Source organism: Chiroxiphia lanceolata, chromosome 9 (assembly GCF_009829145.1).
Source record: "Chiroxiphia lanceolata isolate bChiLan1 chromosome 9, bChiLan1.pri, whole genome shotgun sequence".
Lineage (NCBI taxonomy): Eukaryota > Metazoa > Chordata > Aves > Passeriformes > Pipridae > Chiroxiphia > Chiroxiphia lanceolata.
This window is the reverse complement of record NC_045645.1, coordinates 29,290,132-29,362,220: the sequence shown is the minus strand read 5'-3', so window position 1 is coordinate 29,362,220 and position 72,089 is coordinate 29,290,132.

The following is a 72,089-nucleotide window of genomic DNA, read 5'->3' as shown; positions in this document are numbered from 1 at the left end:
ATCCTTTTATCTTTCATTTCGTTGTTATTGTATGGTTTTTTCCAAAATACCTTGAAGAAAATGGGATGGACACAGCTACCTGTTGTTGAGACCTTTTGTTTGTAGGGTTTGCTCTGGTCTGACGACTTTCAAGCTGTGTAAAGACAGGACCAGTGTGGCTGCACAGAGACAGTTTTGAGGGTAGATGCAGCAGAGGAATTGCAAACCACATCTTTTCCATAATCCAGCATAGAAAATCCCTCCATCTGCCAAAGCCTGACTACTTTGAGGGAAAAGCCCAAAGTTCTGAACCTTGAGAAGTGCTGGAATTTGATTGTTTAGAAATATTAGAAGGCTGGGGCTTAATAGCTCTGTAAGTATGATGTGTTTTGATGCTGTCCATCAATCTCAATTTCTCTGAGTTCAAAGTAATTGCTGTCATGTGTTTTATTTAACAAAGCCCAGTGATAAACAGGACTGGGATAACTCCTGGGCTCCCCCTGCCACAGCCATCGATTCCCTGCTGCTGGGAGCTCAGACTTCACTCCTGGATGGGCCCCGCAGATAAATCAGAGCAGAAAGACACTTTATTTGGTGCTGTTTCACTAACCTTGGGAGGATGTGAGCAGCAACAAGTGCATGGCTGAGATGGATCCAAGGATGCCGAAGATGTGACAAGTTATTCATGATGAGTTTTGGTGGAAAGTTTGTCACAATGTATTTAAAGACAGCAACAGCTGAAACCGTGTTTTTAAAAGGTTGACCATCATTAAGTGTGCAGGAGGACAGTTAAATGGGCAAGAAATCCAGCTGAAAAATAACACAGAAAAATTAATAAATTCCTCCCATCTTCCTTTTTTTTGTTCTCTTGCTGCCTGAACACTGCAGCTCTTCATTCCCACATCAGTACCTGCCCATGAGCCAGAGCCCCTCCCGCTCCCCTGGCTTTTTTGGGACTCCTTTGAATTGCTTTAATGTGTCTCCTTTCATCTAAACTTACCCAAATAATTGGCAAACTTTGCTACATTACTGCTCCTCCCCTCGTCAGAAAAATTAAGTCCATCCATTTCTGTCTGGGTATGGAAATTTTGCAGCTCCCAGGAGTTATGGTTTTTTTTCCGGTGATTAAAGAAAATCATTCAATTCTGCTGTTTTACTTCTTCTTGCAGGACTGCTGAGTGCAATGTTCTCTAGAGAACTTGACAAAAGGAGTTTTGAAAACCCAGATAAATTACTTCACTAATTTTGGCCGTCACGTGTTGCTGTTCTCAAAGGATGCCAAGAGAATAGAGGAGTTTCATTCTTCCACGTGGCTTTGCCCTTATGTTTTTGCTTAGATGGAAAGTTTTGGGGCACAGAGACTGGTGTTTTTTTTGAAAAGTGCATCAGTTTTAGCCAAAAAGGTCTCAATTGAAGACCTGAGGTGTTATTAAAAGGCCTGGTGTCATCAAGCCTAGTTCTGCTAATTCTGCCTGTTCTGATTAAGTTTAGAAGCTGAAAGAGGGGAGATTTAGATTAATTATTAGGAGGAAATTCCTCTCTGTGAGGGTGGGGAGGACCTGGTACAGGTTGCCCAGAGAAGCTGTGGCTGCCCCTGGATCCCTGGAAGTGTCCAAGGCCAGGTTGGAGCAACCTGGGCTATTGGAAGGTGTCCCTGCCCACGGCAGGGGTGGCACTGGGATGGGCTTTAAGGTCACTCTCAACCCAACCCATTCCAGGATTCTGGAGCCCCTCTGCTCTGGAGCCAGGCTGGGAGAGCTTGGGGGGTTCACCTGGAGAAGAGAAGGATCCAGGGAGACCTGGATAACCCCTTGCAGGGCCTAAGGGGCTCCAGGAGAGCTGGAGAGGGACTGGGGACAAGGGATGGAGGGACAGGACACAGGAATGGCTTCCCACTGCCAGGGGGCAGGGAGAGATGGGAGATTGGGAAGGAATTCCTGTCTGTGAGGGTGTTGAGGCCCTGGCACAGGTTGCCCAGAGAAGCTGTGGCTGCCCCTGGATCCCTGGAAGTGTCCAAGGCCAGGTTGGACGGGGCTTGGAGCAACCTGGGCTAGTAGAAGGCATCAGGGTTGGAACTGGATGGGCTTCATGTCCCTTCCACTCAAACCATTCTATGGTTATTCTGTTAGTTCCCAGACACCAAAATCCCATTTTATGTGTAGTTTTCAGATCAACAGATATCCTCACAGGCTTCTTTTAAAGGCAAGCACAGCTCAAAGCAGTTTCTTATCAGCTGATAAAGGTGGCCATAACCTGTGCAGCAACTCTGCACACACCACCAGTGTGATACTGCCACCAAGTTTGGTTTTAAGCATTTTTTTTTTGCAGTCTGGAGACTTGCTGCACTCCAGGGAATCTGACAAAAACAGCAGGAGCAATTAGGAAGTCATTCCACAGCAGAATGATTTCCTAATTATTACTGTTTCCCCTCCCAGCTGTGATGATTGTGCTTTTCTGTCTGACTGGCTTTTGCTTCCCAGGTCCTGAAAGCTCCCTCAGTGGTGCCTTCCAACCTGAGCTGTGCTGCAGTGCTGTGATAATCATGGAATAACAGGGAGCTCTGCAACCACTTCTCTGTGTGTTCATTGTTTCAGCAGGACATGCCATGAGCGTGATGAGAGGAACCTCTGACTTGAGTGTAACCTTTCTCCTTTCCCTTAGAACTCAGAAACAATTATCCAAGCACTTCAGGTCTATTTGCATCTATTTAAAGCAATGAAAACAACTCTTAAAATGGTTTGTCTGTTTGCTTTGAGCTCAGTCCACGATGGAAGTAGCACTGAAAACACTCGCTGAAACCTCAGGCATGAAGTTTTGTGCTGAGAGTCTTCAGTAACAAAAACCTTTGGGACACTCATGTTAAGGCCCTAAAAAGCTAAATGAGAGCACACAGATCGTGAAGAAACAAGAATGATTTATTTTCCTTGATTATTTATTTAAGTCCCCTCAAAAGGCGACTGCTTTGAGCAAACAGAGGAGCTGCGTTGCTTTATCCCTGTGGGCTCTGTATAAATCCAGCTACACACTCAGACAAACAGGGATTGCCCTTTGCAGAGCCCCAGAGTGCTGGAAATTTGGTGACTACAGCATATTCCATATATTGAATCATAGAATCCTGGAATGGTTTGGGTTGGAAAGGACCTTAAGCTCATCCAGTTCCACCCCCTGCCATGGGTAGGGACACCTTCCACTCTCCTAAGTTCCTCTGAGCCCCCATCCAACCTGACCTTGGACATTTCCAGGGCAAGAACTTTAATCCTAGACCTTGTGTTGCCTTGCCATGACCAGATTAACTCAGGGTACTTTTACCACTGCTCCCTGTCCAAAGCAAACCGAATCCCTCTCTGAGCTGGGTTTTGATTCCCAGGTCCTGTTTGCAGCAGCTCTGTCCCTGAGACCACAGGCACTGCAGGAAGAGCATGGCCATGGCAATAAACACTTAAATCCTCTTTCAAACTGCTGGTTTTAGTGCTTCTCTTCTAAAACCAGAAGTGATGTGCTGGAAAGAACTGCCCTGCTGATGGCAGTGAAGGCTTTCAGTCCCTCTGCTCATCAGGTCGGCTGAATTTGTCTTTCACGGAAGGTTCTTCTGCCTTTTGATTCTGTTCTTTCCCAAAGGTGCTGGACTTCCAGCATGGCTGTGATTATCCTCATTTAGTCTGGAGACTCCCCAGGTCACCAGGAGGTCACCAGCCAATGTCCCTTCCAAGTCAGCTTTGCAGGGTTGGTTTGTTTGCTGAGCTACTTCCCCTGGTGGACAATGATATTTCTTCCAACGAACAGGTCTCATCCTCACGTTTTGCTGAGTTAGGGAAAGTTTTTCTCAATTTCTCAGCTCATTTCTGGAAGTTCTGGGCTACTTTTGTTGCCTAATTAATATACTGCTGAGAAATTAATTAAATTGTGAAGCGCATCAATGAGTGGTGACATTCATCTTTCATCCAGCAACTGTGCTGTGGATCACTGGCAGCAAAAATATCCTGGAAAATAGAAATCATGGCATCTGTTGTGCCAGTGGTTAATGGGGAAGCCGAAGTTCAGCCTTGCAAGGCAATAAATGAGCCAATACTTTACATGCTTCGATCTTCAAGGTTTCACTTTCTCATATCATTTAACGAAGAAATGATTTTTTTTCCCTTTTGGGGATTTGTGTTGGGATAATCTCAGGCAACGTGTCGGATTACGTAAAAAGAAAATACCTCAGTTTGTTCACAAACTTAAACAAACAATACCTTCCACTGGTTGCATTTTGAAATGTAAATATAAACCATTTTTGCATCATCGAGTTTTCACAGCACGAGTCTAATGGCCATGAGAATTTTGAAAAAGGTCTCTCTTTTTGGCACTCAGTTGGGTGTGATACACTCAATTTGAATTTTTAAATGTTCTTTTTTTTTTTTTCTCTCTCAGTAACCTCTATCCTACAGAGAAGTTTCTGTAAAGTCACCTTAAATTACGTTTTCAGCTCTCTGACCCCCACCTGTGAATCTCTCACTGCTGAAGTTTACCTGCAGAACTATGAAAACATTTCAGAGATGGAACACTCCCAAAATTTCTTTTTTTTTTTTTTTCATAGAAAATACATAACATAAGCAGGTGCTAATTTTCACCCACAGGCCTCATTTTGGAAATCCCAAGTGTTTTGCTCACACCCAACTGACATCCACTGATTCTCAAACTTACTCAAAGATGTTCTTCAGCACAATGAAGACACAGTTCCACCTCAGAAGGGATTTACATTTGCACTTCAAAGAGGAAAAACATTGACAGTGAGAGTTTTTGGAGAATATTCCACAAACACTCCCTTGTCTGCTTTTTCTTCTTCTAATATTTTATATTATTTGTAAGTGGTGCTACCCGACTTTGGACAAGCTCAGAGAGCATCAAAAGCATGTAAAAGTTTTCCAAAGTTTGGAAGATGCATTTTTGTTTTAGTGAGATGTATTTCGGTGACATTTCTTTGGTAAAGAATTGTAATTAAAGAAAATAATTAAAAAATTGACGGGCTCATAGCAGTTCAGAGCAATTAGGGGAGGTAATTAGAAGCACGATAAAAGGGCTGTGGTGGAAAAGGAATTTAAACCCTCGTTGAACTGTTACATCAAAAAGTGAATAAGAAAAAGAGTAAATTAAAAGTAGGGCTTATTGCTGGTAGGCAAAGGATAAAGCCAATTATTCTGGAAGAAGGAGTGCAAACTTCTTTATCTGGGGCTGCCATTCATCACGTTGAATGAGGCTCCTCAATAATGTTCTTAGGGCCTGCAAAAAAACTGGGCAGGCAGTGACAGGACAAGGCAGAATGGACACAAACTCACAGAGAGTAGGTTTAATTGGATATTGAAACAAAGGAATTAAACCCAACAACTAAAAAATCACTGGGGTTCGACATTCCCTTAATATGCCAGCTGGGGATTCAATGGAATCAATTCACCACCCGTGAACCAAAGGATCAGTACAAAGTTTCAGGTGTAAATACAGAATTCATCGAAACCTCTTCCCACAAGCCCAACCTCGAATTCTGTCATAATTCAGGGCTCAGATATCACCCTGGAGTTCACTGGTGGAGCAGGATTGCCATCTCACCTTCATTCCTTCTGGGGGGCAGTGGTTTTCACGGAGTTCTTCTAGCTTGGCAGGCCTCCTAGCTTCTGGTGATTGATCCAGTGACCTTAACTCCTAAACTAATTGTTCTAGAACCAACTAAGACACACATATTCATCACTGGTTAAAGGTGACAAGAATTTTCCATTAGCTTAAACAATCTTCAACTGAATTTACTTCTTAACAAAACATCTCTTCTTGATCAAGGTTTCTGAGGCCTGTAAGCTAATTTCTTGCAGGTGGGCCTACAGTACCCTATTTGTTCTTATGTTTCATCTGCATTCTACATCCTGTAACTACGTCCCAAAAGAAAAGACAACTACTATGCCAAGAAAGTAATATTTTAGTTGGTTAGGACACAATTTTTACCTAAGCTAAAACTTCTGGTTCCCTAAGTCACCTAGAAAGAGACACTCTCTCATTTCAATATCAGGAAGAAATCCTTCCCTGTGAGGGTGGGGAGGCCCTGGCACAGGTTGCCCAGAGAAGCTGTGGCTGCCCCTGGATTCCTGGAAGTGTCCAAGGCCAGGGTGGAGCAACCTGGGCTGGTGGAAGGTGGCACTTGATGGTTTTAATGAGCACAGTTTCCCCAAACAAAGGCCTGAAATCAAGCTAGATAACATTGGGGCTGTTTGATGTGACCAAAGGCTGTGTCCACCAAAGGGTTATTTGAACTGGATGGGAGGAGGAACAGGGAAATTAAATGAACTTGATGCCTGTTTTTCACACCAGGAGTGATTTGTTTTTCAGGGTAATATTTCCACGACAAAAATTCAAATGACCTATATGCTTAAAACTTCCCTCTTTGAGAGCAGCAGGGAAAAGGCCATGGTGTGATTCACAGGGAGTTTCCAGGAGATGCACAAATTGTCCTGGCCAGGAGAAAGGAGTTGCTCCATACACGTTCCACCCTGGAGCCGTGGAGGCGTTTTCATGTCCCCAGTGCCACGGGAACACTCGTGTGATAGAACTGATTTGTAACTCGTGTGTTTGATTACTGCTGCCCTCTGAAGCAGCCACCAGACAAGAGCTGTTGGTCTCCCTGGGTTCATCAGTGCTTAATTAATAATCAGACACACTTTTATCCACACACCATGACAGAGTTTGACAGTGAAAGGCATTTCAAACTACAGATTTAATGAGAGGACATAGTTTTTCTTTAATGACCGTAAATGGGCAGATTATTTAAATCAAAAGCTGTAATAAAAGTCTCCTCTTCGTGACAACACCACCAACAAATGTTGCCCTGCTAATCAACTTCCTGGTAAGACAGCAATGAAGCAGCTTAATTGTGGCCTGAATATTGTCATAGATCTCAGGAGCAGGAAGCACCTTTCTGACAGACTAATCTGCACTCCAGATAACCCCGTCCATGGGATAATTCTTCTGTCAAGCATCTCATTGGCTTGGAGATGGAGTAGCTCATTTAGAAGCCTGGGCAGCTCTGCTGAGCTGTAGCAATTCCCACCAGTTATTTCCCATCAGAAAAGCTGCTGGGGCAGACTCAGCACAGCCCAGGGGAGGCTTTGGTTCATCCTCACGTGTCCCTTCTCCCTTCCCTGAGCATGGGGAGGGAAACCAGGCTTTAATCCATGAAATAATGGCTCTGCCCAAGGCAGTAACACTCTCAGGGACAGGGTGGGGTTGTTGGGGTGTCCTGTGCAGGGCCAGGAGCTGGGCTGGATGATCCTGATGTGTCCTTTCCAACTTGGCTTATTCTGTGATTCTATGAACTAACATTCCCATGAGGGATTTTTCCAAATGATAAAGCTGCTTTTCACTAAGATTATGTTCAGGTATAGAGGTGGCTTCAGTAAAAACCCCACATTTATTCCCTCATGGAATCCCAGGATGGGTTGGGTTGGAAGGGACCTCAAAGCTCATCTCATGCCATGGGCAGGGACACTTTCCACTAGAGTGGAGGTGGCAACTTCAGTAAAAGAGGAAAGGACCAGACTGTCTTGTTTATTAAATCCCTTAGGTTTTCCTGGATGTTTCTTAGCCTGTTCTGTCATCTTGTATTATAAGAACAGTTGAAAGTAAGAATTTAAAATGTTTTCCTCCACTTTCCATTACCAGTTTGATTCTTTCCCAGTCATCCCTTATTTCAACTGGCCCTTAGAGCAGCACTGGAGTAGAGCAATTTTGTGTAATTAAAAAACCATTTAGGAGTCTAACTTGTGTGTTTTGGTGTTGAGTTTTTTATATATTTTTATTTCTGACCTCACTTCCTACATATTTATTCGGTTTTGGGGTGAGTCTTGCTCTAATCCAGGCTTTGGAGTAGTAGGAAACGGGGTTTTTTTTGTGTATTTTCTGAGCAATGCCAAGTTTTCTAACCTGTACTCCATAACACATTCCCCATCACTGACCTGAAACATCACCTACCCAGCAGGAGCATATTCCAAATTCCCTGTGTGGGCTTCCTTGCTGTGACAGAGCAAGAAACCATCCGGCTCAACACTTCCCTGAGGTCATCAAACAACCACTAAATATCAGATATCTGACCTTCTGCTGCCTTGTGATGGGTTTGAACTGATGGCCTTGGGGCAAAACCCACTGTCAAACTCTGAGCTGTCTGCTCTTTTGCTTTGCTTTGTTTTCTACTTGTTTTCTTACTTTAGTGACAACTCATGAATAAAAGCAGAGATGGGGGAGAAAAAAAAGCTCAAAAAAATTGCCTGGAACTACAGAAAAACAAGGCAACTTAAGGTATTTTTTTCTTCCCAGAAGTCAGAAAAAAAACGAGGAAAAACTAAATGCTCTGAGCAATGCAACTTTTAAATGATTGAAACTTTCTCCAGCACCCTCCCAAAAAGACAGTGGTAGAAGATGTTTTAAGATAACTTTGTTCTTTCTCATGGGAAATCAAAATCTCTTTTTTTTCCCATAAAAATCCTACCCCACATCCTTTGATGTTTTGCTCTGAGCAGATGTTCAACTGGCGTGAGTTTGCATTTTGAGTGAAATGAACAGAATTGGGTGGTAAAAATTCCTTGGAAATATTTATTTTTGTCGCTGTTGTTATTATTATTATTTTATGACCATTATTTATTTATTTATTGGCATCAGGGAGCCACAGTCTGAATGTCATTAGTTGTGAGGGACTTCCACTGACACATGGGGGAGTGGCTGCAGGGAGAGCTCCAGGCTTTGGAATTCAGCATTAGGGGGGGGATTTTCACGTGCTTTCCATTTTTTCAGGAGGTGAAACAACCATTAAAAAAAAAAAAAAAAAGTAAAAAAATAAGAAAGAAAGAAAGAAAGAAAAACAGAAAGAAAAAGAAGAAGAAAGGAATGGAAGGAAGAAAGGAAGGAAGGAAGAAAGAAAGAAAGAAGGAAAGAAAGAAAGGAAGGAAAAAAAAGAAAGAAAGAAAGAAAGAAAAGAAAGAAAGAAAGGAAAGAAGAAAGAAAGGAAGGAAGGAAGGAAGACAGAAAGAAAGAAAGAAAGAAAAATAAAGAAAAAGAAAGAAAAAGAAAGAAAAAGGAAAGAAAAAAACAAAGAAAGAAAAAAGAAAAGAAAGAAACAAAAAAGAAAGGAAGAAAGAAAAAGAAAGAAAGAGAGAAAGAAAGAAAAAAGAAAGAAAAAAGAAATAAAGAAGAAAGAAAAATAAAAGAAAGAAAGAAAAAGAAAGAAAGAGAGAAAGAAAAAAAGAAAGAAAAAAGAAAGAGGAAAGAAAAATAAAAGAAATAAAGAAAAAGAAAGGAAAAAGAAAGAAAAAAGAAAAGAAAAAAAGAAAAAAGAAAGAGAAAAGGAAGGAAGAAAGAAAGAAAGAAGAAAGGAAGGAAGGAAGAATGAAAGAGTTATTTATGACTTCCCCAACTTTCTCTGTTTCTGATAGATAAAAGCCCAACTGCAGCAACACCCCTGGTTTCTTTTAAAATTTAGATCTATTGGGAAATGACAGGTTCACCTCTTGTCTCCTAAAGTTCCACTCTGTGACTTATGGTATGTTCATTTTTAACTACCCTACTGAGCAGCAACATTCATAACAAATATGATAGGGAATAAATGCCTTACCATTTATTTTTACTGGCCTGTTATATTATGCTTTTATAGCTCTGGTTACTCCTGTGCCATGAAGAAAAACTGAATTTCCAATGAAGGCACTTAAGAGTGCAAAATTTTCTCACCAGGGCACATGTTTGCTCTTGGCCAGATAGTCCTTTGTTTAATTCCAGTTGCAATGATTTTTAAATGTAGGTTTGATTCACGTCTACTTCTGCTGCAAGAGGGGCTTTCCACTCCAGTGAAATACAGTTTAGGCATGTTCCAAAGTTCATAGCACTGAGAAGAAAGTGCTGTTCCGGGAAATAAGATACATATTTTCACATTCAGTGTTTGTTGTCTTCCTTGAAACGACTGGCAGAGAATTCTCTGCCCTGCCACGCTCAGGTGAGCTGGGTCATGAGTCTGTCTGTTTAGATCCAGCCGATGCTTCTCCCCACTCATTAGACTGAGATGTTGTGACAAGTTGTTGTAACTCTGTGTTTGCTCGTCTTGCAAAAGAGAAATGAGAGGCTGAGAGTGCTGTTAAGTGATTTGAAATCCCCTAAACACTTTCTCTCTTGATTGGAAAGAACCCAGACTTCCCATTCCAGCAAGAGCCGTGGCTTGGTTTATTTTTAAAGGCCTGGTGTCAGTGGGGAAGTTTGGTCACTCTGGGGGTTTTGAGAGGGGAAAGACTCTGCATGTTTCTGGGAGGATGTTTGGGAGGGAATGGTCTTTACAACATCAAAAGGAGAGTTTTTACCCGAGAGAATGAGACTTGTGGTCACACAATGTATGCAGAGCCCACAGAGGGCTGGGAGAGAACATCCCCTTCAGCCTCACAGGGCAAGTGCAAGCAAAAAACAGCAGGGGGCTGACCCCAAAATACTGAATTTCTGCAAGTTGGGAAATCAGTGACAGCTGGAAGGGAGAGACCTTTGAGAGTGAGAGTCGGGGAGTGATCCCAAAACTCCTCTGACAGAGAGGTGGAGCTGCAGCAGCAGCTTCATTAGGTGCTCGTAGGATCTGTGTTGCAAGATGTAAAAGGGCTTCTCAAATGCTTTAGGTTGAATCCAGCCCTCTTTGGTCACCATAGGAACTGCTGCAGCCTGGGAGTGTTTTACAGGAGTGGTGCACTGCTCAGGGAAGCTGCTGAGCTCTTGGAAATATTGCTTTCAGCAATCCTAAAATTCTGGTGCCCACACAAATGATAAATCAAATGCAAATATCGGTAGCTTGTTGTGTCTCTCGGAACCTGCTGGATTTATAAAGTCCAGGAATATCCATCTATTCAGCCCACTGAGGAATATGTTGATATATTAAAGTTATTGCTGTCCTTTACAAGCTGGAGAGTTCAAGTGCTTTGAGGCTGGGGATTGTGTAGAAGGGCAGAACTGGGGCTGTATTTGTGTTCAGTTCCCGTGGCCCAGCACTGGAGAATGTCCAGGTCAGGCTCCATTCGGTGCTGGGGCCTTATCTCAGTCCCACAGACTTGAGATTGCTTTTCATAGATAAATCAATTTTTCAAGGACATCCCTTGAGCTGAGGAGGCACCACACAAACCTCACTTTCCACGTTAGGGATCATTGTGTCTCGTTGCAGTTTAATACGAAGCATGACAAAATGTGCCAGCCTAAGGACACCTTGTCAAGCCCCCAGTGCCCTTCCAGGGAAGGAATTCTCTGTTGATCAATGGTTGTTAATAGCTGTGGCTTTAACACAGATTTGTCACTTTGAAAGATGTGCATATGTGCCTGTGTGTGTTCTTTCATTACTGGTCACCCTTTTTAAATCATGTTAGACAGGAAAAAGTGCTCCCTTCTGGCAGGACTTTCTGAAGTGTCAAGTAAGGAGTTTGAAAATTGTGTCCACTCCTTCTGAAGGTGTCTAGAAGGAATTCTGAGAGAAGCTGTAAGAGCAACTTCATTGATTCCTAGAGAAGAGAGAGAACTAATGCAACAGCAGGACACCTGATGGATCTGGATTCAGGATCTGGGAAGACTTTTCCCCATATAGCAGAACAGTGACCATCCCTTTCATCACACACAGCAGTCTTCAATGTCTGCTTGTCTATAACTAGGAAAAGTCCAAGGACTTTCCCTTCTGATTTCTCATTTCCCTTCCCTTCCCTTTCCATTTTTTCCTCTTTTTTCCCTTTTCTTGTGCTTGGCATACATTTCTTTTCACCACTTAGGGTTAAAAAGAAAACCTGTTGATAGTCTTCAAACATTGTTAATAACTTTTTTGGTTATTATGTGTATTCAAGACAACTTCTCTTCACATTGGAATTATTAGAATCAGAGAATCCCAGAATGGTTTGGGTTGGAAAGGGCCTTAAAGCTCATCCAGGGATGGGCAGGGACACCTTCCACCAGACCAGGTTGTTCCAAGCCCCATCCAACCTGGCCTTGGACACTTCCAGGGATCCAGGGGCAGCCACAGCTTCTCTGGGCAACCTGTGCCAGGGCCTGCCCACCCTGACAGGGGAGGAATTTCTTCCTAATCCTATTCCTAATTGGTATAGGATTTTTTCTTTCCATTCTTTTCCTCTGAAATTTTTGTATCTTGGATGTCTGATGTGAACCATCTGCCTTCATTAGTGTTGCATTGTCTGGTCTTTCAAAAAACCCCACGATTTAGCAGATCTCAGCAACACTTTGGCTGCAGAAATAGTCCAAACCCAACCCAAGAACCCTCTCAGCTGTGGCTGAGCCCGCCCAAACCTACTCAGAGTCTCTGCAAATTGAGATAATTATTTGGTAAGATAAGGGGAACTATGAGAGAGTGCCACAAGTCTTTCCTGCTTCACAAATGAACTAAATGAGCTTTATTTTAATTGTGTGTGTGTATGCCTGAAACTGGGGGGCAGCAGGACATGCCAAGCATTTAAATTTGAACCTGATGTCCTGTTTCTGTGAGGGGGTTTGAAAGCTGTGCTGCAACCCAGGTCAGAAATAATTGTTGCAGTCAGCTGTCTCTGGTTATTGCATCTTTGGGCTGCTCCTTGTCAGGGTGGTTAGAAGGTCAAGGCTGTTTGTCACAGCAGATTTGGATCCCTGATATCTGAAATAATTGCTGCCATCCCACACTCTGCTCTCCATGCTGGGACAGTCGTTTCCTACCCTGTTTTGGGAACTTTGCAGTGTGTCCCAGGAGGTTTTGCTGCAGCTGCATCAACCCAGCAGGTCAGAGGTGTGGTGTCTCCCCGGTGGCACTCCTGGAGTGCTGAACAGGACAACTTCTGGTGGGGAAACCCGTAGCAAGAAGTGTCATTGCCTGCCGTGAAACCACTGTCCACCTCTTCCTGACCTTAATTCTCTGGCATTTCTGGGGCTGGAGACAAACTAACCATTCCCAGGTCTTGGAAACATCACAGAATGGTTTGGGTTGGAAGGGACCTTAAAGCTCATCTCCTTCCACCCCCTGCCATGGGCAGGGACACTTTCCAGTAGAGCAGGTTCTCCAAGCCCCATCCAACCTGGTCTTGATGTCCAAGGGGCCTCTAAATGTTGTCCCAGAGGGAACACCTTCAGTAGGAGAACTGGAGGATGCACTTGATTCAAGCTTTTGAAAATGAGAAACCCCTACCAACACCACAGAGGGGCAAGACAGAGAAACAGAGAGTTATAAAATCTTGGTGTCCATCTGGGTATGGTGGAAACAACACTTTTCAAGAGGACTTCAGTGACTTGGTGGGGATTTCAGGATTAAATAATTACCCACGTTCTTTGAAGGCAGAAACTTTGGCTCCCTCTGCTCCTGGTGACACCTGGCACAAGTCAGGGCAGGGTGAGTGGCACGAGGGGCTGGTGGCAGGGACAGGGCTGGGCAGCTGCCACACAACAGGCCACAGGAGTCTGGGAGGAGGACAATGAGATTGGCTGAGGTGGCCACAGGTTGGACTTGATCATCTTGGAGATCTTTTCCAACCTTAATGACTCTCTGATAAGAAGATATCACCTGCTTCCCTTCCTGGGTGACATCACCACCCACTGAGATTTTGGACTCCCCACTGCAGGATCCTGCCCAACATCCCTTCTGATCTTCTTCCCGTGTTTTAGAGAGTGAAGGAGAGAAGGGCATAAGCAATTCCAGCTCCTGGGAGCAGATCAGCCAGACCCCTTGACAAAACACCTTCTTGCTCCCATTATTCCCGGTGGTGGGACTGCAAGTTCTGCTGTTTCTCTGCTAGTTTTGACTTTACAGAGTTGCTGTAACAGGTAAGAACTAAATAAAGGGTTTGTTCAGCAGTTTTTGCTCAGCTGAAATCCCCCAAACAGTGCATCATGTGCTCAATAGAGGACTAATACCTTTATAATAAGGTGCTTTTTCATTCTGCTGGATTAAGCCCAGTCAGTTAGAGGGAACTATTGAATTGTATTTGGCTACAATAAGCCCAAAAGGCAACACTTTAATATCTCCAATCCTCCAGGGGCTCCCTTTCTCATTTACACTAAGTCCTGACATACTGGGGGAACTGTAACATTGGTCTTTGGGGTGGTCTTTGGGGATTGTTCACAGAGTAAAATTAAAATTCTTGAGGTTGGGCAGGAGAGAAACATTACTCTGTTTAGAGATGGGTGAGGAAAATGAGGAAATGGATGTTTCTGACCCATCCTTTCTGTGTCTCTGTGGTCATTATATTTTTGTAGCTGTGGCTGCGTTATAGAAAAGAGTCTTATCTACAAATAACAACAGAGAGAATCCCTCCCCTGAGCCCTGGAGTTCTGCATTCACTAACTGCTCATACATGGGAGTGGATGTATTTTTGGGTATTCTCCAGGAGGATGCAGCAGGATAAACAGAAAAAAATATGTGTTGCCAAAATAAAAAGAGAGAAAAAAAAACATGAGCAGGCATCAGAAAGGTTGTGATTTAGAGGGAAGGCTGAAATAGGAGTAGGATTGGAGCCACTGGATTGATAATTAAACAAACCTGAAGGAAAGTGGAAAGAGCTCTGACGAGAAGTCAGTGTCCAATAGTAACTCTTCCAAACTGCATTCCTTTACAATACAGATATTATCATGATTGAAAACCTTTTAAAAATCAGCATATCTTAAAAAATAAACAGGTGTGTTGTGTAGAAATCAGATCTCTTGGTATAATTTCAAACAATCAAGAGGAATGTTTATTTCCTCTTAATTATATATGTTATGTAGATGTATTATAGAGTTATTTATCACACTATTAATCATTTCCAACCAAAAGCAACATTAAATTTGAGGTCCCATCCAACCCAAACCATTTCAGGATTCTCTGGAAGGAGTCCCTTTGGTGTGGCTCTTGTTCCCAACAACATCCTAACTTTTATAGGGATGATGAACTTTCCCATCAAAGTTGGAAGCAGGAACAATCTGGGGATACTGGGGAGGAAGGGAGGGGTTGTTCTCATTTTTTGGCAGTCTGTTCCTCCCTCCAAAGAACTTATGAGAAAACAAAAGTACTTTTCTGTTTTATATTATGAATATTTATATTATTAATATTATTATGGATACATTTTAATATATGTTTTAGATTATGAATATTTTATATTGTGGATATATGATATGAACATCTTAAAAAAAAATATAGAATTTTCAGTCTGAACCAACAGCATCTTGTCACACCAGCAGCTCTGAGTCTTCAGACTCGGAATCATTCCATAGGCATTCCCAGTTTGGAGCTTCAGTAAAGAAAGGAACACTCCCATTAAGTCCTACCCACTGGGTGATGCTTCTTTTCTTTCCCATTGCACTTCCCTGAGGTTCCTGTTCCCCACCTGACAAATGAAACCCAATTTTGTACCCAGTCCAACCCTTGAGACACAGGAATCCGATTTTAGGGTTTTTTTTGTGGTGTCACTGGTAGATCCTGAGAAGCCCAGGAAGGACATGCAAGGATAAGGTGACCCACAGGGAGCTCCCCACAGGGATCTCTTCTCACCCCCCGAGGGGTTCAGGGGGGATATCAGGAAAAAATCCTGCACTGAAAGAGAGGAAAAACATTGGAAAGAGCTGCCCAGGGCAGTGGGAGAGTCACCACCTCGGGAAGGGTCCAAAAAACGGGGAATGTGGCACTTTGGGATGGGGTTTAGTGGGAAGGGCAGGATTTGGTCAAAGGCTGGACTCAATGATCTTGGAGGTTTATTCCAACCTTAATGATTCTGGGATAAGCTACTGAGCCAGGGAAAGGAGCCTCCTGAGGAAAACCTGGAGGAAAGGGGAGGGAATGTTTGGGAAGGTTTGGGAAGGTTTGGGAAGGTTTGGGAAGGTTTGGGAAGGTTTGGGATGATTTGGGAAGGTTTGGGATGATTTGGGATGATTTGGGAAGGTTTGGGATGATTTGGGAAGGTTTGGGATGATTTGGGAAGGGAAGGGATGATTTGGGAAGGGAAGGTTTGGGAAGGGCAGTTTCAGATGCTTGACTTGTGCCTCACGAATTTTGTTGCCTGTAGCTTTTCCAGCCCTGTGTAAACATCGACTCAGTTCTAAGTAGAAGGGATCGACTTTGTTACATTTATCCCATTAGAAAAAAAGTAAATACATCCCTTTTGAGAATATCAAAGTCTCCCAAAATCCCTGGGACACTCATTTCCACGTTCTGCTTTGCAATTGCTGGTGCTCAGCAGGTGGTATGAAGCCATTTCAACATCACTCCTCAGGGGTTTTTTTTGTAGATTTGCAAAAAAAAATAAAAAAAAAAAGCATAGCAACACTTCCTTTTAGCATAATAACCTTCTGGAAGGTTTAATTGGTTCTCAAGATCCCTTTGTTATTTCCAGCCTTTCAGTTCTTCCCACAAACCTGCTCCATGCACGACTTTCAAAGCTCTGTTGAAAGGTAGGGAAATGAAAATTCAGCAATTTGCTACTTCCTGCCCGTTTAAGAGGTGATTTTAATGTTTTCATAGAAAGAGAAGCAGCTGGGGAATTATACAGGTGTTTTACAGCAGGTGTTTGTGTTATTTACTATCACGTTTTTCAAGGTCTTTAAATAGTGATTTGTGAACAGTGATCTAAGTGTGAATATTCCTTGCTGGAGATTAACTGGCACCATATTAATGCTGAAAGTTTCTTTTTGGAACAAAAAAGTTGTTTAATTTTAAGTTTAGAGTCTTTTTGCCTTTGCTCTTTTTTCTGCTGGAAGAAAAGTGGGAGCTCCAGTGAAGATGAGATTTAATTATTAACTCTGTCAGCCCGTGACTGTCTCCTGCAATTCGGGTTTCTGTTGCTCTGTAGTTCAGAAAATAATTAGGGACAGTGTAAACCTAAAATATTACAGTCCAAACAGCTTTTATAGAGCTGTGCTGCACTTCTCAGAGGGAGGGAATAAAATCCTATAAGGATTAATATTAATATTCCATGAGGAATACATAGGAAAACCAAGTTATAATACGTCCATTTATGAAATCCTCACCCTGCCATCAAAATCAAATACGGTAAGGAATTCTTAGGAAATGGGGGAAAAAAAAAATCCCAAAAGATGTAATTATTGCAATTGTAACTGTTTTGCCCCTGAATCTTAGGTATGATTCGGTGTTTTGATCCCCTGCCTCAAAAAAAAAGAAAGAGGAGGAGATCCAGAAAAGGAACACAGGAGGCCAGGAAGGATCATCAGAGGCAAGGAGTGACACTTCAGGCTCGGGGAAGGGGGTGAGATGAAGATTTATAAATCATGGGTGGGATGCAGAAGATGAATATGGGATTATTATTCCCTGTCTGCCTTCCCTGATCCCCAGAATAATGAGTATTAATGGAAATGTCCCAACCCCAAGGAAAAGAAATGAACACCCCATCCTCCCAAATCTGTGTGTTTTCCATGAAAAGGTGTTTAAACAGTAGAAGTTACACCAGTAGGTGCTTTCTGTCATGTCAGAAGTGTCACTGCCTGAGTTTTAATACCTTCATCTTAATGCCAAATAAACAACTAATAGTGGAGCCAGACAAATAAAATCAAGAAATGAGGCAGCTTGATTAACAGCTAAAAATATCCCTGGCACCCTGAAGAGATGGCATATAATATTTATGGATTTAACATTGTGAGGTAATTCAGATAGTTAGGAAAAGAGAAGCAGGTTACAAAGCAGATATTATAAATTAATGATTGATTCTGCCTGATATAAGCACCTAAAAAGATTATTATCTTGGCCCATAAAGGGCCCAAGTAATGGTGCAATTAAATCTTGATGGAATAAAACCTGTCCTTCCTATATTAAGTTTCTTTTGTTCTGTTTGTTTGTTTGTGAGTGGAGGAATAATTAGTTGCTCTGGGTTTTATCCATTCTCTGAAGTTTTTTTCTGTGGTATGTACTGGAGTTTATGGGCCTTGTCCTCCTGTCATTTTTGTGCAGCAATTAATTCTTGTTCTCTAACACACTGAGAAGGGATTGGCACACTCAATGTGGCAAGAAAAAGGACATAATTCAGAATTATATTTTGGACTATCACTGAAGTCTGAGGTTTTCTAATTGCTGTGGCTGGCAATGAACATAATTGACATAATCCCATCACTCCCTGCCCTGTAAATAAAACCTACAATAACCTCCTGCCATCAGGGCCAGGGCTGGGGATGTGACAGGCTGATGTGGGGCTTGCAGACATTTTTAAATACGTTAAAAAACCCCTCCTTGCAGCCAACAAACTCATTGGAGGCAGTGGAAAGGAAGCAAAGCCTGAAATTCCCCAAGGAGACACTCGACAGGAATCCTGCTACTGCTAAAGGGAAGAACAGGGGATTAGAGAGGAAAGTGCTTTTCTGTGAGTCGAGCAAAAATGGATGTACTACACATTGTAGGGACTAGCAGGAGATGCTCAGAAGCTTAGAGAATTCTTTCTTTATTTCACAATTCCTGGCTTGCTTTCTCCCATCCCCTGACGCTGCGGTCACAAACAGCTGAAAAGAGCAGCTCAGGGGTTGCACTGGATGATCCCTGTGGGTCCCTCCCAGCTCAGCACATCCTGTGACTCCGTCATCCAGGGATTGTCCAGGCAGGTCCTGCAGCTCAGACAGAATGTTCCAGCTCTCTCCCAGCTGCACAGGGCAGCAGCAATCGATGGCCCCCCAGCTGCCAGCAGCTCAATCTCATGCTTTTTTTCATTTCTTCCCTCCTTTTCCATCCTTCCCAGCCAGCCCAGGGCTGTGCAGAGAGCACGGCTGAGCCCAGGCTCGGCCTCAGGCAGGGCCACGAGAGCTTCTCTCAGCAAGAGACACTTGGAGAACAAAGATGAACAATTTTCCCCAAGCATAGGAGAGAAAAAATGAATTCCTTTACCAGTCTTTCCTTCCCACAGGCCTTTTGTCCAAGTGACTTGGAGAGGAAATGTTTTCCTCCAGGTAAAATCAGTTCAAGTTGTCCAACAGGTAACAAAAACTACATCTCCTCACTTGTTTTGATTTACTTAAAAATATATAAATCTCTAACTGAGCCTCAAATGCACTGGTATTACTGGTTTCCAATATCAGGAAAGCTCTTCATCCCAGTTATTGGATATAGACTTGGCTGAACAGCTGCCATGTGCTCAATTCATATAAGTTCTCTCAGCAGCACTAGAGCCATAGACGGAAGGATTGACTCCTGGGCTGTAAAGGTGAATAAAAACAGGTATTTTTGGGTGGAAAGGTTGGTTTAATAAAGCCTAGGTTGTATGTAAGAGTTTTGCAAACAGAACAAACACTAAAACATTAAGTCAATATACTTTGCTTTACCAAGGCAGGTGCTCGAATTCCTCCCTCAGGAGTCCATCTTGCTCCCAAGTGTAACTTTCTGGGAAGCAGGTGGGAAATGTGCACAGACAGTGGAGGAAAACTCCAGAGGTTTGTAACCCCCTTCGGCTGAGGATGCCAGCACCCAGGAATCCCATCCCTGGGAGTGTCCAAGGCCAGGTTGGATGGGGCTTGGAGCAACCTGGGCTAGTGGAAGGTGTCCCTACCCATGGCAGGGGGTGGCCAATTTGCTGAGAAGTGGCTTAAGTAGAAATAGAAAATAAAATTTAGAAATACTTCTGATAGGAAACTTTCCCAGCACTGGGGATTTCGATAGGGAATAAGCTCCTTGTGTCTCTTGGTACCTGTTTCCCACTTTGAAAATGAAGATAATGTGAGGATGAACCAGCTGGTGTTGGGAAAAGCAGTGCCAGGAGCAGGGAGAGCTGGGTGCTGTGTGGGGTGGCACCAGGGCTGGCAGTGCCCTCTCACTGAGGGACACAGCCCTGCAGCACTGAGGGAGGGTCACCTGGCAGGGACCAGGGCCACCACTCCCTGGGGGTCACGGAGGAAGCCACAGTGATGGGCAGAGCTGGGAATGCAAACCTGTGGGACAGGGCCAGCAAAGCAGGTGGGTGAGCCCAAAAATCCCTGTAAGGTGGCCAAGGTCAGGCCAAGGATGAAGCCTGAGCTTTAGGGTAAGTCAGAGACAACATTTCCCATGACAGTTTTCTTAGAAACATGTCAAAATTTATCCTGATGACTTTGGTGACAGGCAAAGCATTCGAAGCCTTTGGTCTCTCCAAGACAACGGAGCAGATGTGGCAGGATTGCCCACATGGGAAACGCTGAAAAATTGGAGTGGAAACATAAAATCTTTTCTCTTTGGGCATTTCCCATCCTGTCTCATCCTTCAAGTGGCTCCTGTTTTTCATCCTCCTCACCTCCTGGCTGCAGGGGGACACTCCTCAGCTGGGTTTGTTGAGAGAAGGGGGGAGCTGGGAGCATGTGTGAGGTCACACTGGGCATGGGGGGGGGGGAAATGTGAGCCAGGGATTGTTTCAGGCAGCACTGAATCCAAGCTCCTGCTGTTGGAGCTTCCCTGGTGGAGAACAGGGGTGGTAAATGCAGCATGTTCAGGCTGCTCCCTGCCCATCTGGTACCTCACAGCAAAACAAACCCAGGGACAGGCAGCACGCAGGGATCCGACCCCCAGGGCTAAAACTAGCCAGGGTTAGTTTGTTCCTGGCAGCTTGAGGAAGCCCTGCAGGAGGAATTCTCCCTGGGATTCTTTTCCTGCTCATCTCTGAGTGCCTCCATGCACGGAACTGAGTATTTCCCAGGTTTAATTGAAGAGCACACCCCACCAATATTTCATATTTGAGCGAGGCAGGACTGCCACGATTATATAGAAATTTTACGCTGATTATCGTGGGGGTGGGAGGGAAGGGTTGGGGAAAACAGGCTTGAAAATCCATGTAATCCAAACCCACGAAATGATTGAACAACAGTAATTACAGGGGTGATTCATAGAGGAGGAGTTCCTTTAGTGTGACTTGCACAGCTCGAAAAGATTTCGCTTTCTGAAGGCCGGGGGCCTAAAATTGAAATGCCGTGTTCTGCTGGGCTGGGTTTGGTGAGGTGTTGGCATCAGAGGGGCAGTGCCCCAAGAACCTGAACCCATGTGCATCCTGCAGGGAGCTGTTCCCATGGGAAGGACCCACCTTGGAGCAGGGGAAGGTGTGAGGATGAAGCCAGGCAAGGTCTAGAAGGCAAATGTAATATAGCAATACGAAAAGTAGAGAGTTAAATTCGGAATATAGATTTTAAGCAAAAGCACAGAAAACTTGGTCTTAGGAACAGCAGAGGTAATAATTCATTAAGGTCTGCAGAACACAGTGACATAGGAGAAGAGAAGCATATGTACTCAGGAAAACAGAAAGAACTAGGAGGCTAAATTAAGTATATAGAAGGAAAACAAGGACTGATAGAGAAGGAAAGTGAGTCAAAACATAGGTACACCTTGCCAAGATATCAGGAACTGCTGCCAAATACGCTAGAAAGGCAGCCAAAGCAGGAAAGTTCACAAAGTTCATGAAGAGGATGGAAGTAGGACCGGGGGCCTACGAGGCTGAAGAACAGGAACGACCCTCCCAGATTCTCCCCAGATTGAAGACCACACCTCTAACTCCGCCTAAACTCCACCTGTGATGAATATTAAAAATGTGTGTTGCAATATCATGAATACTCATATTGTGTTATGCAATTACTTGCCAAAAATTGTATAAAAAGACCAGCTGTGAGTTGCTGGATCGAAGTAGTTTTGTCCAGGAAGACCTGGCTGCTTCCCGACTGTCAGAATAAAATACCTCCTGCTTAAAGGCTACAAAATTTGTCTTTGAGCAGTTTCTCCATCCGTGCCTTTTTGGGGGCATAAAATTGGCATCAAGGAGGAGCAGACAGGGGCTCTTAACTCCTCCCAGCCTCTGTTCCCTTGCTCTGCTTGGGGCTGGGAATGAAAAGGATGAGTCAGGAATGAAGTTGAGCCTGGGAGAAAGAGGTTTAGGAGAAAGGTGGGTTAGTTTGTCTTTGCTTCTCACAATCCAAGTGTAGTTTAATTGGCAATCACTTAAATTAATTTTCCCCAAGCTGAGTGTGTTTTGTTCATGAAGGTAACTGGAAATTATCTCCCTGTCTTCATCTCAGCCCTTTATTCTTCTCATCTTATTGCCCCCCTTCCTGACCCTGTTGAGGAGGGGGAATGAGACAGTGCTCAGGGTCCAGCAGTTGCCCAGGGTCAGTCCACTACATGTTTTTGAGGAGTAATTGTATTGTAGGTACAATTAAGGCTCCTTTTAACATCATTTGTACCTGATTTTTTAATTTTTTTTTTTACTTTTTTATTTTTGTTTAGTTGGAGGTGGGAGTGGGTTTGTTTGTTGTTTCTTTTTTTTTTTTAATATGAGTTTTCCTGAAAGTTAATTAGGTTTATCCATTTGAGTCATTAATCTCAACGCTGCTATGAGGAAATGTTGGTGGAATTTACAGGAATGTGGTGATAACAGTTTTGGGGTCTCCCACCTGAACTCTTCCATGGCAAAGGATCTGATTCTCTTCTTGCCAACCCCGATTTCCCACCACTAAAGTGGTGCCTCTCCTGTTCTAGAAGATGCTGGGTTTGTAAGTAGAGATGGAGGTGGAAGAGAAAGGTTTCCAGGTGGAAGAAGAAAGGTTTCCAAGTGGAAAACCTCCCACAGACAGAAAAATGTCCTCTGAGGCTTTAAGAATGAATTGTGACATTGTGACACAAATATATATATATATATCTCCAAAATCCCCTCCCTCTTCCCCTTCAGCCTCCTCCAGGGGTGTGTGAGGACGTGATTTTGGAAACCTTCTTTTTGTCTTTCCTTCTGTTTTCCAAAATATCAGTATTTAAAGAGCTGCTTCTCCAGAGCCCTTCTGCTTTTGTTTACCAGCAGATGTGCAACACTTGCACGGAGCAGGGTCCACAGAGTCCTAGAGATGTAAAAACCCTGTGTCTGGGAAGAATTCCTGAGGCTGCAGGGCATTGGAAGGGGCAGCAGGGCACAGCAGATGTCTCTGACTGCCTCACAAACACTTGAAGTTGTTGTTATCACCTGATGTTTCTGTTATTTTATGTTTTGCAGACCTTTAGCAGAGAAAGAAAGGTGAGAAATAGTCTCAGTTTTTCCATTTTGTTCCTTATTCTAAGTCATTGTTGTATTTCCCAAGAGTAAAACAAGGATATTGTGGAAATTCCATGCTACCTCTCTGTCCAAAAACCACCCAGCCACACTAATAATGGGTTAAAGGCATTGAAAGGACATGCATGGCCATGTCCTCTGCATGGGAAAAACCACTTTATCTCCCCAGATCTTCTTATCACTGTGCCATGACTCATTTCCAACCCACTTCACAACTGGTCCATGACAGATCTCAAGCTCCATTGCTTTTCCGGGGGCTTTCCCAGGTTTTCTCTTCCTTTTCTCTGCTGTTGCAAGGGTGAACAGTGATGAGCTCTGAATGGTGGCCCCTGAATTCACCTTGTGGAACTGAGGGTTGTCCACGATACTGTACCAGACACCCCACTGGGCTGAGAACCTCAGTAGCCTGAAGAGGATAAAATGCCATCATTTGAGGTTTATTCACAACTCTTCCCTGGCATTTCTTGCAGGGAAAAAGACAACATGTTTTATCCCTCCTAATCCTGATCAAAACCATCTTCTAGACAAAGTATAACATTTAAAACGAAGTTTAAACTCTGAATTGCAGCTCTTAACTGCGCTTCTTTTTATGATTTTCTGTTTTCTGGTCAGGCTTTGTGTTCTTTTTTTTTTGCACCATGATTATGTGCATCCTTATCTGCCAGAGACAGGCTGTTCACTTAAAAAACACTTCATGGTGTAATTGTCTGACACACAGAACACTAGGCACAAACACTGATTAAGGTTCCCTGGAGATTAAATACACACCCTTCCTGACACATCCTGAAGGGCTTCTGCAAAAGGGGCTGCTTTCTTTCAGAGCAAGGACACCAGAAACTATGTGTTGGTGGGTTTTTTTTTTTGGTACAAAACATCAAGTCAGAAGGGATTCTATATGTTAATTTAAAACCTATATAGGATGGACATTCCTGTTTCTTGGTGATCCTGGTAGATCCCTGCTTTGCTGTGGGGTTGGTGTGGGTCTGAGGAGCTGGATGGGTTGGAAAACCACCTGTCTGTGCCAAAGGCAAGACCTGAGGCAAGATGCAGGTGAAATGTGTGACTGTGCTTGGATGTCACAGCTGGGGGGTCCATGAATTAAATGGGAGCCCATAAATATATTTCTAGTTAAAGTCTTTTACTTGCCCAGCTTGGTCAGATTGATCTGCCTTGTAGTGCCTTGTTAAGTGGTGCTTTTGGAGTGTTTTCTACCCTGCAACTCTCCAGTCAAAGCTTTTATCTCCAAAGATGAAATCATTGCTTTCTTCAAGATGTGACTCAAGCACAAACTGTGAAATCTGTTATTTTTTTTTTTTTTGCCTGAGACTTCCCCTGTTCCTTTCAGAAGGGGGATATTAAAGTGAAGGCTGGATGGTCCTGCAGTTGATTAGCACATCCAAGGAAAAGAGGTGCTCCAAACATCCAGACCTGTAGTGTGATTAGACTCTGATTTTGGTATCAAATATGAGTCTGGCTTGGCTCCTCTATTTCTGGCTCTCTTTCCAGCTGGCTGGTCCCTTCCCATGGCCTGCCAACCTTTCAGGAGCACAGGGACCATGGTTACTCCTGTCAGACCCAGGGACAAGGGGCAGGAATGAGAGGCTGGAATTTAAGATGATGCTCCTGAGCAATATGGGGTTTAATATCTGAAAGAAGGGATCAAACACTGGCTCACACCAGTGAGGAAATAATGCTCCTATACCTTCTAAATAGTTAATGCTGGAGCCAAAAAGTTGCTTAAACCCAACCTGATGTTTTAACTTGTTCTAAATAGCAGATGTTGGAGCAGACTATTGTGCTAATTTTAGATTTATTAGGTTTTTGGGACAGTGAGAGTCCTGCAGAGCAGAAAAACCTGATTAAAAACAGTGTCTTATATGTTTTACAATCTTTTCCCCATTTGAGGAGAGGAAAGGAGTTGGTGTTTGTCTAAATAGGGTCTGAATTTTCATTAGAAATAAGGCTCAACCCCTTACTTGGAAAACTCAAGGTAAAAGATGCCAAATTTGGGGGGATATAGGAAAGACCCAAAGCACTATAAAATGGTGAGCTTGGATGGCTCTGGAGGGTTTAGGAACCCTCAGGCTCTTCTTTTAAAGAACAGAACATTAAATTAAATTTCATGGATTTTTTTTTTTCTCTGCCTGGTTGGAAAAAAAGGATTTATCTTATTAAAGAAAATCTCCCTGTACCTGTGGGGTAACACAGGATATTCAAAATATATCCATCCTGTTCCACAAAATGTAGGAGATCATGTCCCTGTCAGAGAAAGTGTCTTGTATTTCTAGATGCTGAGAGCAGCCACAAAATTGCAGCACCTTCAAGCCACAGTGAATTCTTGAACACACACAGTGAGGAAAAAAATTGTACTTAAACCACATTGTCCTATGAGAAATCTTCAAAATACTCTTAAGAGTGTGTAAAGCTCATTAATCAGGAAAAAAATGGCAGGTTTAGAAGAAATATATTTAGTAATCATGGAATGGTTTGGGTTGGAAGTGACCTTAAAGATCATCCATGTCCTTCTCCATTGAGACTTGCTGTGTAACTGTTCAACAGTTTTGAGCAAAACACTAAAAATGTAAAAAGAAAAGAGGGAAAGGAAGAGGAATTACTGACTGCAGCAACAGCAGCTCTTTGCTCTGTACAGCATCACCCATACATGATTGATATCCTCGACAGGGTCATCAAAACTATCCTGCAGGGCACGAGTGGAAACAGCAGAATGTTCTCAAATACCTTCTATGGAAACACCTGCAGGCATTTAATAAAGAGATTTTCGCTGCTGGCTTTTTTAAATTCCTTTCATAGAAGGTTCCTGGGCTGAATTTTTGCAACTTGTGAGTTGTTCAAAAGCAGAGCTCTGTCAGGATCTGACAGATCAGCGGATTACTTGCTGTACTCAGAGACTAAAATTACACAGCAATCCCAAATTACCAAGTGAAACCGGTTTTCAAAGCTTTTGTCCAACACGAAAACGTGTCTTTTTTGCTACTTTTAATGACAATGGGTGGCCTTTGTCTGAAATCTATGTTTTTTTAAAGCTAATTAAGTCGTTGGAAATAAATTTCCGTGTAGATGTCAGAGTTCTGCAACCAAACTGTGAAACCCAGTCAACTGTTTCTCGTGGAGAAAGCAGGAGGCATTTGTTGCTGCACATACAGATCAACCCCTCTGTGACAGCATCTGCTTAAATGAAGAGCATTAAATCACAGAGAGCGCAGAAAGAAGCCAAGTAACAGCACAGGAAATGCTCCTGAGGAAAAAGGGTTCAAAAGTCTTGCTGTTGGAAATGGAGCTGTTCAGTTCAGCCCGGCCTAGGATGGTTTATTCATCCCAAGCTGCTTCTTGGGGGAAAATAAGGAAGATGTTAGACTATTAGTTTCCAAAAGTTGAGACAAGAGGGAGTTGCTTGGGAAGCAGCTGCACTTGACAGCAATTCAAGGCTCACAGAAATAGTAACAGCTCAGCTTCCCATGGAAATAGGAGCTCACTGGGAGCAGGGATTAAAGCTGAGGTCAACATCATATTTATTAATTTTATTGATTTTTTGACACTCTTTTTTCTAGGTGTTTGAATTGTCTCAATTAACTTGCCCTTCAAAGATCCCTGCAGTGAATGGATCCAGGGATGTTCAATTAATCCAGGCCTCTTCTCAATGCAGGAAACTGGGAATAGTGGTTCCAAAATGATTGGGATGCCTGACCCTGTCCAGGTGAGGGCAGGTGGATTTGAAAAGGCTGTGAAGCTCAGCCTGTCACTGGCTGTGAAAAACACACAGTCTGGGGAGCAGTTGGTGGCTGTTCTTAATATCTGAGTGGTGATTTTGCTGAAAACAGATTGTTTTGTCTGCAGAAGCTGCTGCAGGAGACTGTGAGACTGGAAAATACCATGGAACTGCAGTTCTGGGAGAGCCAGAGAAGGAAAGTGCTCATTAAAGAAATGCTCATTAAAGCTCTTTATTTAGATAGTGAATTAGATGGGAAGGAGATCCTGTGGAAGGGATCTTAAGTTCCATTGTCTGTTCCTGTTTCTGCCTGTTCTCTCCTCAATAAATGGGTTCTCAAGCCTTGGAAAAGGCTACTCTGGGAAGTGCTGGAGTCCCCATCCTTGGAAGTGCTCAAAAAACAAGTGGCTGAGGCACTTGAGGACATGGCAATAGGAGCTCACTGGGCAGCTCTGGGAACAGGGATTAAACCTTAGATCAGCATCATATTTATTAATTTTATTGATTTTTTTGACACTCTTTTTTCTAGGTGTTTGAATTATCTCAATTATCCTGCCCTTCAGAGATCCCTGCAGTGAATGGATCCAGGGATGTTCAATTAATCCCAGGCCTCTTCTCAATGCAGGGAATGGGGAACAGTGGTTCAGAAACATGGTTCCAAAATGATTGGGATGCATGACCCTGTCCAGGTGGGGGCAGGTGGATTTGAAAAGGCTGTGAAGCTCAGCCTGTCTCTGGCTGTGAAAAGCACAATCAGTTTGTGGGAATGTTCATGAACAGATCCTCGTCAAGGACTTCCAAACACATGAAAGTCAGAAGACAGGAAACTCCAGCAACCCAAGTATGGACAATACAGTCACCAGGAGCAGTCAAACACTGGCACAGGTTCTCAGGCTGCAGAACCTCTGCCCTTGGAGATACCCAGAGCTTTACCAGGCACAGTCCTGAGCAATCTGGGGCAGATGGACCTGCTTTAAGAGCAGGAGGTTGGACTAAAGCCCTTGGCAGGTGTTCTCCTCCCTCCATAACTCATGTTTCTGTGATTCTGCACTGACCTGAGTCCTCTTCACATCAAAATCATGTCCTGTTACTTTTTAAGACACGTTTGTTGGTGTTTTACACATTTCAGTGTGTATAAACTTTATGTGGCTGTATTTAAATGTGGAAACTAAGGCATATAAAATGGCCCAAGAAGAAAATACTTAGAGATTTAGAAATGGCTCCGGGAGAGACTTGAAGCAGTTCAGAAATGCTGCAGCCCAAGAGAGCTGCTGGCTTTGACTTCCCAGGGGCTGACTCACAACCCACCCCACTGAACACTTTATTACAGAATGGAGAATTCTTAAGAGAATAAAATTGCCATGGGTTTATCATGCTGAGATAGAAGGGTAACTATTATGTCCTTCTGAATAGTGCTGTGATTTTAATCCAGCCTCTGAGAAACACTGATTTTTGTTTGAGAAGCTTGTGTGGCTCATGTGGGAGGCTCCATGTGAAAGCTGCTCCACAAAAGCAGGAGTGAGCCCAAAATTGAACAATACTGAAAATGGGAACGTCCTAAACGCTTGCCTGGAGATGAATAAGGGAGAAGAGTGGCTGGAGAAGAGATAGATAATGGCAAAAAAAAGGAAAAGAGCCCAAATCCAGAAGAATTTACTTTATCTCTGATGGAAAAGCCAAGCAGTTGTCACCCTTTAATGACCACTCTTCAGTAACTCTTGGCTAAGGGACACTGTTGTGGTTGGGGATGGATGGGAGACCATTCCCAGCATTAGAAAATGCTTTTAGAACAAGAAAGTAGCATTTCCAATGGTTCTCCTAAAACTCCTAATAATAATTAAGCTTGAAACGCGGCTGCAGTGTTCTCGGGTAATTAAAGACCTGCCTAACTTCGAGCTGATGAAGCACCTGCTCATGACAGCACATTGAAAGGAGCAACTCCATTTGGAAAACCAGGTTTTATTTTGCATTTGGAGAGAGTTATCCTGCTGCAGCAGAGCCCAAAGCAGCCCCTGGTGAAGGAGCTCACACGGGCAGTGCAGCTCCATGGCCATCTCCAGAGTGAGGGTGAAGAGAGACTTGGAATGGGAGCTCTCACTTTCCAGCTCCAGAGCAGGGAAGTTTCTCTTCTCTGTTTGAATCATCCTGAACCCACAGAGGCTTCCTGTGGACTTGTGCTGCTCCTGGAAACCACCACTGATTGATGAGAATGCATTTTTTAATGGGAAAATTCTGTCACACCAAATAGTTGGCAGGGGGGAGTATCAAGAGGGGAACCTTAAAGAATACAAAATCCAGGGAATGTGGCAGAAAAACGACTAAAGCCACGGAATCAGAGAAGCATAGAAAGATTTGGGTTGGAAGGGACCTCAAAGCTCATCCTGTCCCACCCCCTGCCATGGGCAGGGACACCTTCCACTAGCCCAGGTTGCTCCAAGCCCCGTCCAACCTGGCCTGGAACACTATGCATGCATGGATGATGTGATTCCCTACTCAAGGTGAATTGCTGACAAGAGAAGGTTCCTCTTTTCTTCAACAACATGTCCATTTAATTTGCTATCCAGAGAGTCTTGGAATGGTTTAGTTTGGAAGGGATCATCTCATTCCACCCCCTGCCATGGGCAGGGACACCTTCCACTAGCCCAGGTTGCTCCAAGCCCCGTCCAACCTGGCCTTGGACACTTCCAGGGATCCAGGGGCAGCCACAGCTTCTCTGGGCAACTTGTGCCAGGGCCTCCCCACCCTCACAGCCAGGAATTCCTTCCCAGTATCCCATCTAAATGTTCTCTCCTCCAGGTTAAGGCCATTCCTCCTTTTCCTATACTGCAAAAGAGGTTCTTCCATTACTCTTCTTCTCAGGCCATGTGCTGGAAGACCTTTATCACCTCTGAGAGCACCTTTTTTCCAGCCTGCCCTCAAATGTTGGTGCCTCCAAAGCAAGCCCAGGCTGGCTCAGGTAAGTTATGTTGGCACTGACCTGTATACCTTCCATGCTCTAGTTGGGTGCTTTATTACAGGAGTGTTCTGCTTGGCTGTTCCTCACTCCACACACACAGGAGCTGAGGGGGAAAAGCAGTGGAAAAAATGCCAAAATATCCTGGAGCTGTCCAGAGCAAAATTACAAAATGAATCTATGGAGCTCAGATATCCTCTGGCTGAAACAAAATGGTTGTTGGAAAGTAGCATGTTTTATTCATCGTGTTGCATTTCAAAGTACATTTTTAAAATATCTTTTTAATATTCCTATAGAAGGCTAACCCAGCACTTGAGCTTTCTGCATATGCTATTACTTGGTTAAGGGGTATAAACCAAATACTGACACAGCAAAAAAAGCAGGAATCCAATCCTGTGGAGTGGAGGTGCTCTGACTCTTTGCAGATGTGAGGGGATCAAAGCAAGCTGCTCCTTTCCACGTGCTCTTGCTGTTCAACAAGAAGTTGCTGGAGTGACCTGAGCCAGTCTTAACAGGACACTGGGCAGCTCTTGCTGGTGTTACTGGAACCTACATGGGATGGAGAGCTCTGGTATCCCAACACACAACGCTGGGAAAATTTTGAAGGCAACTATTTGTACTTAAACTACTAATTTCCCCCTGTGCTTGGCACTGGTGAGGCCACACCTCGAATTCTGGGGGCAGTTCTGGGCCCTCAACAAGAGAGACAAAGAGGGGCTGGAGCGTGTGCAGGGAAGGGAAGGGAGCTGGGAAGGGGCTGGAGCAGCAGGAGCAGCTGAGGGAGCTGGGGGGGCTCAGCCTGGAGCAAAGGAGGCTCAGGGGGGACCTTCTGGCTCTGCAACCCCCTGACAGGAGGGGGGAGCCGGGGGGGGTCGGGCTCTGCTGCCAGGGAACAAGGGACAGGAGGAGAGGGAACGGCCTCAGGCTGTGCCAGGGGAGGCTCAGGTTGGACAGCAGGAGGAATTTCCTGCTGGAAAGGGTGGTCAGGCCTTGGCAGGGGCTGCCCAGGGAGGTTTGGAGTGCCCAGCCCTGGAGGTGTCCCAGGAAGGCCTGGCCGTGGCACTCAGTGCTCTGGGCTGGGGGACAAGGGGGGCATCGGGCACAGGGGGGATCCATGGGCTGGGAGGGCTTTTCCAGCCTAAATGATTCTGTGGCCTCCAACATTTGAATTCCATGGGAGTCTTTTCCCCAGTTGTTTAATCCCTGACTCACGTTCTGCTGCTGGGAATGGTGAATTAAAGAATCCATTCCCTACAGGATGTTCAATGCTCGTAACCCCATTTCTGAGCAACATCCCAGTTACAACACTGTGGGTCGTCCAGAAAGTCATCCTTGGTCTCTGCAACTCCGTGACAGGAAGGGGGAACATGGGACAGGAGGAGAGGGAACGGCCTCCAGCTGTGCCAGGGGAGGCTCAGGTTGGCCAGGAGGAGGAATTTCCTGCTGGAAAGGGTGGTCAGGCCTTGTCAGGGGCTGCCCAGGGAGGTTTGGAGTGCCCAGCCCTGGAGGTGTCCAAAAATCCCATGGCTGTGGCACTTGGGGACGTGGTTTGTGGTGGGCTTTGCCATGCTAGGGGAATGGTTGGACTCAGTGATCTTTTCCAAACTAAACGATCCCACAATTCCACACCAAATAATCCCTACTTACTGCACCTATAAAATCTTCTGTTAAGTTTTAGGATGACTATAAATATCCACCTGTTTCCTAGGCCCCATTTTTGTTTTGCAGCATTAGCATAAGCATTTGAAAGTGCTGCCTCAGAGAGTTTCTGGGGCCTGTTTCGGTGCTTTGTATGAAATTATTCTTGCATGGCATTTGTAATTGCTCCTGTCAGGAAAATGGAAACCTTGCACATATCCAGTAATGTGCCTTGGAGAGCTTGTAACCTTGGAGATCCTCAAAATGTACCTCTGGATAATGGAAATGCTGCAGATAGCTCCTGAAATACTACTTTCATCCTCATGAAAGCTGAATTCTTTCCAGAGGTAATGTTTGCCCTTGGCAAAATGAATTTTGATCCAATAATGTTTATAAACAGCCCAGGACACACGAAATCCTTCACATCTGTCAGATGGCCCAGCACAAAACTTGCTGCTTTCGAGCAGGAAGAGAAACTAAGAAAAAAAACCTGATGAGCATCCAAGGGAGTGAAGCAAAATGGGCTCTTTTATTGTTTATATTTGCGTGGGAAAATTGATTTCTTTTTCTGGAATGACAGTTCCCCGTCTCATTCTGCCCTTTTCACAATTAGAGTGAAACAAAATGTGCTTCTCTAAACGAACTGAGGAAGGATATTCCTTGTCAGACTGCTTTTGCAAAGGCTCTGCCAATTTTAAGCCTGCTCATCAACTTTTTATTGAGCTCAAAAAGCAGATTCTTTGTCACCTCCAATATCTTTGTGGAAGTGTTGCCATGAAGAACCAATACAGATAGGAGCTCGTTGCTCCTGCTGTTCCAAAAGAGCAACTTTGCAAAAAAAGAATAATTAAATACAAATTTAAACAATTAAATAATAAAATATTAAATAAAAATTAAATAAAAATAATTAAATACAAGTAAAGTAATAAATTATTATTCCAGAATAATTAAATTAAAAGGTTGTATTCCCTTCCCAAACCTTCCCAAACCTTCCCTTTCCCTCTTTTTCCAATTCTTCTTCAGGAACAGCAATATGCCCAATAATGATAATAATGACAATAGTAATAGTAATGTGAATTTTGGTCTTTATTTTCTGATCATAAAAGAGCAGTGTACTTTATCACTGTCTTTTCCTCACAGAGAAACCCCAGTGTTCTCCTTTCCAGTTTTAATCCAATCAGCTTCCTCTAATCATGAAGTTTAAGGAAGTTCCCCTACGAAACACGTTAGTGAAAATGGAATTAATCAAAGAAATTAAGCCTTTCTGGCACTAAGAATTCCATTTGCCAGCCTTGGCAATATTGCTTAAAAATATTAAATTCTTGGTTTTAATAATTTTAATAATTTGTTTTAATATTTTTAAATTAAAATGATTTGGTTTTATCTTTGTCAGTGTAAGATATTGGCCAGAATGGGGATTTCTGGGATTTGCCAGCAGCTGCATCCCAGGGGAAGTTGCTTTCCTAAATTCCACAGCAGGGTTGTCCTTTGGCAGTACTCCCTTCCTCCCCTCAGCAGCACCAGGGCATGAAGACTTGAGAAAATACATATTTATTTTGTGAAATTTGTGTATTTTATGAAATTTATGTAATTTATTTTAATTTCTGTAATTTTTACATATTATTCATGTTTTGATTTATATAATTTTATAGAGATGTCAACTAACAAGATTTTTGCCGTAAAAATTCAATTTCTGGCCTTGATGACCATCAACATGTGAATGAAAGGGGATTATCTTTATAATAAAGACACCTTTTATGAAGGTATTTTAGAAGTTAGTGAATCACAGAGTGGTTTGGGTTGGAAGCACCTTAAAAATCATCTCATTCCACCTCCTGCCATGGGCAGGGACACCTTCCAATGGTCCAGGTTGCTCCAAGCCCCATCCAACCTGGCCTTGAATATTTAATAAATCTCCAGAGGTACAACAGGTAAAATCCTAATGATTTGCTTGACCCCAAAAATAAATATTAATACATTGGGTCAAAGAAAGACATTTAACACAGAATTTTAAAAACATTTTACTGGATTTATTTTCTGAAAACATGAAATAAGAAGATTTTTTTAATAAAGCTGTAAAGTGTACTCTAAAATACTTTCCAAAATTCCTCTGATTCTCAAAATGAATCATCTCAAAAATACAACTATTATACCAATATTATACAACTATTACACAAATATTATACAAATAATATTATACAAATACTATGCAAATGTTATACAAATATTATATTATAATAATATTATTATAATGGTACTGGCACTTACTTGATGCTTTTCTAACACAGTGTTGGGTCTGTGGTTTTTTTTTTTTGGCAGAAAAAAGAAGAAAATATTTTTCCAGAATTGAAATGTGGCAGAGTTTTGGCAATGGAATGTCTGAGTGCAGCTTGGTGCCCCCAACACCCATCCCAGCCAAGGGAATTATGGTCAGGTCATCTTGGGGAAAAAAAAGGGGAAAAAAGAGGCCATGAAATTTTAAAAAATTACATTAAAGAGGGAAATAAAGCTGGGGAAAGGTCTGGAACCCTTGTGTGAGAGAACAGAGCAGGTCAAGCCATAACCTTTGTGCAGCCAGGGAGTTAAAAGCGTGTTCAGAAACAAAGACCAAATAACACCATGGAATCTGACACACAATCCTAGTGGAATGATCTAAATTAATGTTGTCCCTGATCCCCTGATGATATAAGGTTAATCTTCACCACACTTGCTACATGTTTGAGGTTTAGAAAGGGATTTTTGAGTCAGACATAACTTAGTTTTCCTAGGAAAGGCAAGGGGGTGGATTACAGATGCTTGGGGACAGAAATTCATTTTTCAGATATTACATATTAACAGCCTGTTTACTCAGCAGTCCCTTTCTGGGTGAGTTCCAAAACTCCTAGAAATAATAATTTTCTTAAACACACATTTAATTAAGGAAATAGCAGCTGTTTCAAAGTGAAGCTGCCACGACCCCCAAACTCCTTGCATTGGCTAAACCCATTCAAGCCACTCTCAATAAATACTTCATCAATCATAAAAACCCTGAGTGCAAGTTAATTTTGTTGGCTGCACGAATTTCCTTGTGTGTTCTGTTGTTTTTTTTCAGCAGATTCAATTAGTCTGGTTGTTTTTTTGCTGTTTCTCTAATCATTATTTTTCAAGCAGCTTTAGTTTGGTTCTACAAGTAGTTTCCTGCTTACACTTGAAATCCCTGTATAGGAAACACCTGGATTAAATAGCTTCCTAATAAGCACTTAAATAATTGCTTTTAATTTTCCAAAGAAAAATTATTTGGAAATAGGTCTTTTTTATGTTTTCTGTAAATGTGTATTGCAAATTTATCTGAAGTGAATGTAGGTCATGATGGGAATAAATGACATGACAGGCAAGTAAATTAAAGTGATATTTGAGTCATTCAACTCTGCAAAATTTGTCTGGTCTTTTCAGGACAACCACAAGACCTTCTCAAAAACCTCCTGAACCTGCAGCTTCAGCTGAGCAGGTTGTAAATATGGTTTTTTTTATGAGATGATTGTTATGAAAACTGTTTTGAAGGACCTTAGAAAATGAACATTTATGGTTTTAAATCTGGTACTGGTTTGTGAGGCTGAAAAATCTGTCATGGCGTTTTTCAACATGCCGGGATTGAAAACAAGGAAAAGCACAATTTTCAGCCCCAAATGCTTAGTCACGACGGGCCCTTAAAAACCAAGTCACACATTCAGCGTGAGGTGGAGCAGTTTTGGGGCTGAATCACCTGCAAACATTCACATGTCAAAGCATTTTGGAGAAGAGTTCGGGAAAGAGGCAGCTGAACCTCCGTTGATTTGCACAGAACCACCAAAATGAAGCCCAAGCAGAAGACATTGGGCCAGTGTCTGATGTCCTCTGACAGTGACATCCAGCTGACAAACTTGGGCTTCAAATGTGGAATAATACTCTGAGCTGGCACATGTGAAACTTCCCAGTTGTGTTTCAGGCCAAGTTCTAAAACTTTTGTGTTTTAGAATTGCTCTTCTCTACTCAGAGGAACTGTATCAAGTGATACCAACAGTGTTACTGCACAGCTCTATTACAACAGGAATTGATTTCCTTGATGGCTTTTTGCTCATCTAAAAACATCTCCTGGGTTCCTGCTGAAATTTGGGTTCTGTATTTTCTACTTAGAAAAAAAAAAAGAATAGGCAATAGGACATTTTTTCTTTTATGCATTTTTGTAGTACTACAATTCAGGAATATCACGAGGGCGTGGAGAGACAGAGCAAGGGGAATAGCTTCCCACTGCCAGAGGACAGGGTTAGATGGGATATTGGGAAGGAATTTTTGACTGGGAGGGTGGGGAGGCCCTGGCCCAGGTTTCCCAGAGAAGTTGTGGCTGCCCCTGGATCCCTGGGAGTGTCCAAGGCCAGGTTGGACGGGGCTTGGAGCAACCTGGGCTGGTGGAAGGTGTCCCTGCCCATGGTAGGGGGTGGAATGGGATGGGCTTGAAGGTCCCTTCCAACCCAAACCATTCTGTGTTTCTATATTGCTAAAATAGGTGCTGGGCATGGTAGATTCCCAAATGAAAGTTTAATTAGGAATCAGGAGATATTTTGCTGATTTCAACAGACTCAGGGCAGAGTGTGAGCTCTAATGCTCTGCCAAACTTGTCACTTGAAGTTCAATATTTGCAGACATCTCCAGCCCTGTTCAAAGGTGTTGTGGTCAAGCTGTTTGCTCCTTAATGCCAGGAGTGTCCCTGCTTTCCATGTATTGATCCAGGATGGGCCTCACAGCCTCTGAGCACTGACTCCCAGAAAATGAACACCCAGAGAAAGCTCGATTTAGGAACCAGAATCTTCATTTAGAGGTGCTGAATGCAAGATCAGCACAAGCACTGTTTGGAACCATCTGGCTGAAATAAACTCCTCCTCAGCTGTGGTGTCCTCCAGAGGCTCCTGTATCCTGACAGTCTCTCTCTCTCTCTGTTCCAGCTTTCTTGCTCCTCCAAAAAGTTTGCTGGCTGGGAAAACCAACCCCAAAAAATCCGAGCCACGGCCATTTATAGGTGCTTGAAATAGTTCTGGGGCTGAGCTGTGTTTGATGACCAGCTGAACAACACAAACCACGCTCACCTGCCAGGGAATTCTGCCACAAGAGGTGCTCCTCTCACCAACTGTTTGTCATTCGACCAAGAGAAAAGCAGGTTCTAAAATTTACGTGTGGCGAGGCCCAAATGTTCTCCTTTCTGCACGTCACCAAGCTCTAATGAATTTCATTATTCTTTTTTAATTTACATGCTCTTGCAGAATAAGGGTCCCCAAATCATTAACTAATTTGATATGTCTGAAGCACCAATTGAATTCTCGGGTCCCTTGGCACCCTGAGCCATCTTGTTCAAACACCTCCTAACTTAGTTTCATAATTAGATACACCTTGATTGATGTTTTTTTTCCCTAGCACTTGCAGAGGGAAGGAAATCAACCTAATTGCTGTCAAAATTTAGCAGGTTTTCAGATGAAAAGTCTTAACCAAATCAGTGATTTCCAAGAGGAAACAGAGCCCTGCTCCGATGTAGGGCAAGGTGAGGAAGGTCTTTCAGGTCCTGACTCCAATAATGAATTATTTTGGGAAGAAGGAATTAAGATGGCAATTATTAAGAAAGTTATCTCCATGCTGCTTGCACTTTGGGTATGTATTTATATGGAAACAAGGACATCTAATTTTCCTTGTTCTTAACAGCTGAATCATTCCAGACAGGAAGTTGCTGCTGAAATAAATATCAGAAATAAATTCTTAGGCAGAGTTGGAGCAAAAGAAAAAAGTACTTTTTTTTTTTTTTTTTAATGAAAGCTTTTCCTTCGAGAAGAACTTAAAGAAGAATCCTTTTTCATAAAAAAGAAGTAATTTGGAAAAGCATGTTGAGTCCCAGATACTCTTGACTGAACGGTCCTTATGCAGCCAGGCATCGTGACAGGGGGAACTCCAAATAACTCCCAGGGTTGGACTGGATGATCCTGGAGGTCTTTTCCAACCTTAACGATTCAAGGTCAAGCATTATCATCACGAACACACCTATTTTATAACAGCTGAGGTGTGAGGGACAACGTGCTAATTAATTATAATGGGCTAAAGCCTTGCTTTGAGGAGAAATCAGAATAATTCAGGCCTGAGCCAGGACACAGCCAGGAATTTCTCTCATCAGGATATCCAACTCTGTCTCAAAATCTCCATTTTACTGAAAAAAAACCTTGTCTGCAGAGGTAGAAATGAGACATTGTTGTGTCACTGTAGAACATAAGTTGCTTTAGGAGTGAAATAATGACATGAAAATCACGTTCTGGGAGCAGAATCAGTGCTATAAACTTAAAATAATTACTTTCTTGTTTATGCAACTGGGTGAGAGCTCCAGGGTGAGGCCTCACAATGTATTTAAAGAAAACTAGAGCAGGTTTTGTGTTTCTCATGCTGTCTATCCATGAGCCAGGAGGGAGATCATGGATAGGGACGGGCAGAGGGATCCAAATTTCCAAGTGCTTGAAATGGGTCTGATCAAATAAGATTTTTCTCGCAGTTTTGAGTGCTTTGGGAATAAATCTTCAATGTTAAATCAGCTGGAAAAACCCTAAGCCATCCATTTCTTTCTATTGTCATCTGTGTGAGAGGTTTAATGTCTGGGAATAATTCAGGGCACTGAAGGTGTCACTGGTTACAGATTTACAGGTTGGGGGCACTCCTGAGGAAATTTAATTACAGGGCCCGGGGAATTATGGAAAGAGTAACTTCCTGAAGTTACTTTGGAAAGTTTTGGAGACTTAGCTTTGAGATTAGCAGTGATTAACTGTAGCCCAGGTGTTTTGCTCGAGTTGTGCTTCTGATGGAGATCACACCATCAGAGGAGGAAATTTAGGAAATGCAAGCTTTCCTCTAACCTTGGAGGAATGGGATTTTACTGAATTTTGGACACTTCTAGTAGCCCTGTTACATCAGCCACGTGCAGTTGACTATTGGAGTTGACCTTTAGTTTTTTAGATTTTGGGGTGTTTGATGCTGATTTTATTAAAATCGTGAAGAAAGCTCAAGTTTGGCTTTGTAGGAAGTTTAGAACAAGGCTGGGTGTGCAGCATTTATAGACACACATCAGGCAAAAATCTGTAGCCAGGGCGTTGTCTGTTCTGGGATTTTGCAGTAATGGGGGAGAAGAAGGATGAGAAATGGGGAGAATTCTGACATTTGGGATGAAATTGGACCTCAGTTCTGTTCCCTCCAGGTTCATGAATTGGAATTTCCAGCCAGGCCCTGTCAGTAGAAATTAAACCAGTTGTTGACATGCAAATTTGCCTTGATAAGTAACTCCTGTAACAGATGGATGCTCATAATATACTGATTGACAAAGGGAAATCTGCTCAGGGTTGTCCTCAGCTAAGACAGGAAGATAAAAGAAATCTATGGGGGAAACCTCTAAAATTTTCCCTCTATAGGGGAAATCTCTAGTAATCTCTAAAATAAAGCAGACCAACTTTTACTACTGTGTTAATTTGCTTATTAGTTGGCACAGAATGAGTATTTCTGAGTAGAAAAAGGAGAAGAGAATGTGAAACAGGAGCTTCAAATTATAAAAGGATGTTGAGCAGGGTTGGACTCGATGATCCTTGTGGGTCCTTTTCAATTTAGAATATTCTGTGGGTTTGTGGGTGATTTTCAGCTGTTAAACCACAGTTGTGATAAATTAGACATGAGAGATCCTAAATTCCGTGCCTTGGCAATTCAAATAAAACAATACTAAAGCTTCCACTGCATGGTCCAAATGCACATGAAAAACTCAAAATATACTGATAATAAATCTGATAAGGGTCGTCACCCACTAAGAGAGGAAGGTAAAGGAAATTTGTAGGGGAAATCTCTTAAAATAAAGCAGACCAACTTTTACCACTGTATTCATTTGCTTATTAATTGGCACTGAATGTGTATTTCTGAGTGGAAAAAGCTGAGAGAAAAAGGAGAAGAGAAGCTGAAACAGGAACTTCACACTGTAAAAGGATGCTGAGCAAGGTGGGACTCGATGATCCTTGTGGGTCCCTTCCAACTTAGAATATCCTGTGATTCTGTGAGTGATTTTCAGCTGTTAAACCACAGTTGTCCTAAACTCATTAATTATCAGACATGAGAGGTCCTGTATAAATGTCCTACCAAATAAAACAACCCTGAAGCTTCCCCTGCATGGTCCAAATGCACACGAAAACTCCTTTGTCTCCGGGTGCCTCTTGACCTACATATTTCATTTTTCTCTCCTAGCAGTGCTCATGTGGGTCCTTTCCCTGCCCCAGTGTCACAGCCTTCCACACATATATTATAGTTAAGGGTTAGAAATTCCATGGAGAACCAGTTGTGGCGTATTCCCACCGAACTCAACTCCAGCCTGGCCGAAATTAATTTCTATTAATGTAATTCAGTTTTTATTAATGAGGTCTATTGAGGGAGGAGGTCCAAGCCGTTGGACTGTGACTCAGATAATTTCTTAGTTTCTTCTGTGACCTTGGGCAAGTTGCTCAACACCTGTGGCTGGAATTTTCTGAGGCTCCAAAGATTTTAGAAGGGCTGTAAAGTAAAGATTGCTCTGGCTCGTTGGCTTGAGTGAAAAATCATGGAATAGCGAGGTGAGAACTGTTGGCAAAGGAGGAAAACCAAACAAAAAACTAAAGGAGAATTAGATTCATCTTAACAATTGAATTTTACTCCTAATTTTGCTTTTTGGCTTTATCCCTTTTTATTACATTTGGTAAATTTCCACCACAAATATCTTGTATAAAAATAAAAATATAATGAGAGTTTTCATTACTCTTGCTTCCTAGAACAAGCAATTTAACTTGAACAGTGTGATTATCTTTAACTTCACCTGCTTCCTGAAGTATTATTTTTAAAATAAAAATCACAGTTTCAGTGGCGTGGTCTCATATGAAATATTTCATTACACTTTCCCTTATGTTGAGCTGGTAAATTTTTTAGAGAAAGTGACAGTGTGAAAACCTACATCATTTGCACAGCAAGTTTGGGGTTTTCCAAGCCTTTTGTGTAATAAAAATAAATTTATAAAGCCTTTTTGTCTCACACCAAACTTGTGTCTTCAGTGACAGTGAAGGGGAAATAAATGACTGACTATTGAATAACCTTGTGAACAGAAAATGTTGGGAAAATCATTATTTATTAAGTTTTTTTATTGAGACCGAGAGAAGCTCTTTCAGGTGTCTCTTTTCTGGCTCTTAGCTGGTTCCAGGCACTGGTGATTAATGATTATTAGTCAATTTGAGGCTTTTTTCTTGGTCTTGGTTTTGGGGAAAAAAATCTGCTAATATGAACTGAAATCCAGACTCAGCCTTTCCATTATTGCATAGTTTCCTTGGAATTTTTAAATATTAAGCACTTTTTTATCAAATGAATTTTTGGGAAGTACTGCAGACTAATTCTCAGTGTTCACCCTTTAACAAGATTTTTAACTTTGATATGAGTGGTTTTGCAGAGTAGAATGACTGATACACTGACAACAAGAGTCATGGGGATGGGTGAGTGACATCCATCTCTACTTAATAATCATTTTTCTGACTTTAAGATCATTCCTTCACTGCTTCACTGTGCTGAGAGTGTAGTAAATAATCCTGATTAAGATATTTTAGTTTAAGCATCGTCATCAATTTAAATAAACAATTTCTTTTATTTATATAACTATATTTGGTTTTCCATCCTTAATCCTGCAGGACAAAGGTGTCTAAAGGCACAATTAAACATAAACCACAGACCAGGCCTTGGACTGGGACTGGATCCAGCTGCACCCAGGCTGTTCTCAGAGAAGGAGTTTGGAAAGGCAGGGGGTCCTTTCTGCACTCCCTGGCTCAACAAACAAGGTTTATCAAACCTTGATAAACGAGGTTAATCAACCCATAAACCTCGTCCAAAGGTTCCATCCTGCCCAATATCCCAAATTCAATCCAAACTGCCCTCAGAGCACAGGCCCAGAGAGCCTGTGAGCAACGAGAAGGAAAAGCTTTCCCACGTGGCCACTGCAGGGATTTTGGGGTGGTTTCCCAAGCCCAGTGCCTCAGGTTTGCTCATGGAAAAGCTCCAGGAGCATCTGCAACAGCTGGGAAGAAATGTTTAAAGAGCACGTGCTGCGAATAAATCACCTGGTGTTCGCAGCAAGGGTGAAATATGGCTTGGAAAAGTGGCATCCGACTCTCCAGGGAGGATGTAGGTTGGGCTTTGCTTTAACCTCCCCTCAAATACAAACAGTTTAGTGATAGGTCACGCCAGAGGTCCTCTCTAACACCCCGACACGCCTGAGTGCTGTCAGCCACACTATAAATTGCATTGCTCCAATTATCCGGGCTCCAGGAGGAATAATGCTGCAGTAAATAAAGGTCTCTGGAGGTTTGTAGCAGCTCAGTGAGTGCCGGTGTCATCCCCACAGATCCAGCTGGATGGGAACATTTTAACATCCAGAGACACTTAACTGCAGCTTTCCCAGGAGATGCTGCTGTTATAGATCCTTTCCTTGCCAGTGTCTCCCAGGAATTTAGAGTAGTGGGGATGTGAATTGGCTGAGAATGTAATTTTCCCCTCTTCTTAACATCACACATAAAATCCACCTTGGTACCCAGCCAAGTCAACCTGCCCTGTAAAGAACATCCTCAACGACTTAGGAGTACAACTTGGGACTACAACTGCAGAGCTTCAAAGGAAAGCTTGGTACCTTTCTTCTTAGATTATTAAATCTGACAATTGCCAGGTTTTTTTTTTTGAGTTTGCAGTCGGTGGGTGTCAACATTTCCTGTGCAGGGAGTCCTAAAAAAAAAAAACCAAACAAAAGAACTTTGGACTTGATGGAAACTGAGGCTGTAGGTGGAAGCTAAACTATTTATTTTCTAGCTCTCTATCACTGAAGAATCATAGAACCATAGAATATCCTGAGCTGGAAGGGACCCATGAAGTCCAGGACCTCCAGAGCCCTTCCCTTGGTGCTGCTTCCCAGCCTCTCATTTTAGCTGTGTGTATCTTCTCTATTTTCTTCTGCACACAGCCTGTATTTGCTGGGAAAAAATGCTTTAGAGTGTATAAATATTTAAAGAGCCATTTCATAATTGCAGTAAAACATATGTGGCAATCACCATGTTATAAAAAGCTCCAAACCCCACTGTGAACCTCTTACCATCATCCAAACCACACCTGACCTGTGAGTGCACTGCCTACGCTGATGAGTTGTGCTGGGTGTCCTCTGAACCACTGTTTTGTTACCTATAGGAAGCAGGAGTTTTAAATAGATCCTTGGGCACTAATTACAGAGAACAGAGTAGAAATTCTGCCTTGATAATGTTCTCAGTAATTGTCCTTTATGACATTATAAATCTGATTTTTTTTTTCCCCAGCTTTTATATCTGCGCCTGTTCCTCTGTGAAACCGTGGAGTTTATTTAAAATTAGCAGCAGTTTTATTAATGACACTCAACACTTCCAGTAATGGGTGTATCATGTAAATCCTGTAAAGTGCTTAATGTGACACAACTTCTTGTTTAGATGTGCGTGGTGATAAATCAGAGAGGAGCTAATAAATCGTGGAGCAGAATGAGAGGAAGCTGGGAAAGTTTCAGGGTAGTGAACACAGGGATGTGGCCAAGAGTGATGTGCCAGCACAGGACTGTGAATAACCTTTGTGTCTTTGCTGGTTATTCCCCAAACCCTCATAATTTTGTTAACTTTTATTTCTTCCACCAGCAGTTGTTGGGTTTACACTCCATGGAACAGAAAGGAAAGTACCTGTATCCCTGGAAGTGTCCAAGGCCAGGTTGGACGGGGCTTGGAGCAACCTGGGCTAGTGGAAGGTGTCCCTGCCCATGGCAGGGGGTGGCACTGGATGAGTTTTAATGTCCCTTCCAACCCAAACCATTCCAGGATTCCATGTTGCACCAGGCCACTGACTCAATGGCACAGAAACAGGAAAGTGTCCTGGACAATGAACTTGCAACTAGCATTTTAACTCTCTTTATCTCTTGGGATAATTAGTGCCCTCTTTGTACAGCACTGGAGCATCTACAGATGGAATAATAACAAAAATAATAATAATACAATAGCAACACAGTAATAAAATGCAATCATAATAAGACAATAATAATACAGATAATCCAAATAATCCCTTCCCTCTTTCAGCTCTGGTTCCAAGCAGCTCCAGGGCACGAGAACTGGTCATGGAATTGCAGAATCCCTGAATGGTTTGGGTGGGAAGGGACCTTCAAGCCCATCCAGTGCCACCCCCTGCCATGGGCAGGGACACCTTCCACCAGCCCAGGTTGCTCCAAGCCCTGTCCAACCTGGCCTTGAACACTTCCAGGGATCCAGGACAAGCTGTGGGCACATCCAGCATTTTGGGCCATGCAGTGACTCAGCTGGAGCTGCTTTGCCAAGGTGCACTTTGAATTATTTGGGATTAACAGACTCTTTGAAAGGCACGAAGGAAAATTCCACCCAGAGAGAGAAGTGTCAGTGTCAAGACAGTCCAACTATTATATTTACTTCAATTCTAAGCAGTTCCTTCATTTGATAGAAAGTTCTGGTCTTTGATATAGTGCAGTTTTTACCTTTGCCATACCTTCAGCTCTTGAAAGAATTCTGTTTGTGTCAGTGAGTTGTGACATCTTTGCTTCTGCAAGAAGTGACTTTGTTTTAATCATTGGCTGACTGGTGGTGAGACCCCTGAGCACACAGAAGTTCTTCACTACAGCAAAACCAAAAGTTGGCTACTTAAAAACTCAGTTTAAAGTCTTTCAGTAAAAGAAAGTTCGCTCTAAAAACTGCAAAACAAAGTAAAAGTGAATCCATTAGGCTGCCACAGGTATTGCTGTTTCTATTGCTGTGTGATCTTAGTTGTCAGCAAAAGTATAAATACTTTTGGGAGACCCAAATTCTGCTTTCAAAGCTCACATAAATCCATGATTTGTGTTATTAGCCATTCTTGCTGACCCATAAACTCTGTGGACTGGTTTTTTTTATGCCCTGCCATGGGGGGAAAATCAGTAGTTTTAAATATATTAAATGGAAGTGATTGATCTATTCTAGAAATATAAAATAATAATGTTTGAAGTGACAGGGAAATCTGGGGGAAGTTCTGAATGATAGTATATACTAATGTTTAAATATATTATGACAATCCCTCTTTAAAAATCAAACTGCAGCTCTAAATCATGTTCTGATAGCTCTTATTATCTGGAATTATGCTGAATTATGAACAGCCATTGCCTGGGATGTGGATATAGATATACATGGGGTTTAATTCTGCCATTGGTCAGTGTTTGGAGATATTTCAGTCAGAACTGTTTTCACACGTCTGGCAGAAACCCCTTCCCCTATTTCCCGTAGGTCAATGCACATCCAAAGTATATATTTATGTCCTAAAATCTATTAATTGTCCTGAAACTTGACTGGCTGGAATTTGAAAACTTGCCTTAAGGATATGGATGCCCAGCTCTCATTAATTTTAATTCGATTAATTAATTTGGTTGCTCATTTCCCATTTTAATTTCAATAGCAATTGGGCATCCGAATCCCACAGGCAGGTTTAAAAATATCAGCCAGAAGATAATGAATATCCAAGGGAAGGGAATTCCACAGCAAGTTGGAACTTCTCAGCTGGAAAAGTTCTTTTCAAGAGCCTCTTTGATGCTTTGCATGGTCAGGAGTCAGAATCTCCCAGAAAAAACATGGATCTGAGAGTTCTTCAAAAGTCAGCTTTCTTGCATGAGAAAAACACTAAGAAAATGTTGTTTTTTTTTTAAAGCACCTTTCGTGTTACTCAACTTTCATTTCACGGAAATTTCAAATAATTAACAATAAACGGTCTGTTTCTTTCTGCTGCTGTATCTAATATCTTTCATAAACAAATATTCAGCACTTATTGTCAAATTTAAAGCTGGTGACCGAGTCAACAGGAGCTCTTATTAGTCTTAACTCTCTGAAACTCTTTTCTCTATTTTTAGATCTTGTGGAAAACAATATTCCTTTTTCTTTTCATTTACCTCTTTCGTGTGCAATAGTGGAGAAATTCAAGCCCTCGATTAGCAACTGAAAAAGGAGAGCAGTTGAAATGGCAAAATAAGCAAGTCAAACCTCCCTTAATTAATTTTATCATTACCTTTTTTTTTTTTAAAAAAAAAAGCAGTTTAGTTTCACAGGGGAAAATGTCACTTAATCATGCTACATTTAATTGGAACAAATAATTAGAGTGAAATATTAATCTTTATGCACTGAAGGCCCATTTCAAACGTGATCAGTGTGGATGGAAGCCAGGCTGGTTCCTGCACTAATTTGGGGTGTAACCTGGATCAGGTGTGTTTCCCAGGAATACATGTCCAGCATTTGTACCTATTCCAAAGCTGGAAAGAGCTGGAACATAAAATCCCTCATAACTAAGCCCTTGTGGATGAAAATTCCCACTGTGGGAGCCTGGAGGGAACATCAGGATGGAGTTTTCAAAGTGTGTACTGTCAGCATTCTTTGTCAATCCCATGTGGATTTTGGCCACTGAATTCCATGGAAAGCAGAGTTTCCCAGTGCCAAGAGCTTCTAAACAATTGGATTGATGCAATCATTGTGATGGCATCACTCAGTTTTTGTTGCACCCACCAGTTTCCACTCCAAAACCTTGTGTTTTTAAATTGTAGTGAAGATGGATTTGTTGTTCTGGGTGGCTCAGACAACTATGAATTATACATGCACATAATATTTAATTATCTTGAGTAAGTATGGCAATTTTCTGGAATTAGAGATGGATTATTCCATTCAGATCCCAGCAATTGAACGTTATGATGTCTGTCAGTTTGTAATTAGCCTTGAATCTCCAGCTATGGTGTGAAGCTCTGAAATCCTTGGAAGTCCTACAAGTTGAGGAGTCTCCTGGGGCACAGATGTGTTCCTCCTGGATGCCCACGGGGAGTCTGAGCCTAGGAAGTTCATTCCTAACTTCTTCCAAGCTCCTGTTTGCCTTACCATGTGGCCTTTCGGGCTAAGATTCCAAAGCATTCACTCTCTGGGTTCATATTTAATAAAATTTGAAATGTTCCACTGTAACAGGCCCCAAAACAGGTGCGTGTTTTGTAAATATGGGCTCCAGACTTTCACCTGAGCACAGCACCCGACCTTATGCAGCTTAACGAGCTCCCCAAGTTTGGGAATAAATAAGAACACAGTTCTTTTTGCTTGTGAGGAGTGCCCAGGAAGAGATGATCCCTGTTTGTTGTGGAAAGAAAGGGTTAGGCTGGATATTAGGAAAAGGTTCTTCCCCCAGAGGGTGGTTGGCACTGCCCAGGCTCCCCAGGGCAGTGGGCACAGCCCCAAGGCTGCCAGAGCTCCAGGAGGGTTTGGATAACGCTCTGAGGGACAGGGGGGGATTGTTGGGGTGTCTGTGCAGGGCCAGGGGTCACACTGGATGGTCCTTGTGTGTCCCTTCCAGCTCAGGACATTCCATAATTCTGATACCTCTGTGTGATAGTGGGAGAAGGGGAGAGAGACACACACTGAGAACTCACTGCTGCTTGAGCTGAGCTCTCCAATTTTGGGAAGCAATGAGAGCACTGAGTCATTTCCTCCCCAGTGTCACTGCACAAAAGCTGTCCAACGTTTTCCTATTAAGAAAAAACTCTTTCCAGGCACTAATTTGCCACGTGGCTCAGTAACAAGGCTCAGCTGAGCATTTATCACCTCTGCACTCAGAGCAAGCTTTGCTCATGTTTCCCTCTCTCCCTCCTTTGCTCCCTTTCCCTGCTCCCTGGTTTCCCAGGTGTTTCCTTTTCCTCTGGAAGGCTGTGGCTGAGCGTTTCTCCCGGGAATTTGGCAGTTTGCAGTCAAGGTGTGAGCAGAAAATGGGGGGGGGGGGGAGGAAAGGGGAGTGGAAAGGGAGAAAGCTCATCTGAGCTCTTTGTGAGAAGCTTTGGAGTTCAGGCTTTCTGTCAGGTTCCTTTGACAGGAGTCAGAACTCTCTGAATGGATAAAAGAGGAGAGAAGAAAAAAGCAAGACTGAGGCAATTTGAGATGGTATCCAGTGTGTCTGAGTGTGAGAGATCACTCAAAGGACACATTTAATTTAAGCAATGGTTCTGTGCAGTGTATTAACCTTTCCACCCTTCCCACCCCCATGCTGAGCACTAACTGGCTTTTCTTGGATTTTCAGAAATATCTTTCCAGCTCTGCTGCACCATTTTTAATCTCTTTGAAGGAGAGGTGTTATCTGTTACCTCTTTGGAATCATGCTAATCCACCTGCTCTGTCCCCCAGTGAGGAAGGTAAATATGGATTGTGAGGGGGGGTTAATATGAAAAAAGCAGGGAGGTGGGAGGATGGAGCAGCAGGAGTCAGCTGGGCTGGCAGCAGGAAGGATGGCAATGATGGAGTTAACAGGGCAAAATGAGTTTGAAGGAACTTGTGGCTGTGTGGGTCAGATATTGTGCCAGTGGAAATGTCACAGGTGTGCTGGCTTTGGTGGATCTGTGCCCATTTATTGCAGCAGGAAAGTTAGGGATGCTCTCTAGTACTAGTTAATTAGGACTCCTATCCGTGCATGGGAATGACCCCTGGTTTATATTCCCTTCTTTTCTTGTCTGGTCTCACACCTGACTTTTGTAAAGCCTCCTGAAACACTTGCTGGCTTTATCTACCGAGTTTGGCTTGGTCAAGACATAAAAATTACCCTCTCTCATTTAGGATTTGAGTAACTGAGTTTTACTTAGAATAAACTGGGCTTTAAAATGACTTTTCACGTCTTTTTTCTTTTTTTAATTAAATTACTGGTATTTTCCATTTTCCCTTTCAGTTAAGCTGTAAAAAAAAAAAGAAAAAAAAAACCAAAGAAAACCCCAACAACAGAAACTGGGTTTGCTGAAGTTTGGCAAAACTGGATGAGCTTTAAGGTCCCTTCCAACCCAAACCATTCTTTCAGGTCCAGCAGGAGGTACCTTCGTGTGTTACAACAATTACAAATAACTTCAGCTGTTTCTACACTGTACATAAGGAACTTCATAGCTATTCCTTTCCAGTGTAAAGAGTGAAAAAGAAGCTGGAAAATCAATGTACCAGCAGCCAAATCATTATATTTGTGACTGTAATATTACGAGTGTGCTGAAATTATGGCACCAGAACTCCCAGTCTGGAATAATTTCTATAATGCATGTTAGGAACTGGTGTAATAGTTTCAGATAGGGAACTGGGAAAAAAATGACTCGATGTATTTTGGAGCAGCTGCAGTTCCTCCTGACTTGGTGTAATAGATAAGTTCAGACACTTCACTCCTGAAAAAGTAGGCCATGAGAGTTTTTTAAGGGGCTCCACCACAGAGCCTTTTCCTCCATGACAAATAGGGCTGCTGCTTCACAGCAAAGCCACAGATGACAAACACTGACAGCAGTGCCCCGAAAAAGAACAAGCTGTGTAATTTACTGTGGGACACCCTCTGGAATGGGGTGAAGTTCCATCCAAAAGCTGTCACCTGGGCAGATTGAGTGACCTCCTGCGATAGGAAAGGTTATGAAATAAAGAAATGTATCTCACGACTCATTAATCTTCAGACAAACAGCCCCAAGTATTTCTGACTGCTGGTCGCAGGCACCAAAAAGTGTGAGAGCAAACAGTTCTGTGGAAGTTTGTGGGGAAAATAAATCAGTGTTTTCGTAAAAAAAAAAAAAAAAAAAAAAGACTTTGTATCTTCTTTCTGAGACGGAGGGACTTTGATCTTTAACTACTTACAAATGAATCCAAATCGAGTTTGGGGCTTTCTGAAGTTTGCAGAAGTGATTTGCATTTCAAAAGACCCTGCAGTAAACACCGGTTAAGGTCCCAAAAGTCTTCTAAGAAGATGATTAACTTGAGAAATCCTTTGTTAATAATTAGTGGGGTTGACTCCTGGGTGAAATCACAGATGGGAGGAAAAATTCGTGTATCATCGTGCACTGGATTCTGGACTTTGAAATTAGTTTCTTTTTTAAATCACAATTAGGTATGTGAGGGAACATTTACATTTGAGTTCAGAGAAATGTAAAGAAACCACCTGAATAATGTTACAAAAATGTACTTTGCTTTCCTGTGAGCTCTGTAGAGACACAGGAATTAATAAGCAATACAATATTATTTTTATACTGTTGATATATTATGGATCAAAATTCTTCTTAAACACTATGAGTCATAGAACCTTTAAGTCCAACTTTTTTTTGTCCAGGTACTACCATGGCCACTAAACCATATTGACAAGTACCACCTCTACATATTTTTTGAATACTTTCAGGGATGAGGACTCCACCACCTCATGGGCAGCCCCTTCCAGTGTTTAACCACTCTTTCAGTGTAGACATTTTCCCTAATATCCACCCTGAACCTGCCCTGGCACAACTTGAGGCCATTTCTCCTCATCTTACCAGAAACAAGACCAAACCCTTTGTTCCTCTCTGAGGGACCACCTGAATGCAAGGAAAGAAATGTCCAACAGATGTGAGGTGGCTTCATGAAACAGCATTTCTATAGAACACCGTGGGTATTTAAAAAATCAGAATAAATAAAGGCAAACCAAAATTAACCTCCACCCGAAGGGCTCAGTCCCTTCCACATGGGAGAGCTTCCCTAGCTGGGGACGTGGGTGGGGTGGGATGGGATGAGACTCTGAGTGTCCTCTACACCACCCCTCTCATTTGGAGCAATTCCAGTCACAGAGGGCTCCTCAGTGCCTTTCCTGCTCCAGCCAGGGATATCTGCAAGGATGGAGATCCTCCAAGGATGGAGATGTCCCAGGGATGGAGATGTCCCAGGGGTGGAGATGTCCCAGGGATGGAGATGTCCCAGGGGTGGAGATGTCCCAGGGATGGAGATCTCTCAAGGATGGAGATCTCTCAAGGATGGAGATCTCTCAAGGATGGAGATCTTCCAGGGATGGAGATCTCCCAAGGATGGAGATCTTCCAGGGATGGAGATATCCCAAGGATGGAGATCTCTCAAGGATGGAGATCTCCCAAGGGTGGAGATCTCTCAAGGATGGAGATCTCCCAAGGATGGAGATCTTCCTAGGGATGGAGATCTCCCAGGGATGGACATCTCCCAAGGATGAAGATCTCCCGGGGTGGAGATCTCCCAGGAATGGAGATCTTCCAGGGATGGAGATCTCCCAGGGATGGAGATCTCCCAGGGATGGAGACCTCCCAGGGATGGAAATCTCCCAGGGATGGAGATCTCCCAAGGATGGAGATCTCCCAGGGATGGAGATCTTCCTAGGGATGGAGATCTCCCAGGGACAGAGATCTCAAAGCCTCTCTGGGCAACCCGTGGCAGTGTTTGAGCACTCACATGGTGGAGAAAAAGGACATTCCTTCTATCCAAGACATTTCCTGGGCTACAGCTCCTCTGTGTGGCCTCTCACACTGGTGCTGAGGGCACCTGAGGAGGTCCTGGCTCTGTCTGCACTGATGTCTCTGGGAGGCAGCTGCAAACAGCAGCCAGACCTGCTGCTGAACCTTCTCTGCAGGCTGAGCTTGTTCTCTCAGCCTGGCCTGGAGCTCTGGGTGACAATTCTGAGCCCTGAGGGCACCAGGCCCTACAGTTCCCTTCCTGAGGAAAGGGACCCTTCCCTGAGCAGGGACCTCCCCGTGCTCCCAAGGAATGCTGTGGGAATGTTTGGAGCAAAGTGGATCAGCTCTGTGGCAAAGGCACCCTGTGTTTCATCTCTTCCCTCATCCAACTGCCTGAGGTATCAACACAACATGTGAACCTCTTTATTCAGTTGATGTGAATCATTATGACATCTCTAAAATCACTTTTATGCTATTTATTGTTATTTCAGCTGAGGTTCTGATCCAGCTTTCATTTCCCACTGGGGCAAATACAGCTGCAGGCCAAGCTGTGTCACATGTGCCTCGCTGCCTGATGAAAGTGGGGACAAAAATCTTGTTTTTCTCATTTTTCACGTTGCCTTCCTCCCCACAGAGCCACACTCCTTTACTGGGAAAGAGTACTGGAGAAAGAAATATTGTTATTTTGGATTAGGCACCTAAAAATCATTAGAATAATAAATAACATCTCACATGGACTAGAATATGCACCACAGTTCTGTAACAACTGAGAGGGGAAAAAAAGGCTGCAATGTGAAGTTGGAAAGGCCACTGAGGGGAATTCCAGAGGTCATCTTATTTATCCATCTTTCCTACACCAAAGAATAAATAAGGGAAAACAAGGGGGAGCCCCCAGGGGCCTGCTGGTGCCCTCAGGGACATGGTGGGTTTAATGTTTCTGTCAGCTGGACTGTAAGAAGAATTGAAATAAAAGAGAAAGAAAACCAAATTCCTCCTCCTTATTTTGTGGGCATGATGTTATTTTGTGGAAGCCATTTTGCATGAATTATTCTGTAAAATAAAGATAACAATGATAATAATAATAGTAATAATAATAATAAATAGATTTTTATTTCTCTAATGCTCTCAGGCACATGGTGGAATTGTTGAGGTATCCTGTGCAGAACCAAGAGTTGATCCTTTTTGGGTCCCTTCCAGCTCAGGATACTCTGTGGTTCTATGAAATACATTTTTTAATTCCCCTTTGAGCTGGTATATGTGTTTTACCTGTAGTTAATTAGCTCTACTTACAATTTCCATGGAATGAGGATAAGGAGTGGGAAAGGTCATGCCACTCAGCCCATCACTTCTTTCCTGAATCAAACCCTGTCTCCTTCATCCCGTTCCAACTGTTTAGAGACTGTTATATATCCATACTTTTTACATGAAATCTGGCTTATTTCTCTGTGAATTACCTGAATTAGCAGGGGTTATTTGGTTCGTGTGGCCAGGTTTTGGCAGCAGGGGTGGTCTCTGTGAGAAGCTGCCAGAAGCTCCATGTCCATGGAGCCAATTCCAGGAGGCTCCAGGACAGACCAAGGTCCATCAGGAATGACAGTGATGCCTCTGGGATGGCGCGTTTTAGAAGGGGAAAAAAGTTATCATGCAGATGAAATTGCAGCCAGAGAAGAGCAGAGTGGGAATATGTGAGAGGAACAGCCCTGCAGACCCCAAGGGTGGGGCAGAAGGAGGGGCAGGAGGTGCTCCAGGAGCCAGAGCTGAGGTTCCCCTGCAGCCCGTGGGAAAGCCCACGGTGAGGAGCTGTGCCTGCAGCCCAGGGAGGAGCAGCGGGGTGCAGAGACCCCCCTGCAACTCAGGGAGGAGAATCGGGGTGCAGAGACCCCCCTGCAGCCCATGATGGAGCAGAGACCCACCTGCAGCTCAGGGAGAGATATGATGGAGCACAGACCCACCTGCAGCCCATGAAAGGCCATGATGGAGCAGAGACTCCCCTGCAGTCCAGGGAGGAGAATCGGGGTGCAGAGACCCCCCTGCAGCCCAGGGAGGAGCCCACAGGGAGCAGGGGGATGCCCAAAGGGGGCTGTGACCCCCTGGAAAACCCTTTCTGGAGGAGGCTTCTGGCAGGGACCTGCAGCCCCTGGACAGAGGAGCCCATGTTGGAGCAGGTTTGCTGGAAGGACTTGTGGTCCTGGAGCTGTGCCTGAAGGACTGACCCCATGGAAAAGTGAGAGCAGCTCCTGGAGAACTGTTGCTGTGGGATGGACTCACGCTGGAGAAGCTGGTGAAGGACTGTCCCCCGTGGGAGGGACCCCAGGGGAGCAGGGGGAGGACTCCAACTCCTCTCCCTGAGCAGCAGCAGAACAACCTGGGATGAACTGACTGTGACCCCCATTCCCATCTCCCTGCACCACTGGGGGACAGGAGGGACAATTGGGAAGGAGGGAGGGTGGGGGCAAAGTGTTTTTAAGATGAGTGTTATTTTTCATTCTCCTGCTCTGATCCTCTTATTTCTTCACTCGTGAATCTTTGGTTACATTTACTCTCCTCTCTCCAGTTGCAGAGGGTGGCTTTGGTGGACTCTTGGTGTCCAGCCAGGGCCAACCCACCCTACAGGGGTTTGTAAAGGACAAGCAGACAAACAATTCACGTTGTCAGTTGTCAGGGTCTCAGGTCTCCCAGCTCTTCTTCTGGAGATCAACCATCACCTGAGCAAGAGTTTCCAATTGGATTAATTACTGCCCAGCACAGCAATGTGTTCTGCTCTGTTGAGTGAGCCATCTGCTCTTCCTTTTCAGCTTGGTTGGCCTTCCAGAGTGAATTATTTCTGAATTAGGACTGCAAAGAGATCGTGAAATTCCCGTGGAATTGTGGCTGACTCCTCACAGTGGTCCCGTTCCTGCAGGTTGTGTTTGCAGCCCATGTTCCATTGCCACGCTTTCCTGGAGTGCCACATGAACCAGGAGCCTGACAAATGCAGCAGCAGCCATTTGTTCTCTCTGCATCCAGCTGGGTAGTAGTTAAATGGTTCCAGCCCATTGAGATCTCTCATGCCATGAAGAACAATAATGTCTGGACTTCTCAGCTGGAAACTCTGGGCCACTTTCATTTGAATGTCCTGAAAAGTCAGTCTCCCTGCAGATTTAGTCTATATTTGTTAGACTTGATGGACGTGATTTTATAAGTGTATTCTGTCAAATCACTTCTGCCTTTCCAGAGTCCTTTGCAATTTGAGGCTTCCCTGGTGAGATATACATGGCAGGGGGCTGGAAGGAGATGATGTTCAAGGCCCCTTCCAACCCAAAGCATTCAGTGATTCTTGATATATTTGTGAGCCAGCACAGGTGGGGTGCAAGCACAAAACCACAAGTGCCAAAAGTGAATTTATTTTCATGACCTCACCAACCAGGGGGTCCCTGAAGCAGCACCAGGACAGAGGCACACAAATGAGGACAGAGGAGGATATCCAAACCTGCTGTTTATCAGGAATTAGCACAGGAATTTACCACTGTGGGCTTGGATCTTTCCCACAGCAAGGCAGGAACCTCAATCATGGTCTATGTGGTGCCTTTGAGTTGACATTATCTAAACACAGCTGTTCTACTTGTGCAACACATAAGGACAAACAAAAATCGGGAAGATATTCATGTGTTCCAACACTCAAAAATTAGGATGATATTTGTGTCTTAGAACTGGCACCCACCAGGACCCCCAGGGCCCTTTCCCATCACTGAGGGTGGTTATTCATGATACTCAAAGAAAATGAGCAAAACTCAGGGAATTGAGATTGTTTCCTCAAGCATCAGAGCAAGACATCTTTGGCTGGGAAGTATCACAAGTTTTTCTGTTAAACCTAAATAGATTCTCATTTTACAGCCTGGAACACTGTGCTTTTGTGGAATAAGATAAATAGGCTGTAAAACACTAAATAAGACTCCAAATATTATTTATCACCTCGTGTCACAGTAGATACATTGCTAGTGGCCACTTATTAGAATCTTTGAGCTTATGCAGCAAAAATAAGGGAAAATAGAATAAATATAGCTGGAGGGCCTTCCTTTTGGAAAGGGATAATCTGCAGTAATTGGCTGTGTATTTAAAGAAGGCTCCCTCAGGTATGACTGGTATAAAAATATATTCATGAACCTTTCTCTGAAACCTTTTCTCAGGTACTGACAGAATCAAAATAGTCCATTAATTCAATAATAGCTGATTTAATAAGGTCTTATTGGTGTTCCTCATAAACAACCTTTCCTAAAATTAGCATTCACATAAAGCTGTGCATGTCATTTTAACAGGCAAATATTTTAAAGGAAGATGAGGTGTTGTTCTAGAGTGCTTTTCTTCATCTTAAAAATATTCCCCGGGACTCTGCAGTGCCCCCACTTAAAATGTTCCCACTGTTCTCAGGAGTTCAAAAATGTGGCTACAAATGAAACATGACACCATTAGATGCAAAATAAAAGTGGGTGTCCATGGGAGCAAAGGTTTGGTTTGGAGTGGTTTGAAATGGGAACTGGAGTCAGGACAACTGTGAGAAGAACGTGCAGAGAGTGAGGGCAAAGAGAAGCTGAGGAGTCAGCTGGGAGAAGGCCATGGGCTGGAGGAGGAACACACCCAGCACAGCCTGCCTCAGGAACTGCCAGGGTTCTGCAGGGAATCTCACTAGAAGGTTTCCTTGGGTGGAAATGGAAAAGCAGGCAGAGTCTCGTACAAGAACGTAGAAAAAGGGACAATCTTGAACTTTTCCTTTTTAATAAACTTCAGAGACAGAGGCAGAGGCAGGCAGGGCAGAGGCTTGGGAGGGTGGGCAGTGCTCTGCTGAGGGTGCCCACAGCTCAGTGCTTGGAGCTCATACCCACACTAAGTGAATCATAGAATCACAAAATCATGGAATCAGTTGGGTTGGAAGGGACCTCTGAGATCATCAAGTCCAACCCTTGATCCAACACCGCTGTGGTTCCCAGCCCATGGCACTGATGCCACATCCAGTCTCATCTTAAAAACCTCCAGGGATGGAGAATCCACCACTTCCCTGGGCAGCCCATTCCAATGGCTGAGCACCCTCTCTGGAAAGAAATTCTTTCTAATGTCCAACGTAACCCTCCCCTGGCACAGTTGAAGACCGAGCCCTCTTGTCTTGCTGATGGTTGCCTGGGAAAAGAGACCAACCCCCACCTGGCTCCCTCCTCCTGTCAGGGAGTTGGAGAGAGTGAGGAGGTCTCCCCTGAGCCTCCTATTCTCCAGGTTGAACAGCCCCAGCTCCCTCAGCCTCTTCTCATTGGACTTGTGCTCAAAGTGGAAGGCAGCCCAGCCAGGCAGAGCCTCCTGAGGAGAGATCAGAGCTCTGCAGGGATTGGGAAGCCCAGGAAAACACTGGGATGTGTAACCCACCCCAGCACTGCCCCAGTCCTTTGGCTCTGCCCCTACAAAGGCCACAGTCACTACACAAGAGCAGGAGAACTCCATCCTCCTCTGGTTGGCCACGTTACTCACACCAAAGCTCCAGAGAGGAAGACCTGGAGAGCAGGAGCGAATTCCACAGTCCAGCTTTGGTGTCACATTGGTGCTGAATGTTGGAGCAACACGTTCAGCTCCCTGAAAGCTTCTTTACTTTTCTGCCTGAATCACTTTTGCTACCTGTAAACCAGGACTGCCACCTTGTTCTTAAGCTGAAGGAAACTTTCCTGGCTCCAGCTGCTGTGAGGATTCTGTGGGCATGAGGGGTTTCTTGGCTGCCTGCACTGGCAGCCTGGATGGAAGCTCTGAATGAGACAGCATTTTGTTTTGCTGTGGGAGGTAATGTAACTTATTAACATGTCAGGTCACTGCATTCTGGGTTTAACTGCCTCACAAATGAGTGTTAGGGCTACAAATAACATAGAGTTACAGAGCAATGACAAATTTACAGCAATGCACAATTAAATGCATTATTATTAAAAGTCCTGCTAAAGTTGTTCAAATTCCCAAGAAAGCACATCAACAAACCCTGGAGAGATGTTTAATTTTGTTATGTCTTCCTACGCACTGACCAGCAGCATAAAGTAATGAATGACTCTGTGACCAAAAAAAATGAAGAAAGAGGAAGAAAACCTGATCTTCCAAAGTAATTACACAATATCTGTGGAGGGCTGTCTAAGGTGCCCAGGTCTGTCAAGGATTAATGACATGTAGGTTTTCAAAATGCCTTGAAAACCAGCCCCACAGCAACAGACTTTCTCCTTTTATTCTTATTATAAAGCTGATCCAAAATGGAACATGAAACATTGGAGTACACAGGTCTCTGCATATAAATATTATAAATGGGAATGAATATCAGGCTAATTTGTCAGACAGGGAAACTATGAAATGATCATTTTTCTCTTTTTTTTTTTAACATCTTCATTTCAGGACCATATAATTGGGTAATGTAGAGCTTTGGATTCATATATCTCAGAGTCATGAGGTACCTCAAATGAGCACACTGTCCCCTCATGAAAAGTTTTCTATGACTTTCTTGCTGGTAAGCCAGTTGTGATCCCTAATTTTCCTCATTTTTGCTGGCATTACTTACTTGTAGGTTCTGGAAATGGTTTCATCTCAGACAGGGCAAGGAGGCAGTCCTGAGGCCCAAGTTTTGAAAAACACACATAAAATGCCGTATTTAGGGATATTTCCCTGTGTGTATTAAGCAGTGAGCTCATCCAGGTGAGATAAACATGTATCCTATATATCCTATTCTTATCCAACCTTTATTCTGACTTTAAACGTGAGGAACTGTGGAGGAAAAAATCCATCAGGAACTGGACACGAGCTTTCCCCTGTCAGCCTTTGGCTGAGGGAAGGTGGATGATGCTTTCGTGATTCATCTCCCCCTGCAGAAATGTTAATTTTTCCCAATCCCACATCCCTTCTCACCGATTCTATGTGTTTGGGAACTGGCAGTTTTCCAAAAGAGCAGATATTGGGTGTTTTAGGAGGGAGCTGGAAGCCTGGGGTGAGGGGAGGAGTCAGGACCTGTCCAGAGGATCCAGGATGTGCCCAGTGGATCCAGGAGGTGCCCAGTGGATCCAGGAGGTGCCCAGTGGATCCAGGAGGTGCTCAGTGGATCCAGGAGGTGCTCAGTGGATGCAGGAGCTCTGCAGTGGATCTAGGAGCTGCCCAGTGGATCCAGGAGGTGCTCAGTGGATCCAGGAGGTGCTCAGTGGATCCAGGAGGTGCTCAGTGGATGCAGGAGCTCTGCAGTGGATCTAGGAGCTGCCTGGAGGATCCAGAACCTGCCCTGTGGATCCAGGAGTTGCCCTGAAGATCCAGGAGCTACCCTGAGGATCCAGGAGCTGCCCAGTGGATCCAAGATCTGCCCTGAGAATCCAGGAGCTGTGCAGTGATCCAGGAGCTGCCCAGAAGATCTAGAAGGCTTTGGGCTCCTTGAGGACACTGTATTAGATCCTATAAATCAGTTGGCCTCAAACACCACCAGTCTGGGGTTAAGGCATGGCTGGACATTCATCCCAGTCTTCCTTATCTTTTCTCATGATCACAGCTCAGGGAGTCCAGCCTGGGAAAAGCACTTTGTAACAGATACTAATATGTTCTGGTAGAGCCCTGCAAGGAAGGTTGGAACAGGAACAGGAATTTGCCCAGAAATGCAGCAGGCAGTGTGCAGTGAAATATTAAGATGGATTTAAAATCTGACCCCTTTGGCCAGTGCAACAGGCACTGCTGTTAAGTCAAGCTTAGAGCTGCAGTTAATACAACTTCACAGCTGACCCTAAGGGGATCCTGACCAAAATCACATCAAAAATCACCCTCAGCCAAGACTTCACTGCAATTCACAGCATTTCAGTAGTCCTTTTATGAGATGAATCAACTCTGGTATCCTTAGATAAAAGATACCACAAGAAAAAGCACACTTGAAAGGGTTTTCAGTGTTTTACTTGTAATCACTTTGGAAAAGAAACCTTTTGGATTAAACTAAACTGGAAAGGCACTGAAAATACTCCAGCCCTTAAGTGAGTATTTGGTCTACAAACCCAGAGCAAAGCTGGTCCAAGATAAAACTCCCTGAAATGCATCTGCAGTGGGCTTTGAGTCCTCATCAGCAACTGGTGATTTAATTCAGACAGAGGCAGGAAGGTGAGGGAACTGGGAATAGAGAATTGTCCTTTTTTAACCCAGTCCCTTCCCCGTGGGTCGTGTTGAAAAGCATGTGCTGAGTCTGCTTTGAAACAGGACTGTTCCTGCTCATCCCACCTGGAAATCACCAGCAATGCCACAGGCTGCAAGGACATAAATAGGAGGAGGATTTCACCTAAACTGTGGCCTAAAATGCTTTCAAGAGATCTTTTATGAAGAGGTTTCTAAATATTTTCGATTAAAACTTGTTCTGCAGTCAATCGTAACATAAATGTGTTCTGTTACTGTTAAATTCCGGAGGGAAAAAAAAAAAAGGTGTTACTCTCTAACCTGCTTAATGTTCAGAAAAGCAAATACTGTTGTTCACTCCTAAATGTGTGTTTCTTTATAAAATATAAAGTTGCTTTGGTCGGTTTGGTTCCAAGTACATATGTTCGTGTGTCTATTAAGATAAAGTAGATGTGATAAGAACAAAATATCAATTTACTTTACCTTTTTATTCTCCTAGGAAATACTCTCTCCTCTTGTTCTAGCTACATATTATAGCCCCCAAAATTGCCTGGAAAGAATATGTTTATGGCTTCAAGGTGAGTTTAGTGATGTTTTCTCTGCAAGTTTAATTCTCTCCCTCTGTCTGCATGCATTACAGTCCTCAGCTGTTTCACACTTAAACATTTTCCCTCTCACAAGCCTTTTTTTCCTCCATCCAGCCCTGTAAGAGTAGAACCAGCTCTCATTTTTGGTTGTTGTTTTTTGTTTTGTTTTGTTTTGGTTTTGGTTTTGGTTTTGGTTTTGGTTTTTTTTTAAATTGTTTGGGCTGAATTGAAAGTACTTCTGGAGTGGTGGGGGGGGATGAGTGATTGGCATGGTGCTTTCCCAGTAGGTGCAGTGGGCAGCAAGCCAGGGACAGGCTGTGCTGAGGCAAAAGAGACGAGAAACAGAAACATTTAGAAATTTGAAGAGATACTCAAGGCCTACCCTCCTGCCAGACTTCAAATTGTCACTGTAAACATGCAGGCATCTTGAACCTCCAAAATGAGCCGAGAGAACACAGGAAGCTGGAAGGTGTGGGCTCTGCAGCCACTGCACTGTGGGAGCAGGAAGAATTTATCCCTGAGGTCCCAGATCAGTGCCAGCCTGGCCAGCTGAATGCTCTGCAGGGACAGGGAAAACAGAGATTTCCCTTTCAACCAGACCTACTCGTGCTGGCTTTGGCTGGGGCAGAGTTAATTTGGCTCCCAGAGGCAGGTGTGGGGCTGTATTTGGGATCTGTGCTGTGTTGGGAATGCAGGGATGTGCTCCCACAGATCCAAGGCCTTTTCTGCTCCTCACCCACCCCACCAGTGAGATGTTGGGAGGGGGCAAACAGCTGGGACAGAGGACCCGAGGGAAATTCCAGACCATGTGGCATCGAGCTCAGCATTTAGAGCTGGGGGAAGGAGGAGGAAGAGAGGGACATTTGGACTTCTGGCATTTGCCTTCCCAAGTCACCATCACACGTGACAGGGCTTTCCTGGGGATGGTGAACTCCTGCTGCCAATGGAAGTGGGGAATGGATTCCTTGATTTGCTTTGCTTGCGTGTATAGCTTTTGCTTTGCCTGTTTTGCTTTCCCTGTCTTCCAGTCTTTAGCCAACCCATGAGTTTTCTCACCTTTATCCTTCCCATTTCCTCCCCCATCCCACCGGAGGGAGGGAGAGAGCAGCTCCCTGGAGCTGCTGCCTGGGATTAAGCCACCACACTTCCTTGGGCATTTCCACCTGGGAAAGGGTTTCATCTGGCTCTCAAGCTGACTAAACAGAAGGTAAAGATTGGCAAGCAAAGAAGATCTTGAAGTGAAACCTTCTGGTGTCTGGGATTTCCTGATGGTAGAAGGAAGATATTTCCCTCCTATTTTCCAGCTTTCAGTTCCTCCCAACACATCCTGCCTGACATTGCCAGCATCCCTCTGTGCTGTCACCTGGCTCTTCTGCATGTTTAGTGGCCATTCTCAGCCTCATTACAGTTTTTGCCAGGGTTGTAGGTGCTGATTCTTAATAACATGTGTGGCCAACACAACTGGCATTTAGGGCTGCTCACAGTGACTGGAAAAAGTGGGATTTTTTAGCAATGAAGAAAGAAGAGTAGGAGACCAGCTGGTTGGGCCAAGTGTCATGAATATGGGATTAAATTCCTGGAAGAAAGGACAGGCATATATAATTCATTGTCCTTTGTGGAAATTGCCTAAATCTATGGACACGGCTCAAATCTGATGTGTTTGGGGGTTTTTTAAGGCTGGATCCTACCAAGCTTTCCATAGGACTATGAGCAAATGTCACAGTATCAAAACACTTCTTTACTCCTTGTAGAGCCACTTGTGGTGCTAGGACTTTGCCCAATATTCATTATTTTCCTTTCAATGTTCAAGCACAAGCATGTTTAATTCAAGGAGTGCAGCGAAATTCCCCAGCAGCTTCCAAGAGACAGAAATATGGAACACATTTAAAGGTTTTATGAATAACTTTAAGAAAAACAGGCATGAAATGAGTCTGGAAGTCACAGATGCTTATTTCCTCAATGTTTAATATGTAACTGTTGTGGTTTACCAGGAAGAAATCCTGCAGTGTTTAATGTCCCATTTTATTTGGAGCTGATTTATAACCACGGGCAGCTCAGAGCAGCCTTGGCCCTCATTCGTGGAGAGGGATGGATTTGGTCACTCCCAGTTTTTACAGCCTTTTGGTCAAAGCTGAGACAGTTGTGTTTTTCTTATTTGAATATCCACACATATTTTCAGGTAGATTTTCCCTGTAAATACTGACAACTCTTATTACTAAGAAGTGCTTCTCTAGATTCCCTGCTGGCTGTTCATATACGACCATTCCAGAGGAACCCCAGGCAGTTGTTTTTACACCAAGAAGTGCTGTCTGAGCCAGCTGATGTCTGATCCATTTCTTAATGTGATTTAGAACTGTGAAAATAACTTAAATTATGATATTTTCCCTTACATTAGAAGTACAATGAGTTGCATACTTTGCTCTCGCTGCAATATACTTGTGGCTGATACACAAATGGTCTGCAAGTCCTGGAGTAGTGGTTTATCCTGTGTTCCTCAGGGGATTTGTGTCCCCCAAATTAGGAATTTTATGTCTGTGTAGCCCCAGAAATCTGCAATTTCACATTTTGCACTAGTGCATGAGGACACATGAAGCTGAGCCTTTCACTGGTGACATGCAACCAACCCAAGGAGCATCCAAGCTCCAGCTCCAGGTGGCCAAAATCAGGTCCTGAACAGGAAAAAACCCACATCCCAGGCTCTAGAACCCCGAGGAACATTAGAAGAAATATCAGTCAGTATTAAATTGAGGATGAGGCTCTGAGGTGGATTTCTAATCAAATTATTCACTTCAGTTTTGTCTCATGGGTGCCTGTGAAGCATCAATACGAGCTGTGTTATTTTGTAAGTGGGTCTCACTTGGAAACAGCAGGCTGGTAGAATTCCAGGCACAATAACACAGCAGATTTTCATCTTTGACCAGATTATTTTTCAGACCAGATTTTTCATCTGTGCATCAGGACTTGTGCTCTGCAAGGAAGTCTCTGAAGGTGCTGTACAGAAGTCTTCTGAACCTGTATGTTCCTTTATACAGGGGCTGGTCATAATCCGATTTAATTTTTCAGGTAATACTTGTCATTCTGAAAAATTTATATTACTACTACCACTTAACATGCAGGATTTGGGGACTATTCCATTTGTCTCCACAAAAAGTGTCCTGTTTTTCACCTTTGCAGAGCTATTTTCCCACTTTAAAAAGAGTACGCAATGAGAAGGTTGACTTGCTTGAAGGCATTTATTGTGTCTCTATTTCAGGCTCAGAAATACTTAAATCAAATGTTTTTGGTTGCTTTTGGAGCTGACACAATCATTTTCCACCCCGTAGTCTTCATACAAACTGTCTCTATCCCAAATCACAGCCCTTGGCAGGAGTGAACCTGTCCAGGTGGCCTTGTTTGTGACCTGCTTGTTTAGCTCAGTGATCCTGAGGGCTCCAGCTACACCAGAAATTCAAGGATTTTGATCTTATTAAACTTAGAGTAACAGGTATTGAATGCCCAAGTCATATAACTGGAGCTTAGAGAGCAAACCCATGTTTAATGTCAGTTGGTCCATGGGTTATAAACAGCAACCTGAGCCATCAAACTCATTGCAACTGAATATCTGGAGATTGATCTGTATGTGTGTTTATCAGAGGTGCAGAAGATGCTTTGTTTCCCATCTCCTTTAAGGAAATCAAATCTGATGGGTTTATCCTGCTTTCCCAGCCAGAAGGATGTTTCTGTCTCCTGCCTGTGCTCCTTCTCTTGCATTGTGGTTCTGAGAGCTGTCTTTGTTGAGCAGGAGTCCTACCTTGTCACAGTTTGGTTGTCACATTGCTCAGACCCTCCAAAGCCTTTGCAGGTTGTGCCAGGTGACGCTTTCACAGTGTTACCAAATACTTAGATACTGTTCTTTATGCTAATCTTGTGTTTGAAATGAATGGCAGCTGCTTTGAAGTCTGCCTTGATCATTTAGAGATGTTTCAGCTTCTGCTTTCACTTCAGAGTTGTGGCACATTCTGATTTGTTTCCATGAGTTTTGCATGGGTGTTGCTGCTGGGTTATTGCTGGAACAGGATTAGAAAGGGGAGTATTCCCACAGAAATTCCAAGCCCCAGTGTGACCTCAGGTGACCCTGCTGTGCCAGCTTGGGTACAGACAGAGGTAAGCAGGACCTACTGGGTAGACCTTGTTAACACAAGGAACATAAATATCAAATGTATCTAAAAGACTCCAAGGATTGGGTAAAGATCAAAGGGGTTTTGCTCCATTGATCTCATTCTCCTTTTAAACAAAAGCAGCTTTTCTTCAGGAAATTCAGCTTGTTCCTCCCTCATGTCCATCTTGTTTTCCCATAAATTGGCTGCTAGTACACTATCACAGCTTAAGGTGATGATCTAGAAAGATGAGTTTTCAGACCTTCCAGAATCAATTTCTGTAATATTTCCCCCCCATTTCTGTTTTCCATACTTTTATTGGAAGTTTTTTAATACTTGGCACTGCTATAAAGTAGAACCTTTGAATACAATGGTCACCTAAGCATTATAATATTCTTTCCTTAAAAATACCTGAGCAACAGAGCAACCTGATAGTGAAAACTACAGTAGTAACAACTTAATAGTAGTAACCTAATAGTGAGTTCCAGCCATATTTCCACTTTTAAGGACCCAGAACACAAAAGGAAAAGTGGCAAAAATATAAATGTGCTGCTTAATGGAAGGATTGTCCTTCTGTGAGCAAAGCTGGGATTTTGTGTGGGTGTGTTTTATGGACTGTGGTGTTCCCAGAGCTTCAGGAAAGCACTGTTTGGACCATGTTCTAGCCCTGTTTTAACCATGCTACTGGGAGGCAATTGAATAATCCTATTTTATGTCATTTGCTGAAGTGATTTACACTATAATGTGCTGCTGCTGAAGTTCTGCTTGTGTCAGGCTCACACGGGCATTCGGGATCTTTGATTTAAAGGCTTCCTTCAAATGTTTCAAGCCTTGTGATGTTCCTTTCCTCGGGTGAGGAAGGTGGCTCACACAGCCTGAGCAGCCACAGGAGGCCAGGTCTGATCTAGGTTGGGATTAAACCTTCAGCCTGGAGAGATTCCTGCATCCAGAGGTTCAGGACAGCAAAAGAGGAAAGCCCAGCTCAGGTGACATTGCTGGTCAGGGGTTTTTCTGACACTAATGAAAACAGGGGCCTCACAAAAGCCTGATTTCTCCAGGGCATAAATGAAAGCAGCAGAATTGTTTCTGCCTGAACTTTGATTAATACAGTGCCTGTGAAAAAAGAACGTGGTGGCTGGCAGTGAATTCCTGGAAACAGGCATTTTTTTTGTGGAGTTGAAAATTTCCCCGAGATGCCAAGAGAATGTGTTACAAGACAGGGGGCTGAAGAATGGCTGCCCATAAATATGCAAGGCTGCTTCAAACTTTAGAAATTATTTTTAAATGGAGTTTTTTACATTTTATCTGAACGTTATACGGTTGTACCCTCCGGAGTCCATTTTGTCATCTATTACTTCACCTTAATCTATGGCTTTTCTAGGCTGTGAATTCCATATGCAATTTATTAGATCTGATGGAACATTTTCCCAGCTCTGGGACACAATTCTTCCCTGTGAGAGTGAGGAGGGGCTGGGATGGAATTCCCAGGGAAGCTGTGGTTGCCCCTGGATCCCTGGAAGTGTCCAAGGCCAGGTTGGAGCAACCTGGGCTAGTGGAAGGTGTCCCTGCTCATGGCAGGGGGTGGCACTGGATGAGCTTTAGTGTCAATTCCAAACCAAACCATTCCATGATTCTCTGATTCTCTGCCACATTTTAACACATTTTAATGTGTCACCTTCGTTGGACAAAGATAATAATAAACAAATAATAAATAATTCCCCTCACATCTCTTTGACTTCAATTTAAAGACAAAAACTGTGTGGTAGCCCCCTCTTCTTCTTTTTCCCTTCTAAAAGAGGGTAAAATAGGAGGAAAAATAGAAGTGAGGAGAGTTTAGTGATTTCACTGAGCCCATGGCTTCTGGGTAAGCTTTGAGGCCAAATATTGGGCCACCTCCTCTCCTTTTTAGTGCCTCAGAGCTGAAATTGGGGACTCAGGCCAGGCCTGGTTTGCATATTTGTGTCTGTTCTAGGGGAATGAGTAGAGAGTGAAGCTCCTGATGGATTCTCTCCAGGAGTTCAGAGCCTCTGAGCACTTCAGAAACCACAGCAGCCTCTCGAGAGGCAAATCAGCAGGAGAGGGAGCAGTTTCCAGGATCAGGATTTACAGCCTCTGTCAAAGACATTGGGATTTCTGCTCTGGAATCTGGGTGTCCTTCAGTCCATTTTCATTTTTTTGTGCAAGGAAGGATGGAAACCTCCCCACCTCTTACCCCAGCAGTATTTATTTCAAAGGATTCTCACAAACTCTTTTCCTGTATCATTTTTCTGTTTGTTTTACCCCCTGAGTTTATCAATTTCAATACACAATAAACAAACAGACATAGAGAGTAAACAGAGGTACAAGGCAGGCAAGGATTGAGAATTGAGAGTTATATCAGCATTTTGAGAGGAATTCTCAGCACGTTTTTCCCTGTGTTTTCTGTGAAAAGCACTGCAAATGTTCAGGAGGGATAAGAGTGGAAAGCCTTAGTACAGGGGGGTGGAATAAGATGATCTTTAAGGTCCCTTCCAATCCAAACCACTCTAGGATTCTAGGGTGAAGACTTGTGGATGGAGATAATGACACTTCAACAGGGGAAGCTGCAGCTGGGAGCACAAACAAAGCAAAATGAGGAATGAATTTGCTACTTCCCATCAGCAGGTAAATGTAAATTAGCTGGTAAAGCTCCAGCCTATTCCTGAAGAGCAGAGCCTCAGCACTTGGAGTACTTGTCTGGGAAGACAAATAACAACCATGGACATTCTCCTTTAAACTTCTTTTCTCCAAGCTTTTGCTTGGGGCATCAGCTGGTCACTTGGGTTCTCTTGTCCTGGCTGAGGTTCTGACCCTTCACCTGCCGTGCTCAGGCTGATATGAAGTACAGGTGTACTTTGATCAGTGCCAGGGTTTTGCCTCAGGAAGAAGTAGAATTCTTCTTAACCCACTTTTTAGGATAATCTGGCCAAGAAGCTGAGCCTGGGCCTGAAGGGAGTGACTGCAGGGAGAAGCTGTGAGGAGGAGTGTGATGGCTTCTGTTTGGACTGCGCTGAAAATCTTAAAAAGCAATAAATAAAATGGAGAGGGGGGAAAAAAAGAAGTCAAAATGGGTGTTTTTTTGTGAGTGGAGAGGACAGCTGCATCAGGGAGTGCAGCAGTGTTTGTACAGGGGCAGCAGCAGGGAGGTGGTGTCCCACCTGAACTGGATTTCACCTTTCCTGCTTAACTTCCTACCATTGAAGAGCTTGGTTTCACAGCTGGAATGTCCTTTTAAGGGGGGGTCTGAGTGACTAACTGTTACCACCACTCCTTTTGCTCTTTGAAAGCCTCCTAATTGTCCCTCAGAGCAGGGTCATATGTACTGATCCTTTGGAAAGGCCTTAAAGAAGGGAGCAGCTGAGAACAAAAGCCACTTGGTGCATCAGCTGACTCTAAATAATGAACCCCAAACCTCCTAATTTTATGTGAGAAACAGAGATCTCTTTCAAAACCATCTCCAGCTGTGCAAGACACCACAGCATCCTCTGGAGAACTTGAGTTTTGTTTTCAGGGAAGCATTTTTGTCTTCCAGGCAGTGCTTTCTCACATGGTTCCTTTAGGAATTCAGCTGCGCTCTTCCCTGTTTTCTTTTGGTATAATTAAAAGTAAACTTCAGTTCTTTGCTTCCTCGCTTATGAGGATGGCTCTTTTCCCCAGATCTTCCAGGAATAGAGGAAAAAAAATCCCTTTCCAGCTCAATGCTTTCCTTTTACACTAAAGGCAGCTCAGACATTCACATACATATGGAACTTGAGAAATAACCCTGAAATTCCATCATTTTGTGTGCCAAGTCAATCAAATTTTGTGTTCCTTTGGAATTATTTTGGGTATGGGGTGGAGAAGATAACTCTAAAATGTTCATGTGGTGATTATTATTTTTTTCTCCGTGTTCCCCTGTTCCCTCTCCTTTTCTTTCTCTCCAACTCCTTTGGTTCCTCCCAAATATATTGAGAGTACAGGAGGAAAATAAACAAGAATTGGGAAACCCCAGACCCACCACTCAGAGGATTCTTGCCTGCTAAAAGGTCTGTGCTCCGGAGGAGAATTCTTCAAGAATCCCAAATTTCATTTTTCATGCCTCTTCTCTCTCTGTGATCAGAGCCATCTTTAAAAATTATCTTTTTTTGCCTGAAAACAGCTTGTATTTTTAGCCCAAAAGCAGGCAACTAAAGTTCAGTGCACAAAGCATCCCATTTTAATAACTGAAGCTCATGAAAAAGTGTCCCAATAACTCAGACAATTAACCCTGATACCTTTACAACTCTGCAGTTCCCCCTGAGGAAGCTGAATCTTTTTTTATAACTGGAGCTGGGGAACTGGCTGCCTACGAAAGGCTCTGTGTGTTCCCATTAGAATGGCTCTTTCTCCCATTAAAAATATAGTAAAGCCATTAAAGGCCTCCAATGTAATCATTAACATTTAGCACACTGTGCCTGCTGCATTAAAAACATTATGTGCAGCTGAGCTCTCTGACTCACTTAGGGAAATATCAGCCAGCTCCCATGCACCTTGGCTTTATTTTTCATTTTAGGTGATATTGCCACGCTCTTCCTAATTTGCTTCAGTGAGTTCTCCACTTTCTACGTGGTTATAATTTGAATATTATAAACTATGTAGCCTTTTAGAGAGGTAATGTTTTTCATTCTGACTTTCGAGACGTTGAAGAGGCAAGAGTTTGTGGAGTAAATTCACTCTCATTTAAATATCTTTGGTTAAATTAATGTGACACACAGCCTAAATCACATTCATCCTTTGGAGATGCCACACATTAAATCTTCATAGTTAAAGATTTTAAGATCCCAGTGACTCATTTTAGAAGAATCTCCCTCTGTTCTTTGACCATGACAAAGTGTCAAGGTACAAATATACATCAAATGTTGTCCTTTAACTCTGACTGGGATGGACTTGGCTTCTCCACACCGATGTTAAATGACAGGAATTTGTAGAAGCACAGAATCATGGAATCCTGGAAGGGTTTGGGTTGGGAGGGATCTTAAAGTCCATCCAGTGCCACCCCCTGCCATGGGCAGGGACACCTTCCACTAGCCCGGGTTGCTCCAAGCCCCATCCAACCTGGCCTTGGACACTTCCAGGGATCCAGGGGCAGCCAAAGCCAAGAATTCTTTCCCAATATCCCATCCAAACCCACCTTCTCCATTGGATTAATCACCATTATTTCTTCTTGTAGTTTCCCAGTTTAAATTGGACTTATGTGGCCATTTCAGCCATTTTTGAAACTGTGGCCCATATCCAGATTTTTTCCCTTTGCCTCATAAACAGTGTGAGTTCTCCTGTGTTTTATTCCACATTATAAAGGGAGAAATTATAGAAATTTGAAATTTGGAGGAAGGAAATCATTCTTCTGAATTAGCCCAGGATTTTCACATCATAGTCCTTGATCCTAAACTTAGTGTTGCACATGTTACGTGTCTAAGAGCCCCTGCATTTTTCATTGGATCAGCTATCCTTATTTTCTGAGGGAATTCTCCAGGGAGTGTGTGTAGAATGAGGCCTCTCTGCCTCCTCTGGCTCAGGGAAAGGTCTTCACACTTGGGTTCTGTTCCCCAACAGCTGTGGGAGCACATCCTTTATCATATTTTATTTATCTGCTGCATTCAGATGGAGTTCTGTGACCGTGGGGACGATCTGTCACCCAAGCAAATCTTAAAGAAATTAAACATGCTTTTTCTCAGGTATTTGCAGAAAGTTCTTTCTTTCTGCTTCTGCTTTTGCTGCTCTGCAGCCCAGCTGGATCTGGAAAACGGTGTACAACTCATAGCAGAAAATGTCATCTCTATGGAAACTTCCAGAGCCTCTGGAGGATGATGGGATAAAGTTGAAAGAATAATCAATATTTTATTCTGAGCTCATTTTTAAGCCAGGCAAGAGAAATGAAACTCCTGGTTGGACAAGAGATGGGAAATTCCAGACAGAGGTGGAATCCACTCCTGAAGTGGATTCAGAAGGTGGAGAGGAGGATCTGAATCCTCCTGGGGGAAGAAGGATTGGGAGAAAGACAAACTGCCTTGGGGTTATGTCCTGTAAAATGATGTCTGACAGGAGGAAAAGGAGCAGCAGCACCTCTGGCTGGATTTTTAAAGTCGAGAGAGACACAAGAACTGTTTATTTTCTGTCGGTTTAAATGTCTAAACAACACAGGACTGTGTTTTTTCTCTCTCTCCAGTCACCTCCTTTGTAACACCTTATCCTCACCTCTTCTTCTTTATCACTTGTCTCCTATTTATTGTCCCCAAATCCTGAGCTCTGTCATTCCTGGGAAGGCTGTTAATTTTTTCCCAGACAATCCTGGACCTGTTCTCCCAATGGAATTATGATCCATGACCAACAGATGGGCTTCTTGCCATCCCTATTTACTTCTAACCTGCAATCCCATTTGCTTTTATTTATCTGTATCCCAAACATATTTGGTTCCCCTGCCCTGTCCTCTTTCCTTCATTTCCCCCAAACTCTGTGGGAATGTTTTCTTTTAGAGCTGGGCCAGAGATGTTTCTCTGCTGGAAACCAGATCTTCAGGCAAAGGGAACAGGAAGAGGATGGGGTAATCTCCCCCCTCAGCTTGTGGTAATAACCTTGTGGTTTAGGAACATCCATGATTATATTGCAATTATCACAGTTAAGAAACACCAAACAAATTATGCTCTTTGATTTTTTTTTTGAGGGGGAGCTTTTTCCACATTTATTTACAGTTTGTAATTATTTGTATTTCAGCCCAGAGTGATGCATTCTACAACTTAACAGCTGTGCATGGTGGGAAAACATCCTTCTGTAAGACTGTAGCACATCCAAAGCCATTGATTTCCGTTGATTCCATTGATTTTTTAGTGAGAGGCTGCCTGACAGCTCTGTCTCTGCACTATTTCCACACTTATGCTGCTCAGGTTGTTTCTTTTCGATGCAAACCCCCATTCTTTGTGTTCAGTTTTCCTCCTGGAGAGCTGCCCTGGTGCAGAGATCGTTCTGGATTGCAAACTGAAGGCAGGAGTGCTTCCAGCCACGCCAACTCCATTTTCCAGAGCTCCCTGCCCTGCTGGGGAGCAGAGGCAGCTCCCAGCCTGTTTTGTGCAAATCTGAGGCACACAGTGGTTTTCCTGCCAGGAGATTGGATCCCACTTGGTGTGGCAGGTGCCTCAAGATGTGCTGCAGCACTAAAACCCATTTGCAAATCCACCTCTCGCTCATCCACGGAGACAGCAAGGCTGAGAGCAGACGTGCTTGGCAACACATTCCTGAGGTAAAAACCCTGGGATCCAGCCATGAGCCACCCTGGACACTGGCTGGGATTGTTCTAATAGAAAAGCAGATGCTTTGCTGATGTTCCAGGTCTCAGGGAAGAGAGAAGTGGAAATTAAAATGTAATCTGGGCATGGCTGGCCGGGCTCCCTCAGCTCGGAGCAGCTGCTGGGACCTGGAGGGAACAGAGCACGTGGAGCAAACGAGCTGTATGGGGATGGAACTCCTTCCCAAGCCACAGAAAGGGGGAATGGTGTGTCCTCCAAGGCTCTGTGTCCTCAAGAGTGTTAAAAAGGACCAGATAAAATCCTCAATTCTGAGGCAAAGGGGAAATGCCTCCGCTGAGGCAGGGGTTGAACCCTCTCCAGCACCAATCCCTCATCCCTGAGCACTTCCCATCCTGGCCCAAACGCCCAATTTCCAGTGCCCAACAGCAGCTCCTGTATTTATAACCTGAATCCACCATGTGTCAGCATATTTTTTGCATATGAGGCACAGAGTCCTTTCCAGCCTCACAACTGCTGTGCATTTTAAACTACCTGCCTTGCCTGCAGCTATTGACTGAGACATTAATCCAATTAGGTGTGACAAATTGGGGTGAAGCCAAGCACTATTAAGGCTGGGTTTATTACTCTCTGCTTCAATTATTCTGCTGATTTGGTGTAATTGCAGTGTTCCAACTGTACTGGGTCCTGGTTTGCACCCCCAGTTCTGCTCTGTTTCTCGTGGAAGGTGGAAGTTGTGCAAGGAATGTTGTCAGTGAAGATCCTTGGACACAGGGACAGCAGAAAGAAGCAAATGAAGTGCCACAAATATGGCTGGAACGGTGTCAAATTGTAATTTAAAATAAATTCTGTGTAGCTAACTAAGAGACATCTTTATGATTACAAAAGCTTGCAAAGTTCTAGTAGAGGAGAGCTTCTGCACCAGAGGAGGTTCAGATTAGACATTAGAAAAAAAAACTGGTAAAAAGAGTGGTCAGGCACTGGAATAAGTTGGCCAGGAGTTGGTGGAGTCACTGACTCTGTTCAAGAGGTGTCTGGATGTGGCACTTTGGGACATGATTTAGGGGTGATTATGGTGGTGCTGGGTGATTGTGGGACTGGGGGAGCTTGAAAGTCTCCTCCAACCATTCTGATTTTGTGATTCTGGAAAGCTCAAGTCTTTCAGAAATCAAACTATTACATGGATTTGTTCTGCAACCCTCAACAGGGCACTGACCATGAGCTCTGAGTACTGAACCACTCTTGGCTGTTGAAAAGTTCCTGTGGATGCAAACCAGAGCTTTTTAATTCTGTATAAAACCACAGTAGCTGTTACTCTAGAGATACCACAGAGGCACAGAATGGTTTGGG